This window comes from Vidua macroura, chromosome 8, assembly GCF_024509145.1.
Source record: "Vidua macroura isolate BioBank_ID:100142 chromosome 8, ASM2450914v1, whole genome shotgun sequence".
In the NCBI taxonomy this organism is placed as follows: domain Eukaryota; kingdom Metazoa; phylum Chordata; class Aves; order Passeriformes; family Viduidae; genus Vidua; species Vidua macroura.
This window is the reverse complement of record NC_071578.1, coordinates 26,618,862-26,679,809: the sequence shown is the minus strand read 5'-3', so window position 1 is coordinate 26,679,809 and position 60,948 is coordinate 26,618,862. Positions and strand designations below refer to the sequence as shown.

The following is a 60,948-nucleotide window of genomic DNA, read 5'->3' as shown; positions in this document are numbered from 1 at the left end:
GAAAGTTACCAAACCTTGGAATGTATGTGATGGTGTCAATAGTTATCTGAAATACCAATTTTACCATATATATAGGCATTTATCCTTGTTGTAACTTGATTAACAGCAGGTAAATAAAAAAATACATAGTTTTTGATTTATGAGAGAAAACGGACAGACATGTAATTTGAAGGCAACCAGGAGAAAAGAAAACATGAAAGTTGTAAATGAGAATTCTACCAGCAAAGGAACACTTGAAATTGTATTATCTCGCATTTTATATTTGGTCATGTAAGTCAGATACTATCATTTTGTCAAGGTCTACTACGTTCAGTCTACTTTATGTACAAATTTTGGAGAGCAAACGTGTGTGTCCTTGGGACACTTCGTTTGCCCCTTGTCAAAATTCCCATCTTCTTCCTGTCAAGCTTCTCCTGCACAGGAGCGGTGCGAGCAGCTTGTCCATCGGATGGGTTTCCTGAGGCGTTCCCTGTCGCAGGTGCTCACCGGAGCGGTGCTCTCACCTGTATTTACCTGTTTGGTGAGAGCTGAGGGGCGGGAGCACCAGAACGCCGCCTGTGCCTACCGACCGCACGACGGCGCCGGGGCCGGGGGCTGTGCGGGGCCGGGGGCTGTGAGGGGCTGGGGGCTGTGAGGGGCTGGGGGCTGTGCGGGGCTGGGAGCTGTGAGGGGCCGAGGGCTGTGAGGGGCTGGGGGCTGTGAGGGGCCGGGGGCTGTGCGGGGCCGGGGGCTGTGAGGGGCCGGGGGCTGTGAGGGGTCGGGGGCTGTGAGGGGCTGGGGGCTGTGAGGGGCCGGGGGCTGTGAGGGGCCGGGGGCTGTGAGGGGCCGGGACTGGGCAGGGCCGGGGCGTTCCCCGAGGGGCGGGGGCGTGTCCCGGGTGTGTCCCGTGTCTGCCCGGTGTCCCGAGTGTGTCCCGTGTCTCTCCGGTGTCCCGAGGGTGTCCCGGGGTGTGTCCCGTGTCTGCCCGGTGTCCCGAGTGTGTCCCGTGTCCCGGCTGTGTCCCGTATCCCGGGGTGTGTCCCGTGTCTGCCCCGTGTCCCGGCTGTGTCCCGTATCCCGGGGTGTGTCCCGTGTCTGCCCCGTGTCCCGGCTGTGTCCCGTGTCCCGGCTGTGTCCCGTATCCCGGGGTGTGTCCCGTGTCTGCCCCGTGTCCCGGCTGTGTCCCGTATCCCGGGGTGTGTCCCGTGTCTGCCCCGTGTCCCGGCTGTGTCCCGTGTCCCGGCTGTGTCCCGTGTCTGCCCGGTGTCCCGGCTGTGTCCCGTATCCCGGGGTGTGTCCCGTGTCTGCCCCGTGTCCCGGCTGTGTCCCGTGTCTGTCCCGTGTCCCGGCTGTGTCCCGTATCCCGGGGTGTGTCCCGAGCGTGTCCCGGGGCGGTGGTGCCGGTGCAGCGCCCGCGGCCCCGCCCCGCCGTGACCTCAGCGCGCGCCTCACGTGATGCAGGTGCGGCCCCCGCCCCGCCGCTCCCGCCGCTCCCTCCCTTCCCTCCGCGCCCTCCCTGCCGCGCTCCGCGGATGCGCTGGAGCCTCCGCGCCCCCGCAGGTCTGTCCGCGCCGGTGAGGGGCGGGGGGCGGCGGAGCCAGGCCGGGCCCGGCCGCGGTGCAGGGCCCGTCCCCCGCGCAGGCCCCCGGCGCGGCGGGGCCTCTCGCCGTGCGGCTGAGGGGGGTCGCGCCGCAGGCCGGGCCGGGCCCCGGAGCGTGGGGTGAGCGGGGCGGCCCGTCCTGGCCCGGGCTCTGGTGATGCCTCAGCCCCGTCGCAGCCGGGAGCGCCTCGAGAGCCCGGCAGGCTGCGGCCCCCGGTGGCCAGGGTGACCAGGACGCCGCGTCCTGGCGTTACGGGGAGGGGCCGCAGAACAAACCCGACCCTCCCAGATCCTCCCTCTGCTCTGCTGGTAGCCTGGAGTCTGTGGCGGTGTCATCCCTTTGGTACTGTGGGTTTATCCCCCTGGTACCCGCTGAAGGCGTTGTTCAGGGCAGGGTAATAAATCCGTTAAGTTTCATGGCACCGAGACGCTTCCATTGCCCAGGACTCGCGGGGTGCGCCTTGGGGCCAGTGCGCCGCTGGAAAACCTCCTGCAGGGCAACTTTCTGTGTGCAGAGTTAGGATTCTCTATACAGGACGGCATTTCTGTGCTGAGAGAAAAGAAACATTTAGTGCACGGAGGTATCCCTGAAGTAGCCTTATTTAATAAGGGTATTCCCTGTATCTGTAATTTAAGTTATTTATAATAATCTTTTGGAGAAACTTCATAATGTTCATCCAGTTCATCCATTTTTTTTTTGCTGTCAGCCTTGTTTTATTTGAATTAATCTGTCTTTAAAAGAACTTTAAGAGTAAGCTGTGTGGGGAATATTGTGGGAAATTACCAAGATAGTGGATGAAGAACTATTTTTATGAAATATGGACCAGGTTTTTTAACCACCACATCTGCAGAGCATAAAGAACATTAGCATCAGGGCTTCACGTGGGTTAAGAAACTCAGTAAGGGCACTGACAATACCAGGAGGATATTAATTCATATGTGCAGTGTATTTATTCTGAAAGTGATCTTGAAAAGAGTTGGATAAAAACATTGTTATCAGAAGTGTCTGCTGTCTGTTTTCCACGAGTTTCTATGACCCTCTAGAAACCTAGGTAGAATAATTCCCAAGACTGTGGCATTAGGGCACTTCTAGAGGTGGAAGTGCCAAGGTGAAAGCTAGGTCGTCATTTGAGGCAGAACAGCTGCAGGAATTTTCAGCTACTTAGGGCTTTCATTTACTTCCACCATTTTGAGGGTGCTGTGGTGCATTAAATATCAGGTTGTTCTTGTGGTTCACTGCTTCTTTCTTCTTTTTGACCTCTGGTAGAGATTTAATTAATACCATTCTTTAGGCTGATCTTAGCTCAGCTTGATCCCTTTCCAATCACTGTTTTCATTTCAGGGTTGGTTTGGGAAGCATAGTGGAGTGGAACAGTTCTAACTCTTCCCGACCCCTGTGCGCTGTCCTGGGTGCTGATTTTTGACTGACAGTCTCAAGGCTGAGTGGGCTGGGATGGTCTGGGATCACGCTGGTGGTCTCTGGGTTGTTTAGCTGCTGACAGCTGACATCTGTGCTGAAGAGCGATGTATGCAGAAAGAAAAATTAGGAAGAAGTGCGGGGTTTTGAGTCATATTAATCTGTAACTGAAGTCTGGCTGGAATGACATAGCTCCTGTATGCTTTTATAGATTGCATAAGCAGTAGTTACTGCTTGAAGTATGGATCTGACCCTATTTTGAAATTGAAATGGAATCAGAGGGAAGTGACTGGTACCACTTAAAAGCTCTTTTTTTCTTCTATATATTATGTTATTTGCACCCATTTTCCAATTTCCCTGACAATTTTTTCTTATTCTGTGTTCTTTACTAAGTTCTAGAAGAAAGCTACAGAACATTCTTCAGGCAGACATATGATGAAGAAAAAAATGTAAAATTACCTGTGCTTAAGAAGCTTGCTGCTGCAGTATGATAAACTGGGAAAAACGTTCCTCTCTTTCCCTTCTCTCTCAAGTCTTTACAAAGTACTTTAAGTGAGAGTAGGCAATCCCTTAGGAGTGAGTGTACATGTGCATAGGTTTTGTGGCAGAGGGTGAGATGTGCATCCAGTAAGGTAGGTGCAATAATAATAATTTCTATGACAATGGGCACAGACATAAAGTTGTAAGTGCCATAGTGACCACTCTGTTCTTACTGTTATAGCATGTTGAAGTCTCACCCAGTTTTGAAAAATGACATAATGAATGCTTGCTGTTAAATCTTACAGAGAATTATGTGTGCAGGCAGTATATGAGTTCTGTCAGTGCTTTTGCAGGACTTAATCTGCTTCCAAAATGGTGCTGGTGGTGTTCGTGTTCCTCCACTTGCCTGGGAGCCCTGGTCAGAGACAGGTGTTGACACAGGTGTTGTAATAAGCTTTGAACGTGTGAAGTGGGAAATGACAAGGGAATATAAGCAGGTAGGAAATAACACTGCTGAGTAGGGATTCAGCATACCAGCAGCCCAACTGCTGCCAATTTGCTGCAAAAGCCAGGTGCAGAGATAAGGGTGTGTGCTTTTGAGGAGCTCATAGGTTTAAATGAGGACTGGGTGCTAGTTTCAGCACTGCTGCCTTGGAAGAACACTTCCACATGTCTGGGGACATGGAGAATGTGGACAAGGGCTTGTTTAGAGTAAGTGGGTGATGGTCTGCTGGTGGGTGAGAGTGAAAAGGATGCAGAAGTCTTGAAAGTGTAGGCAAGGGAACCTGGTATGATCAAGGACAGTTCACTGCTGGAATGATAGTTAAAGGTAGTGACTAAGAAAAGGATCTCGTCATCAGTTTTTAAAATAGATGTTGAGCTAAAAATGTGATGCCAGAGAAGAGCAAGCAGTAATACTGTTTTATTTAGTAGGAGCCCTTTTTCTTTTTTTTTTTTTTTAAGGATCAATATTAACTTTTAAATTGGATAATGAAAAATATAGATATTCCTATCCCTTAAAAAATTAGGCATTTTATAACCATGTATTTTGTTTTTTGAAAACAGGCTATAAGAGGAGAAACAGTGAGAAATAATTTAATGGGATTTATATACAGAAAATGTTTTTGAAGTTTTTGATAGAATCTATTTTTGAATTAGAGATGAAGAAATCTTAACATGTAATAGGTAGCATAAAAAAAATTCTATTACTCAAAATAATGTTGTTTTTAAAAAACCTTAGAAGTTCATTTGGCAGCTCAGTACTTTTGTTTTTAGCAATTGTTCAGTCACACCAAGCAACAAAAGACCTTGGGTTTTACCTTGGACCAAATAAATTATTTCTCCAGGTGGACAGCTAAACAAACGAGAGACACTTTGGGGTTAAATCTGAATTTTACTTGTTCTAAATTAATACCTTATCCTTCATGATATTGTAGCTTTCTAAATACTTTTAAAATGAAAACAAAATGAATAATTTCTTTTCACATTATTGCTCTTTCTTTGCAGTTTTAGCAACTTCAACATTAATAGTATATTATTTTGGGACTAATTTTAAGATGCATTTGTTCTTTTTTATTTTGAAGGTGAGCCCTGATTCCCTTTACTAGCACTGGAGCTAATGGTGTTCAGCATTCAGAAGATTCAACCCTTATTGTGGGAAATTGACTTGGAAAATTGAATTTCTCAATTCAAAATTGCATGGAATCTGCTGTCCTTGTTACAAAGCTCATAAGAGATCATTGGAAGCACAAGACAAATGTTGCCAGTTAGGAAAACACATTAAAGTGAGCCTTTTCTCAGTGTTTCACTGTTTGGTTGAAGGCTAATGTCAATATGAACACTTAACTAACACTTCTAATTATTTAGTCAGCTCCATTACTCGTGGCAGAAATTTGAGGTAGCGGCTTTTTGTTTTCCACAGCACCTGTGGCTGGCACTGTTTGCTGATCCCAGCCCAGCCTGACTGGGTAAAAGGCCACAGCTTTCCAAACAGAGGGAAAGCAGTTGGGGTTGCCAGGAGCTCCGGAGAGGTCAGTGATTAGCAGCTCCATTTGTTCCAGGGAGCTGGGCCTGGCGGTACAAATGGTGATTGCTCCAGGGAGCAGGGTGGTGTTACCAGTTACAGGAGCTGAGAGAGGAGCTGGCTGATGTGGGGATGGCCAGCAGTAGCCACTCCACTGCTGTGGCTGTAACTCTGAAGGGAGCTTCATGCCTAGGCCTCAGCCTTGTACTAGGGCGCCGTAGCCAGAAACCTCAGTTTTTGCTGTGAGGCTGAAATGTGTCTGCAATTCATTGTCTCTTTTTCTGATTAAGTTTGGTTTTATTTTATTAATAGACTTGGATCGTCTGGCTAATAAACAAACATGAGTCATCTGAAGTTGTTTGCAGCTACGCTGAAGAGGCATGGCTTTAAACTTCTAGAAAATCAGGATATAGCCAGAAGGGCATTTTTACATGGCCAACGGTATGTTTCATCAGGAACCTCAGAGCCATTCCTGAGTGGGAGTAATTCCAATTACGTGGAGGAAATGTACTATGCATGGCTTGAAAACCCTAAAAGTGTACACAAGGTAAGTCTAAAACTTGACTGTAATGCTGGGCTAAGAGTGGGATAGGTTTCTTTTACTTTTTCACTTGCTTTTTAATAAAAAGTTCAGGAAAAGGTCCTGTGAAATGAAAAACATGAAATTAATTTCCCACCTATTGATTGGTGTAAGATGTAATATTGCAAGTATGAAAGTACAGAGGAGGCACAGGCATGGTGAGCAGAGCGGAAAGAAGGATAAGTACAGTCCAGAAATAAACAGCTGCTCTGAAACTTTATTCCTCCATGGAAATGCTGGTCAAGCAGTCAGTCAAGGAATTCATTGCATCCAGAAGAAGACCCAAGAATAAAATAGATTTAATTTTTTGGTTTATAGTAAGGCTGTATCAGAGAATATAGTTAAATAATGTATTGATGTTGGTACTTCTAAACTGTCTGAAGAAGACGAACCTTCAGTTGTCTTTGGATTAAACTATGGAAGTTGTAACTTTAAAACTGAATCTGAAATTGTCAGAATATTCTTCTGAAGTATCTTGAAAAGTATTTTGATTTGCGTCTCTCCTTCTCTCCTCAGGCAATAGACATTTGTTTGCTTTTCTAAAAACTCTATTACCCAAATCCTTTCTTGTGGACATAATACATAGGCTTATTTTTTAACAAGCTTTCTGCTGACAAAGAGGGCTCTGTTATGGTGATACATGTATAGTAACTTAAGAAGTTGATGAGAAGTCTGATCAATTCTAAGACAGACAAGTCATTTTCCAGGAAGTAATGTGAATTGTGCTCAAAATGTTTACCAAATTGGTTGTCTGTTCCCTTATTCTCGAGGCGCATATGTCAAAATGTCACTTAGAAGTTGTTGTTCTAAGTCTGATAATCTGTCTAGAGCGTGGGGAAGTGACGCATGCTGAGGGCAGAAACTAAAAAGGAAACCAAAAAGGGTGGTTTTGTAACTGTTTTTTAACTGTGGATGTTGTGCATGGACTTAGTCTTGTTGAAAGACGACATATGCAGTGCCAATTCTGAAGACTGACTATTATTCATATAGCAGATTGATCCTAGGATTTTTATCTTACACCTGAACTTGGGATGGAGAAACCTTCTCCAGGAATGGCTCTTTCTCATCTGACTGAGCCCTTGTCCTGTAGCTGCCAGCTGAGCTTCACCAGCATGGGGTGGGATAACACATTGTGTGGATTGCACTGAATTTCTGCAAAGCCCTCATGATGTGTCAAGGCTGTAGGTCGGTATCAACCCTTTTATACTGGGGATACTGAAGGGATGAACCCATGCATAAGGAGTGACATCAAGGTGACATCCTGGTTTTTATTGTATTTACATTATATTGGCTTCTGGCTAACTTCTTTCCTTTTAGATGAATGAGATTCCTGGTTCAGCCCCTTTGCCGTGGAGTGCGTTTTGCTGCTGGGAAGCGCTGCAGGCGTCTCTGTGGGTGGGAAGCTGCCCTCGGTGCGGGCAGAGGAGTGCAGAACCGGCCGCGGCCGGGAGCGGGGCGGCAGCGCTGGAGCGCTCCGCCCGGAGCTGGCCCGGGTGCTGAACCAGGCGGCCGGGAGATGCGCTCCTGCGCGTTACGGATTGGTGCTCGGGGTAGGCGGAAATGCTAAAAATCCTGCCGAAAGGCCATCCAACTCATCCGGCAGTTCAAGAGCAGTCTGATCATGGGTCCTGTTGAGGTGGTGCAGGTTGTGGGTTGAACAGCAAGCAATAAATGAGTTGACTGTGGAATGCAGGGTGTGGCCTAGGGAGTGGATCCCAGGTGATTCAAGATGCATTTTTGTCGTGGTTTAACCCCATCTGACAACCACGCAGCCACTTGTGCTTTCTCTCTCACACACATGCATGAATGAGGGAAAGAATTAGCAGGGTGGAAGTGAGAAAACTTGTGGATGGAGATAAAGACAGTTTAATAGGGAAAGCAAAAGAACAAAGCACAAGCAAAGCAGAACAAAACAAGGAATTCATTCACCAGTTCCTGTGGGCAGGCAGGTGTTCAGCCATCCCCATGACAGCAGGACTCCAGCAGTTGTAATGGTGACTTGGGAAGACAAACACCATCACTCCGAATGTCCCCCCTTCCTTCTTCTTTCCCCGTGCTGAGCATGATGTGGTTTGGAATATCCCTTTGGTCAGCTGAGGTCAGCTGTCCTGGCATTGTCCCTCCCAGCTCCTTGTGCACCCCCAGCCTCCTCCCTGGTGGGGTGAGGAGTAGAAAGGCCCTGACACTGTGTAAGCTGTGCTCAGCAATAACAAAAATGTCTCTATATTGCCAACCCCCTTTTGAAACCCAAACCAGTTACTGTGCAATTAACTATCCCAGCCCAAACCAACACGATTATAAAACTATGTGAATTCTTTTCTAGGTTAACTGTGTTTAATAAACTTGCAACAGTAACAAACTGAAGTAAATTCACTGTGTCCCTGATTTATGAGGCTTGAAAGAATATGATGGATGGAAATAATGGATTACAGCTATTCTTGCCTAAATTATTAGTTTTTTCACAGCCTATGAGAAAAGGGGAGGGGGAGAAGAATGCCAATTAATTTTACTTTGTTTCATCAACAAAATTAATTTTTAGTTTCTTGAAAACCATCTCATTTAATTGGCTGAAAGCTGCAAATACCTTCCCCAGATTTTTGTTGACAGAAATTGTTCAACTTGAGCTTTCATAAAACAAGTTTAAAATGTTAAGGGTTGAAATCACCCTGTTTTCTTAAAAATGCAGAAAAATTCGTGCTGTGGTTTTGACTGTAAAGTTGTGCATTTGTCATTTGGGTATGGAAAGGACAGGAAGTGTTGGAAAATAATGTCAAGAGACACCATGTGGTGTTGATTATTGTTTTGTTAATGATTTGGCTCTCTGCAGGCCATTTGTTTTTGTTGTTTTATTTGATATGTCCAGCATGATTTAGAGAACCAGCTTGTGCATTTAGACATTGCATTCTCTTTCCTAATTTCTCTTTTTATACCTTATTCCTCCTCATGTTTCTTCTCAGATAACCCTTTTTCAGAGGGGATGTGCCACCTCATTGATTAGATGGAAAGGCTTGATTTTTCCTGGGCTTTAAAAGTCATTCTCTATTCACTTGTACTTAGAAACTCCAATTAATTAGGGCTCCTGAACTGATTTCCCTCTCAGAAGATTTGATTGGACTTGTCTTCCCAAGTATGCTTATTTAGAGCTGTTTGTAATATGGCAGTCACATTCCAAAGTATTTCTCCTTTCTGTTTTTATCATGGTTGTGTATCAAGGAATATGCATATATATAATATATATAATATATATATTTTATATATATATATATATATATATATATATATGGAGTTTCTATTCTTTTTACAAATCCACTTCAGATTATTTTCTGCTTTTTCTTGCCTTTTGATTTTCGTATCGTAAGAGTGGCCAAAACAACAATCAGAATAAAATGACGTGTGCTCTGAAAAAGGCATCATTATTTCTCCTTGAAGCTTGGTGTCAGGGCCATAGATCATAAAGAGAGAAGCTTGACAAGGCTCAGTTATTACTATCACAAGATTAATTACAAAACTGCATGGTTTGCTATGGAGTACATAATGCCTGCCATGTTATCCTGTGTGCAGCTGCTCTGCCATGAGTGTGCAATCACCTCCTTGGTTTATGGACTAGGAAAAGATGTGGGGGATTGTTTTGCTTTGACTTAATTTTATTAATTTTCTTTTTTAAATGATATAGCGGTGCTCAGTGTGTGTCTTCTAAGGCTTTACTGTCCTCACTGTAGTTGATGAGTATTGTGATGGCACTAGGGAAAAAACCCAAACCATCAAGATAAAGCATATGTTACTTGTTATTCTAATTGCAACATTGTTTATTCTAAGTCAGTAAAATGTTGCCACTGAATCACTTGAATTGTGTTATATTACTTGAGAAAATAATGGTTAACTACAATATAAATTTGCTGGCAGAAGGAAAGAAAATGTATAATCTATCACTATAGTATTTTTTTTTTTGTGAATATATTTCTGGATTATAAATCTCCTCTACCATTTTCTTGACGAACTTTACTAATTTAGTTGAGAAGCTGCAGGTTTTCAATGAGAGCAAGCTGGTCTTCTATCTGTTCAGTCACATGGCAAATGCTGTTGCCAAAGACTGACATTGATACACAGAACTTGAAGACTATAATCTGGTATCAATCTTGAAAGACACTATAGAAATTTGTAGAGGCTTTGATGGATGTGTATCCAGTAAAAACTAATTTTCTGTAGCCAAATGATGTATTTTCCCTCCCCTCTGATTAAATGTCAAGCCCGTCCAACAAATCAATAAGTTCAAAATTGTGATAGGAAAAAATAGTCTGGGTCCATTCTGTCTCAGCTGGTTGCATCTTCAGATGGAAACATTTTCTTTATATTTGTGAGTTTGCATGAAGAAAGAGCCCTATACTGATTCTCCTTAAACAGATCACTTGTTTGGCATGTCTATTTGGAGTTTGTTAACAGCTCTCTCAGCAGAGCACTTGTCTAAAAACACATTCAGTTGTTTGTGGGACTGTGCTGTGGTAACTTCTACATTTAAATGAAAGGTTTTACTCAAAAAAGGAATAATTATGTTATTATCATCATGTATCATGGTGTTAGAAAAAGTAAGGAAGAAACCTTAACGTAAGCAAAGCAAATTCTTTATTAAAACTTCAAATGTGAGAGCTGTCATGGATCCAAATGTATGTTAGGAATTTCCTAATTTAATGTTTAATGATAATTTGTTACTGTGTATTGCCCAAGTAATTTCTTCAGTCTAAGTAACTTTAGTAGTTCAAGAAGGGATTATGATTGTTTTTCATTGTCAGGGATCTCCAGACTCTTGGACTGGGTGCTATGTAGGCATGGAGTAACAATACTATTCTTAACACAGACCAAGAAGGTGTATAGAGAGAATCCCAGGTGAAATGCAGTCACACTTATAGGCTCTTGTAGACCACTTATAGGATGTAAATTCGGACTTCTAATCTCAGTATGGCTACCAAGATGTCAAGGTAAGAAGAATATAGGAAACAGGCATAAATAAGAGAAGAAAGGAGGAATGAATTCTTCATCAGTGTGTCTGGAACTGGGCACCACACATGATCTGTCTGCCTTAATTTGTCAGGGCATATAAAAGTCAGGCTATGTTTAGATAAGCCTGTATAGAGCAGGGTGATAACTTTACTGTATTTGCATTGATGCAGCTTTGTATGAATAAAGAAGGAAGAGGGGTGCATTAAAACAATGTTTCTTGGGCAGTGGCCTCATGCTAATGGTGAGATTCCCACCCACAGGTTCAGTGAATCCCTTCACTTCCACAACTTGAGGTTGGGAGGCTGGGTGATGTTTAGCTCTTTCAGAAACACCTCATGGTGTTTCTGAACACCTGAGAGCTTTTAGAAATTTCAGTATGAAGACTTTTTGTTAATGAAAGCAAAAAGGATTTTGTAAATATTTTTCTGTCATGCCATGCTTATATTATATTATTTTGATTCTTCTGTGGGTTCTGTAATGCATATATTAAGTAATCTTTTAAAAAGAATTGCTTTGGACTACTTTTTCTTTTTTTCTGGCACTTGGTTCTTTGAAATGTAATGGAAATCTGCAAGGCTTGCAGCCTTGCAGAAATTTATCTCTTGCAGTTCTTCTGTTCCAGTCACAAAGATATGTAAGTTTTTAAATAGCTTCCTTTTTGTTTTCTGAAGTTAGCCAGCTGAGGGAAATGTTTTACACAGACTCCCTTCTTTGCTGAGTATAAGTGTCTCACATGTTTTGTCCCATTCTGCTGCTCTCTGTTAGCATTCATATATCTGATACCATTCTAACCTGGCACAGTGACCACCTCATCAGAATGAAAACAGTTCAGGAAAACGAGATTTGGGCATATGTGAATGAAGCAGCTTGTGTAAAAGCACAGAAGGAAATAAAAGGAACTCTTGTTTGTTGTGATTCAGTTTCTGAGATAAGTATTTTTCTAAAATTATGACTTGCACCTGAAACCAGGCCCATAATTTCTTTCATGGTAAGGTAACCTAAGCTGATGAGGAAAGGATTTTAGAACAAGTCTCACTCAAAAAAACTTTAATTGCTTTTAAAGTTTCTTCAAGTAAAGCTCTTAAGGACTGATTCTGATTTAGCATAATCAGTGAGTGTCTTGAAGTACCATAAATTCTATAAGTATCATTAAAGGAATGGATTTCGTTTATTGAGGTTCATTGTTTTATAGGCTTGATAGCTCTTTACCAGCAGCATTATTTTATACCCATTCTTGACTGCCTGAATAAACAGAACAACTAAAAAGAGCTGTGGGATTGGATAGTATATGGAGATGCTTTACAGTCCTGTGTGCTGCAGAGTTTTCTGTCGAGCAAGCTCGGTGTAAGAAATGAGAGGAAAAGTGTTCTGTGTGAATAAAACACACAGTTGTAGTGAGACTGGGACATATCAGTGCTCTTTTTTTTGCTGTCTCTGAGTGGTGTTTGACACTGTAATGCAATGAGGTTCCATTTGCAGTTTGAAAGAGCTGCTTTGGATGAGACTTTTGTTTGAGGTTGTAAACATTTCTCTTCTCTGTACACGTGTCCAGTCCTGGGATGTGTTTTTCCGAAGTGCTAACGCTGGCCAAGCAGCCCATCTGCCAGCTCAGCAGGAAGGAAAGGGATCATTTCTGCAGAGCCACGGCCTGGCCCCGAGACCAGGGACAGCTGAAAAGGCTGTTGAAGACCACCTCGCTGTGCAGTCGTTGATAAGGGCATACCAAGTAAGTGCATTCTGGGGGAGGCGTGGGAAGGCCTCTTCTGTGCCAACAACCTTCTTCCTTTTTATGTTCTCATTTCTATTCTGGTCTTAACTACTGTCTTGCTTCTGATACAAAAGGCCTTGAACTAGACAGCTTTTCTTTCCAGCACAGTGTCTAAACGTGGAAGTGCTGGATTCAGACTGGGGTGATCCTCTGGGCTGCAAACTCATAATTCAGATTACCCCCAGGCCTGATTTTGGTCATCTGACTTAGCCTGGAAGGACTTTATGGAGATCGTGGTTTGTGAAAGTCTGTCTTCACCTCTGGGAACGTTTGTACTGCAGTTCTAAATGTTACTGCCAATCTTTAGGAAAGGATGGAATGTACTTGCCTTCTCATACATCTAAGGTGAATCTTGAGATTCCTTATTTGAGCAGGATTTTAGGTAAAAAGAGAGACAAGCAATGATGAATTAACCAGAAACTGAATTTTGGGAGGCTAACAGTACTGAGTTTGGGTTAACTTTGATGGATTCTTTTAGAGAGCTGTTCATCAAAATTGATTTTATTTCACACTCTGATTTTTAACCCTTTTATTAAATTAAGAAATTAAGTATAATTTAATTATTTTTCTCTAAAAGAAGAAGGAATTTGGAAATAGGACAGTGTGTTTTGTTAGATGTTTTCCAAATGAAAAATAAGTTTAAATATTTTTGTTTAGACTTGTATTTAGTATCTTAGTTTCAATAAAAGGTTTACAAATGATGTAAAAAACCCCCAAAAATAACTAACCCATAAAACTAGATCTGTGTTTGACAAAATATTCCACAAGTACTTTTTAAATTAGTAACTTCCCATGAAGTTTCCTACAGTTTGATTTGAGCAGATCTGTTCCTCCCTGCCCTAAGTATTTTAAATCCTGTTTGGTGTCATGAGAGGGAATAGAAGAGGAGCTTCTTAAAAGACCTTTTTTTGTACACATCACATTGTCAGCATTGAGTTGGCGGGTTGTTGTAAAAGAGTAGAAATGGTTGTGAATATAAAGAATATGTGAAATTTACTTAGATATGCAGAAAATCACCAATTTTACAGTAAAAGTTTGGTGAAGTATTAGAGAAAATTGGAGAACATTAGGCTGCTTTGACACAATTTACTTGAAAATAATTCAGGGACTGCCATTGTGCTCCCTGTATTTGTCAGGTGATGGAACAGAAATGTCTGTAGAAATGGCAGGCACCCATGTGTCTGCAACAAACGGTCACAGAGGATTGCCTAAGGCAACTGTCTGCTTTTTAAAAGGTATTTAGTACCCTCTAAATTCAGTGTTGAAGGGGTAGGATAATTTGTGACCTTCCATTGCCTGATAATGAAATGAAATGGAGAAGGATATAGAGTTTTCATTTCTCAATTTCTGTCAGTGTTTTATGGTTTTGTGGTCTGCTTTGTAGTCTGTTGAGCTGGACTTTGAGAAGGCAGTTAATCTATTGCTTGTTCTAAGAGAGAGCACTGGGGACACTGAAAGAAGGAATTTCAGTGGGACGTGTGTGCTTAACAAAAGTGAGGCCAGAGAAAAATCAAGGTCTAGTTTCTGCCAGTCTGTTCTTGCATTTTGTCATATGGCTATCGATGAAAATTTTCTTTGTATGTATTTTCACAGGGCTGATCTCTGATTTTTGCAGATGTTACTATTTTCTGTATTCAGTGAAAGTAGTAGGACTTACTAAAAATGCCTTGATATTGAGGGAAATACTGTCTTTTAGTTAAAAACCAAACTGCTCCTGGAATAATATGGCACAGCATTTACTGCTCTGCCTTTCTGGGTTTTGGCATTCCTGCTGATCTTCCTCTTCCTATTAATGCTGAAGAGCAGATGTAACTTAGGGAGGTGAATTCTTTCCTGTTGATGATGTTTGAGACAAAATTGTTTGCTTTGTTCCAGTCAGATAAACTTAGTGCTGCTGTAAACAGTCAAATGGCACAGATGTTGCTATGGGCATCATTTGGCCTGTCAGAGTTTCATTACTGGTGATTCATGAGGTGCAAAAAATCACAGAAGTCAGGCTGAGTTTACAGTGCTGATAGTTCCAAAAAGGATGAAGTATTTCTGGTTTCTTATGACTGGAAACCAGTTTGTTATAAACTCTCCTGCAAATATACAATAATTGAACAGTGTTTTTACAGGTCCCTTCTTGTTGAACCACACTGTAATCATCTTCTGTTACTGTGTGATGCACTTCACTGCTAATGTTGCAGTCTATAATTTTGGGTTTTTTTCAGAGACAATTAGGATACTAGTAGTGTGAATGAAATTCTACCCAAGGGATGCAAATATGTTGTTAAAAAGAAAAATTATAAGGAGAAATTATTAATATATTCATCTATACAAAGCTTTTAATGAGGTAATTTGGTATATGAGAGTCACACATAAGAGACATATTAAAAATGGTTTTATATTTGTGACTCTCTGGGATCAAGTAGTTATTTCTTCTGTAGCAATGTTATATGATCATTCACTAGTTTATAACAACTTGTGGCATGCATTAACACCAGTCACACCGATCATTGAAAGCTGGCTAAATTCCTCACTCAATTTATGTTCTTTAGTGCCTTGAATATCAATTCTATCAGATCAAATTTCTGAAATTTCATGAATTAAAATAGGTGCTGTCAGATGCTATCTGACTTGGAGCAGAGCTCTGGAAGAGTGATCCCTTCACTTCCAATATAAACTACTTCAGCACCAATCTGTTTTAAGTCAGCAATTCTCTATTTTAATATACTGCAGGTGTAGAAAGGAGGATTCAGGCAAAAATACAAAATGACTGAATTGGCAAATGGAAAGATCTATTAGGCTCATCATAGTTACTTAAATTTACTTAAGGACTGAGAGTGTACTCTCTAGAAGCCTTCTTCACTTAAACTCTAGTGTAATCCCAGTTAAATTGTGTGTCAGACATAATGAAGATTGTGTTGTAATGTGTAATTTTTGATAGAGGTGTATATGCAATCAGTGATATAATGCTTATTTTTTGTTCTTATGGGAAAACTTGGGAATACGTAACCCTGTCATCACGTTAGTGGTGTTTGTTCAGCTTAATGGCTGATATTATGGAGAGATATCACTGACTTTTTCCCTTTGTCTGACTTTTAGTGTGATTTCATTTTGCTCTGCTTTCCTCCATTTTCAGATCCGTGGCCATCATGTGGCTCAGCTAGATCCCCTTGGAATTCTGGATGCAGATTTGGATTCGTTTATTCCATCTGACCTTATTACCACAATTGATAAACTTGGTGTGTAAGCTGTGTGCCTTCTTATTTGAAATGCTCATTTGTGTATCCCTGGACTGAAGTGATTTAATAAGACATTGCACAGATTCATAGAAAGGCTTGGGTTGGAAGAGACCTTAAAGATCACCTAGTTACAACTCCCCTCTAGGGGCAGGGATGCCACATTTCAGGGATGCTTCTGCCTTTTCTGCATGCTGTTATCATGGCATAGAGCCTTTGAGCATCTGTAAGGAGGCTAAAATTCAGGATGAAGGAGTTTCTACTCTGAGATCACAGCTGAGGTTCCTGTGAATCCATCTTCTGGTGAATGATTATTGTAAACCCCCTAAATATTTTATTTTTGAACCACACCAGAAATGAGTACTAATCAATACATTCTGATAATCTTAATTACTCTTATAGCATTACAGTTCAAACTTGTTTGAACTAGAGACATCTGAAGGGTAGTCAATAGGGAAACCAAGCAATAAGCAAAGTACTGGACAGAGAACCTAGAGTAAATTTCATACCAAATTTGGAATCTAATGTCTGATACTTATTCCTTATGTATGTCTTGAAGAAGTCTCTTTGAAGTTAACAGAAGAAAACATGGAAAACACAGAATTTTTTACCGGTGGATATAATCCAAGGGTGATTATATCTTCTATTAAAAACATCAGTTTACTGCTAAAAGAGTGTAGTGTACTGGGGTCTGCTTTTGCAAAGGTTGTTCTCATTGTTAGGAGGACTTGTGTCTGAGAAATTGGCACTGATCAATTTCTTTGCCTCTCTCTACTTAAATAAAAAAAAAACCTGATTGATTTTTCTCTGCTCTTCAATCTACCTGGTTAGTTTAAAATGTGGTTTTCTACTTGATGAAGACACTGAATCAATTTTTCTTTGATATGTAGGGAAGCTTTTTCGATCAGACAGAAAATATAGCGCAGGAAGTAAATAAAACACCCTCTGCCTAATTTTACTATAAGCATATCTACTCTTTGCTGCTCTGTTTTCTATTTCTAGTGTAGGGAAAGAAGCAGTTCTGATCATATAAAGGAAGTGGATGCCCAAGACTAGAGGGGTGCTTACATAAATTGGGCCTTCTCTCTGAAGTTTGTCAGCTTTAATCAAAGAAAAGTACCAGCTAGAAAACACATGAGACATTTACTGAGCAAATATAATTAATTTAGAGCTTGGGTGACTACTAGCATGTCAGTACACATTTCTTTACACTCTACAGATAATTTAGTACACGGTGTTGTGACTGATCAGAAGGCATCCACTGAAACCCTCATGCCCAAAGGAAAAATATGCCAGACCTCTGAATGAGATGGGAAGATGTGTTTGAGAGTGTAACTGAGGAGATTCAGTTGATTCAGATTCAATTTCTAACCCAGTCTTGGCAGAGCTAAAATAGAGGAAGATCTCAAATCCTATCCTTGAATGTTCCAGGCAGGAAACTTATGAAAGGTCTTTGGCAGGACAGAAATTATTTTAATATTTGATTTTTCTGTGCGTTTTCTTTGTCCCATCTTCTGGTTTCTTTTTGAGAAACCTTGTGGTAGGAAATGTCTTCTGAGAGTTGCTTCTAAAACTGCAGATGTACCTACTGCATGAGTCACAGTATAGCATTGCTTTCAGCATTTCAGTATGAGTGTATCTCTTTAAACACGAGGTGATGCTTCAGTAAATATGTGGTGCTGTGGTACAAAGCACAGATGTTCTGTGTGTGCCCAAATCACTCCTGTATGTGTTCTGGTTTATGCATGAGAGGACATCAAGAGCCTTTGAAGTCTGAGGGAAAGTCAGCAAAAGTGAAGAAATAAATGCATTGCTTTGTTTCAAACGACACTAAAGGCCCTGTGATCCCCTGTGTCACTCTCCCCTCCTGCTGGGAAAAAACCTGTTACAATACCAAAAAGTAGAAGTAATGATACCTATGTTTTTTGGCCATGCCAGGTCTGAAATTTTTAATATATTATTGAAATTTTTATTAGAACCAAAATTTAAATTTTAAAGTGTATTATTTTTAAAGCAAAAAAGGTGTTATTTACTGACAGTGCTGTATAGTAAAAGTGGTAGCAATGCAGTCCTATGGCCTGTTTTCAAATCTTTCATGCTGTTATTATTTCATCCTTAATTTGCTGCTTTGCTTTTATCTTCAGAAACATCACTTAACATTTAAGCAGTTTATTGATTTAAGAGTTATGTGCATGCTCTTACACTTACCAGTGTTTAAGTGATTGTCTACAGCTTATCTGGAACCAAGCTAAAGAGTTCAAAATTAAAAATGGAGAAGCTATTTTTAATTTTTCTAATATTTCTACATGTGTAGGAACATATGTAGTTTTAATGTTTATATAAGGTTCTATAACTGTGGTGTATTATAAGTGTTGCACCTTTGCTTCTTACAATTATAAGAAACTGTTTTTCCTTCCTTCATTTAACAGGTCTAAGTTAAACTTGGATCATACCAGGCCTTTAACTGGCATTGATACCAGTCTTTCAGTCTTTGTCTATTGTGTATTTTGGCTTTTGAAACTGCATAATAGTTAGGTTAAATATTTTCTTAAATAATATTCTCAGCCAGAACAAGTTTAGATGTGTCCAAATCGAGATGGGTCAATGTGGTTAAACAAGTTTTAGATGGTGGGGGTGTGGAAGTCTCTGTATTTTATAAGAGGTCACTGCCTGAGAACTAGAACTGTACAGGTCATTAGAGGGCTATTTCAAACTGATTTCCCTAAAAAGAGAAGGAGGGTAAATAGAAATACTTTGCCAGTTCTCCAGAGTGCTTGTACAGCATTTTATTGAATGGTTGCTCATTCTCTTGTTCTGTCTATTAATGTAAAATGCTTTCATTTACAGAACCAACTGGTTCTGTCAGTGAGGAGGGATTCTTTTTGTTTGCTGCTTATGTTAGAGTCAGTTATTTTATTAAACAGTGAGCTGTAGGAAGGGGTGTGGAAAACTGATGACATGTGTCTTAATATGGTAAAATATAACAAAGGCTAGAATGATTCTAATTTCAGTTGTTTCATTTGAGCATTTAAGAAAGAATCAAGTAATGACTATTTAATTCAAACACTTTTTAAAATCTAGATTAAAGTCCATTTTACTAATGGATACCTTCAGAATACTCACACTTTAAATTTTTAATCTTCTTTCTTAATACTGCTTTATTAAATATGATTGCCATGGCTTGAAAAGCAATGCTGGTTTCCTTTTTGTCTCCTGTTCTGCTTTGCAAATCAATAATGTTCCTGTTGCAGGGTTTTATGGTTTGCATGAATCAGATTTGGACAAAGTCTTTCAGCTGCCAACAACCACCTTCATAGGAGGAAATGAGAACAGTCTGTCTTTGCGAGAGATCATCAAACGCCTGGAGGTCAGTGGGACATGATTCATTTGGGATTGTTTTCATTCAAACCAAAGTGAACTTTTTCCAGGTGTCAGTCACAAAACCCCCTTATTATTTGCCAGTTATTAATAGAGTTCTTATTAATATTATAATTGATGTAAAGGACTCCAACAACATTAGAAATAACCTTTGTACTATTTCTAGAGGTTGCAGCACCATTGGTGCAATTAGCTGGATATTGGAAATACATAGATTAAGGATGAATATAAAAGAGGTGAATATGGTAGAATATTAATGCCAGCCCTTGTTCTGGAAAGAACTGATATTGTTTAAAAGGAGAAGAGCCTTTAGAAATTGTCTTTTAAGTGTAACACAGATAAAACACCTGTGCATTCAGGGGTTGCTTTCAGATCCCCAGCTCTAGTAAGACCTTTACTTCAGGAAAAATATGGAGGCTGGGTACCAAATTCATGAAAGCCCAGCTGTAGCTTGTAGACTGTGATGGTCCTTGTTTTCCATCCCCACTTTTTTTTTCTAGAGTTTCATTATCTGACAGGTGACATGGTTTATGCCATAGGAAGTCATCAAAGCTAAAATAATTCAAAGAAAAACTACTTTGAAGGAATAAATATAATTAGAGGCAAACTCCAAATAGCAAAGCAGCAAATAGGAATGGTAATGTATTTGTAGACTGCCGAGTGAGTCATTGTTGGATATTCCCAGTTGCTTGACTTTTATGTTGGCTTAGCTGAGGCATGGTAAATTGTTAAACCACATTATCTTTGTTGTGCATTTGAGCTCTATATTTGGTTGGGGTTTTTTTTTTTGTTTGTTTTTGCACTTCTAGCTTATCTGTGTAGCAATAATCTTTAAAATTGTAATGTGCAAATAAAAGGACAAAATCAACTGCAAAATATAAAAGCCTTAAGTAACTGATTTGTGTTAAAGAGAAATAACCTTCTCTTTCCTCTTGTCTCTAGAGCTTTAGATTTTTTTAAATAGAGGTTAAAATTCAACTCCTTAAAGGCAGTAGAGAACACAGACTATGCTGAGAGTAGATTTGTCTCAAACTCACAGTAGGTCTTCTGTTGACTTGTAAATATTTGGAAATATTTTGGATATATTTTTTCTAATGAAATACTCTTTTTAAAGTAAGAAAAATAAAATCTAAAAAATGAACAAGGAGATAATATTTCTGCGGTGTCTTTGCATTTCTCCCTGTCCTTTCTCTGCTCTCAGCTGCTTGGATTTTTTTTCACCTTTCCAGGTTTCTGAAACTTGACAGTTATCAGATGATTTGCATTAGACTTCATAGCTGTCTTCTCACTGTCTTTATTTCTTGGTTTAAAGTTATATTAACAAAAGATGTGATAAAATACACAAATTTTGATAAATTACTTGGAATCTTTGCTGGTGCATCTAAAGAAGAGTGTACTATGCCTGTAAGAAAAGCACTGAGTTAGGTGAAATGTGCCAGTCAGTGTAATGCTGGTTTGTTGGCCTACTTTGAGTGTAGCACGAGATGAGAATCTTCCAGTTTAAAAATTTTGAAATGTTACTTTGTAGAGAAAGCTTTGTGACACAAAACTAGATTCAGTAAAACGATTTATTCATTTATAGTATTACTTTAGGGGAGATATTGTGGAAGAGGAAGACACGGTAGCTTTCGGGAGAGTAACAGAGGATATAATTAAGAGGGTATTTCTTTGTGAAACTACTATATTAGGCCCACTAGCTCCTAAAGCTTCTCTGTTGGTGTTTTCACTTGCTAGCATACCTACTGCCAACACATTGGCCTGGAGTTTATGTTCATCAACGACGTGGAGCAGTGCCAGTGGATCCGTCAGAAGTTTGAGACGCCGGGCGTGATGAAGTTCACGAACGAGGATAAAAGGACTTTGCTGGCAAGGCTGGTGCGCTCAATGAGGTACGCTGGGCTGGGCTGGGCTGGGACACTGCTCTGGGCCTGCTGCCTGGGAGCTGTGGGAGCTGGAAGCTGCTGAGTGGGGGGGGAGCAGCCTCACTGAAATCTGGAGTACAGGTGGGTGTAGTTAACCTGCCTGCCTTATCGAAGGAAAGTGTGTGCTGTGAGCAATCTCTCAGGATCTGTGTTGTGACTTAGTATTCTGTTCTCTCAAATGGCATTTAGTGGCATGCCTGGCAACGTTTTCATTGGCTTGAGGAGGTAAGCTAGGAAAGTTGTTTCAACACACCAGTAATATACAGTTGTGTTAGAGATTTGCAGCCTGTTGCAGAAAACAAGTGTCAGAACAATGTTGGTGTGTGATTTTAAGTACTTTCTGCCCTTTTCATTTTGAGATGTGCCAAAATGTGTTGTGCTGTTGCATGACCTGGCAACAGCAGTTTTAGTACCTATGATAAAAGAAAACACATTTGGAAATAGCTTATTGACTGCTCCCATTGTAGCTGTGTGGAAATATTGTGATCCCAGAGATGGAATTATCCTCTTACCCCTGGAACAAGGCTTCTCAGACACAAGATTTATTTCAGTCCCTACAATCTGAAACAGTGTATATGTCCTTTGTTAAACATAAGAGAGATTTGAGCATTTAAGAAAGAATCAAGTAATGACTATTTAATTCAAATGCTTTTTGGTTAAGATTCTATGTTCAAAGATCCAAAAAATGAAGTGCTCATTGGAGGTGTTAAAAGATACTTTTGCCAGGTGTTTTGTTTGCCAGTGTTATAATGTCTCATTAAAAGTTTCATTTAAACAGAAATAAAAATGACACTTACTGGTCAAGTGAATATGACACTTGAGTAAGTTTGTTTAACAGGTGCTCAGTATGAACCATCTCCATTTATCCTAAGACAAGAATTTGTGCTTTTATTTCTGCCTAAGCTGTGGAAAGATCTGGTGTTTCTAGTGTCATGAAGGAGCCTAATGTTCTTTGTCTGCCAAATTGTCTGCTGAATGTGGAAGAAAAAAGTTTTACAAAAATTTCGATCCAGCTATCTTTAGAATACTTTTTTATTTTATTGTTTGAAAATGATTCAGGAAAAAATGTCTGTTTTTGTGGAAAACTGGTTTTCCTTTTGAGATTTGTGGCTTTGTAAAGCAGGTTTTCATTGTTTTGCTCAAGACTGTTTTTAAAAATATTCATTCCAAGAACTACAGAGTTCAGGTACTTGAAACTGAATTTTAAAGTTGGATTTCTCATCCCTTATGATTTTCACTGATAGGTTGTTGAACAAAGGGTCATTTTAAACTCCTTCTTATCTAAAATACTCATTGTATATTTCTGAGCTACTTTGTAATGAATTAGTAAACATGTTAGATCCTGATGTAGAATCTGATCTGGGCAGGGTCAAGCATTTCCAGATTAATCCCTTCTGAGAGCAACCAGCTTTCAGCAGATGTTTCCCTCGCTGGGCACTGAATGCATGCAGTGACAGAGGCTGGGGCTCTGTGACCCCCAGTGGCATGTGGGGGACTGGCAAGGTGTGACTGTGAAATGCTGTAGCTCTGCACACTTAGTGGCACTTTGCCTCAAGTAATGCACTTGCTGCTTGTCCAGGACTGGCTGAACTTGCTGCTGCAAAGAGGAAGAAATCAGCGTGTGCCCTGCTTTCCTTCACCCTGTGGGACCTGCTGTTCACATGGCACACTGCTTTCCATTTATATAGAAACTGGCATAGCCCCACAGACTTCCCTGAGGAATTCTGGCAGAATGGCTCAGCTGAGAGTCTGGCTTGTTGCTTAGATGGCTGGATGGATTGTAAGGTATTGATGGCTAAGCTAGGCGAGATTTTGGCAACAATTCCTATCAGTGCCTTTAGGACTTCAGTCTAAAGAGGTAAATGTCAGGATTCTAAGTGAGGAATAAGCTGAGTGTTAATGGATTATGGCAGTGTTATGGGGTGAGGTACTGCACAGATGATGTAACCAATACATTTACTTTCATGAAGATGTATTTTCTTTGCCTTTCCTATCTCCAGGCTTTACAATGTGTAATCCTTTCAGTGTTTGTTAAAAGGTACTTTTTAACCACTCACATTGCCTCTGGCCCAAATGCATTAAAGAATGAAAGAGCTTAAAGCTGTCAGGGATTGACATCATTCTGCTGCTGAAGCTGAGGCAGGGATACCAGTGTCCTGCTTTTTGGCCCATTCCTAAGTGTTACATCACACAGTCTGAGGATCCTTGCTATTGAATGAGACCTATGGAATAGATATGTTTTCTACTCTGTTTTTTTTACAGATACTAGAAAATATAGGTTCTCTGTTATATTTTCTTCAGTTCATAGAAGAGACTTCTTTGCTATCACTCTGCCTTCCCAGTGGTCAGATTTGTGTACATGAGGACAGAGTTTAACTTGGGAAGTTAATTTTGTCTGAGGTGGGGACCCTTAATTGCTTAAAAGTCCTAGTCAATAGTTTTGAGATGGGGAGAAAGAAGACTGAATTCTCTCCTGTTTCCCTCCCCTTGTGTGACTGAATTCCAGAGGTGTATAACATGTATTCACAGATGTTTTAAAACCATTTAATGTAACTTTATTTGCTCTAAGATGGTAAACTATTAGTATTTGCTACATTACCTTAGTACAAATAATTTCTCTTGTTTTTTTTGTTTCTTTTTGGCAAAGATTTGAAGACTTCCTTGCTCGCAAGTGGTCTTCCGAAAAGAGATTTGGTTTGGAAGGATGTGAAGTAATGATTCCTGCACTTAAGACCATCATTGATAAATCCAGTGAAATGGGAATTGAATATGTTATAATGGGAATGCCTCATAGGTAATGCCAATGGAAACACCCCAACAAATGGGCTTACTGTGTCGGGACAAGTTTTGGGTTCTAGAAATTTATTTTAAAACTTGATATTAAAGCAGCTGAGGTAGGAAGAGTCAGTCATAACAAGTAATGGGGACACAGAACTGTAGCAAATGCCTGTCAGTAAGAGGCTACAGGCTTCAAAAGTAAATGACAAACTCTCCTCAGTGTACTTTGAAACTGCAAGCAAATGTGGCAGCAGCCATGGTATCTCTGCCATTGCATATCGTCTCTAGAACTGGGAAAACTTGGTGAGGTAGTTTTGAACTTACTTTTGCTGTCTTCTTTAACTAATTTATAATATGATTATTTGAAGACTGCTAGATAGCTACAAAATCCACTTGGATAGCACGGTGATCTAAAATGTCTGAGGGAATGCATTGGAGGAACTTTGTAATGGGAAGAAGGGTTAAATCAAGGGTTTCAGGTTCAAAAGTTCAAAGAGAATGTTTGCAAATTTCTTACAGGGTGGTTTACAGATTTTGTAAGTTTTATACTGTTGACTCTCTTAGTACTATTTTTGAGACATAACTGTGTTTGGAAATTTCTTAGAGGTCGGCTGAATGTATTGGCTAATGTAATCCGAAAAGAGCTGGAGCAGATCTTCTGTCAGTTTGATCCCAAACTTGAAGCAGCTGATGAGGTAAGATGCTTTTTCATTAGATCTGTATGGAGAGGTCAATATTCAAGATAGCTTCCAATTCTTTTGGTCATGATTACTATGAAATCAGCATTATCAGCTGCAATGCCGCCTTTTCTAGTTTAATGAACATGGTTTGGTGAAATTTCATAACAAATTTAAGAATTATATTATACTTCTAACATGCAGAAGGTCTCTCAGGAGTGACTGTAGATAAATAAGTTACATTTGGCAGAGCTCATAACCTCTAAGCATCTCTTTTTGTTTCATATGAATGAACAGAGTATTAATATGCTGCAAGTATTTATCTAACATTTGATGACAGCAGTAAGATAATAGAATAGGAACAGTATTTCAGTTTGAAATTATGGTGTCAAACCCATAGTGCACACTGATGTTCAGGTAACCAGATGCAGTTTTCAGACTGAAGCAAAATTTTAGGCCTAGTGAAATCAGATGGAGCAGGTCTGAATGACATTCCTGAATTGTGATTACGTCTTTCTTGTTAGGGATCTGGGGATGTAAAATACCACTTGGGAATGTACCATGAGAGGATCAACCGCAAAACAAACAAGAAAATCACTCTGTCCCTGATGGCTAACCCTTCTCACTTGGAAGCAGTTGATCCTGTTGTGCAAGGCAAAACAAAAGCTGAGCAGTTTTATCGAGGGGATACAGCAGGGAAAAAGGTAAAGATTGTTTAATATAGTAACTTTTAATGGTAGTTTCTCATGGTGTTTCCAATAAAAATAGTTTGCCAGTAGTTTCATATCACAGAATCGTCCACTTTTCCCCCTTCAAAAGGGGTATATCATCTGTTGAACTAGGTAAGGTTTCTGACATGAGACCTCAAGGGTAACTTTGGAAAGTAGGCCTAAAGCTTTATTTCCTTTGCAAACTGAGAAAAGGCAGCAGAATGCCAAGAAATGTATGGTTTATTATAAAATTACTGTTTTATTTTAAAAGCACTATAGAAATATGGAGCCAAGAAATCCTGCTGAGAAGCTCAAATTGCAGTTTTCCTTTCTAATGTATGTGTGGCTATGTGTGTATAATTCTCCCTCCTAGGTTATGTCCATATTATTACATGGGGATGCTGCCTTTGCAGGACAAGGAGTGGTTTATGAGACTTTTCATCTTAGTGACCTCCCATCCTACACCACAAATGGCACTATTCACGTTGTGGTCAACAACCAGGTAACAAGTACAGCCTTTTGCAATCAGCTTTTCTCTGCTGAATATTTGCCCATCTATCTCTTTTTATTGTCTGTTATTAACTGTATTCCTTGCCCCTTTCTGGTTATTAGAATGGTTGAGATGTTTCTGAAAATGATTCTAGTATCGAGCAGATAATATTTATCACCTGTGTGTATTCCATTCAATTTGTAATACTTAATTGGATTAGGCTTGCTTTGGTTTTTAAGGGAGCAAAAAGAAGCTAGCTAGCCAAAATGAAAAGCTGATGCTGTTGCTGTGTGAATGTGTGAATTGCTATTAAATGCAAACTTCACAACAGAGTAGCAGGAGGTGCCCAAATTATTTTAATGGAAGTTTCTGGAATTTTTAGATTGGCTTCACCACAGACCCCCGTATGGCCCGTTCATCTCCGTATCCCACTGATGTTGCTCGTGTGGTCAATGCTCCCATTTTCCACGTGAATGCTGATGACCCTGAAGCAGTGATGTACGTGTGCAGCGTAGCTGCAGAGTGGCGAAACACTTTCAATAAGGATGTGGTGGTTGACTTGGTAAGTCTTGGTTTTCTTTACTTCTCATTCTGTGCATTATGTACTACTCTTTATTTTTTTGTGGCTTAGAAGGTCCAGTCAAGAAACATACTTCATTTTGAAGGCCTTTAGTTTCCTCATTTAAAAAAACCAAGAAACAAACAGGCCCATAAGAAGCCATTAATGTTTTTTATACAATAAATCTCTTAAAATCTCTGTAAAATTATGAAATGGAAATATTCCATGTTACATTTTTCCTTATCAACAGAAGCAATCTTTCCCTTTGTAGGTTTGTTACCGTAGGAGAGGGCACAATGAAATGGATGAGCCCATGTTCACCCAGCCTCTGATGTACAAGCAGATCCATAAGCAGGTGCCAGTGCTGAAGAAATATGCTGACAAACTGATTGCAGATGGGACTGTGACACTGCAGGAGTTTGAGGTACAATCCAGCAGAGTTAGAGGGAATCTAAGGAGTTGTAAGGAGAAAGACCCAACTGTCACTGTATGCTGCCTGCTTGAAAACTTCCTTACTGTGATAAGTCTTTACCCTTTGACAATTTGTGATTCAATTTGGCTTGGATTTTCATGTAAAATACTATTGTTGTAGCAAAAGGACTGGAAGTGCTCTGAAGTAATTAAAATATATTGCTCATTAAAAATTGCTTCAGTTCTGAGGGAGAAGGTGATTAAATGAGAACATTGGAAGATAGAAGCATTTGACAGCTGTTCTTCACCTCTAGAACCTTGATTCAGCAGCAAGACAGTATTTGAACACTCCTGTTGATAACTTCATATTGATAACCTTGGCAGGCTTGTGTCCAGCAATGATGAAATAGAATCAATTTAGCCTTTTGGTTTTCTTGCAAGAATTCAACCAAGTTCAGAGATCATTTGAAGTATTCCAGAATGGTGAAGTGTAGAGTCTGGTGTGTATATTAAACTGGTTAGGTCTTTACCCTAATTTTTTTGAGAATGGGTGTTTAGAGTGCAGATGAAACCTTCTGGGGAGCCTTGAAACCTTCAAGGACCTTCTGAGAAGGTGTAGTGACATGATATTGCAGATCAAGAAATAAGCAGTTTGGTAGGTGAATTCTGTGATCTGTAAGAAGCATCACAGCTCATGCAGAAGTAGCTTTCCTGAATCATTTATTGAAAGAGTGTGCCAGTAGAGGCACCGTGGGATTTGGTGACTGGATCTAGGATCCTGGATGGATGTTTGGCTGCACAGACTGAGCTCAACATCGCTGTTAATTCCTTTAAAGATTAGCTAGCTCAATAACTTCAGTGTGATTCTGGGTTGAAACACAGGCATTGCAGAGGTGTTCTGCCTCTATGGAATATGGCATTCAATCTGTTGCCATTGAGAGGTGTGGCCAGCAGGTTCTTTGCTAGATTCTCCCAGACAGAGTAATTTTTTGCAACCTTCTTTCCAAACTTTAGTGGCTTTTGTAGCCAGGAGTATAGGAGCTGGATGATTTTGATCTTAGAAGTATGACTGTAAATTATATTTGTTATTTCACTTTTGTCTCATTCAAGAGCAATGCATGCAGCTTCAGCTCTTGGTACACTCCTCTGTAACACCTGTCCAATGAAATGATTTATTTAGAGTAATGTGTGTAAGCATGTTTCTAGAAGGCAGTTTGATCCTAGATAAAATTAATTTTGTTTATTTGTATTATTGCCACTAAATTTTGTCATGGAGTTAAATAGCTGGTATTGTCATGCTGAATGAGAGGTATCATCTGAACGACAGGAGGGTGTTATGTTTATCCATTTTAAAACCTTTTTGTTCTACAGGAAGAAATTGCAAAGTATGACAGAATATGTGAAGAAGCATATACTAGATCTAAGGATAAGAAGATCCTTCATATCAAGCACTGGCTGGATTCGCCTTGGCCTGGTAAGGAGTGTACTTTCACTTATCCTAGTGTCACCCGAATGTGCTTTTATTTTGAGTCCAAAATCTAGGATTTAAATAGATTTTATCAGACAATATTCCTTTAAAATGGAATATATGACCTTTGATTTGCCCCTGTTTATAGTAAATATAGCATTCTGCCAGATCAACTTGAAATAAATGCTTTTGTTAAAAAATGTGCGAAGTAAGCTGTGATTTTGAAAAAGCCATTTTCCAGTTTAGCAGGGAAGTGGTTTTCCTGTACTGTTAACTGTCTGGGCTGTCAGGAAGAAGGAGTGTGTCTCATGTTATTTATTCATTTATTTATTTTTATTTGAGGGATTGAGGTGCCATATGCCTTTTATTGGCAGCCTCTGCCCACATAGTAGGACTTCACAGGGAGTGAAAGCAGGAACAAAATAGATCATTGTGTGCCTGTAAGATCAGCTTCTCTTGTCATGCAGACAATCAAAATTATTGTTTCCCAGCAAAAGGGGAAGAGCTAGGCTTAGACTGCTACTGAGCATGTCACTTGAGTTGTTGAATAAATTATAGGTGATATACATATCTCCTGAACAGCCCTTGAAAAGGTCACCAACTCTTGTCCTTGCAGGCTTCTTTAACGCAGATGGAGAACCCAAGAGCATGTCTTGTCCCCCGACGGGCATTTCGGAAGAGCTGCTGACTCACATTGGCAACATCGCTAGTTCAGTGCCAGTCGAAGACTTCAAAATACACTCAGGTCAGCTGAAGGCTTTGTGTCTCCTCCTGGCTTTGTGTCTTGCCCCATTTCTGTATTTCTGCACAGAAGTTATTCTTGGACCATTTCTCAAAGAGGAAAATGCCTGTGACTGTTTTTACTTTGACTCTTCCACTCTATGGGTGAGGAGAATGTGACATTTAAGTTCCTGCTGCTTGTTCTCAGCATAATATTCTTTAAGAATCACACCACTTCTGTTTCGTACCTCATTAAAATAGATTTTCCTTTGAGGGAGGTAGAAGTCTCTTTGCAGCCTTAAGTTAATAACTCCTTTAATTCTTCAAGTCTTTGCTTTTTTCCCAAAAAGTCTTATCTTTTGTTCTGAAAACATTCAGTCCTCACTTTGGCAGCTATTACAGTAAGCGTCTGTCTCGCTGGGGAGCCCCAAAACTGTGTCAGAGTTGTGAGATAGTTTATTTCCTGGGCAGGTTGAAATCTAGCAACTATCGGGAGCAATAACCTGCTCATTCCATGGAGAAACATTTTTTTTTTTTTTTCTTTGCTTAGGAATCTTTTTTCTTTTGTTGACTTATAGAGTACATACTAAGGGTAAGGAATAAAGAGAATTTTTTCCTCTTTAAAATCTCTAAACATAGAAAGCTAATCCTTTCTGGAGTCATCCATCAAAGAATAAAGTTTGTCTTCTATAAATATTCTATGTGTTTCTGTTCCTTTGGGAAGTGAATAGAAATGATGGTGGGGCATTCCCAGTTATTAATTAAAGGCTTGTTGAGCAGATACAATTAATGGATAAATTTAACTCTTCTACACATTTGTGCACTTCGTTGTGACACTAATAAATTAAAAATCGTAGTTGCCTGATAAAATGTAATACTAGACATTCTAATTAAAAAGGTGAATTGGTCTCTTGTTAGTAAGTTGATTAACCATTGACACTAGGGAACACTTGTCAGTATATAAGGTAGATTTATGGTTCAAAACAATTATGGTATGCTAAATTCTTTTATGCCATTTAAAAGGCTGTGAGAGAGAATTTGTGGAGAAACAGAAGGGGAGAGAAATAGAAATTTGAAGTACTTTGTCCTTTCACTAGAATAAAAAAGCTTAATATCATATAGTCTTGCAATAAACAATGGGAAGATTATTTTTTTAATCAAATGTTTGCTATGTTCTAAAGGGAAAATTTTCAAGGGTTTTTTTTTTTAACTTAAAATGAGGCAATTTCAATGAGAGTTTTATGTAGAAAGAAAGTGAGGTGTTTTTCTGTAAAATTGTGTAAAGTAAGGAAAGGGAAATATGGGAAAACAACATATGGGAAAGCTTACCAAAATCATCAGTGCAGCAAAATAAGATGCTGCACAATAATATTCAATTGACAGTGAATACAGGAGACTTGTGGCCTCAAAGCTGGAAGCACCTGTGTGCAGCTGTGAAGTCTTGTTCCCTTTGAAAGTGGCAGTGCTGTAACTTGTGCTTTGGCTCACAAGGTTATAAAATCTTCACTGAAAAGTCAGCTATTGGTTACCAACTGAAAATCCATTGGCAGCTGCTACAGTTTTTCTGTTTATATGATATTCATAGTATTGATCCATCCATCCTGTTTCACTGTATAACATCTCCAGAAGTGCAATGAGACAAATGCCAAGAAAAAATGAAGAAAGGAAGGAAGACAAAAATTCAGAAACCAAATTGCTGTTTTCAGTCTCTTATAAAACAGTACTTGGTGTTAGAGATGTGAAAATAAATCTTGAGGAAGAAGAAATTCACCATGGGTCTTTTTAATTGTCCTCAGTAGTTTCCAGCACAGTCAACCTTACTTTTTTCTTCAGAAACAAGGTATGAACATTACACAACTGCTTGCTGGGAAGCAAGTTGTTTTATTTTGCCGGCAGTTCAGTTCTGGAAAAACAGTTTGTAGACCTGATTTGGTATGTGTGGTTAGTTTAGGCAACGAGGAAGGAGAATGGTGAATGCTATGCGAACAGAGAATTTCTCTGAAATAGATCCATTCCTTTCTGATCTTTGCTCCGATGTAGGTCTCTCTCGGATTTTGAAAGCCCGCTCGGAAATGACCAAGAACAGGCTTGTTGACTGGGCCTTAGCAGAGTACATGGCTTTTGGCTCTGTGCTCAAAGAAGGGATCCATGTCCGACTGAGTGGGCAGGATGTGGAGAGAGGTACTTTCAGGTCAGTACTGAGGTAACTGTTAGATGTTGTTAAAACTGTTGAAGTCCCACACTTAAAGAAATAACTTGGCATTTGCTTAAAAAATATGGTCTTCTGCAGGGAGGAGGAAGTTGGGGCTCTTTCTTCAGCATTAATCAGAATGTTATAGATTCTTGCAGTCAATAATAATCAAATTTCCTGTGTATCTGTAAGCAGCCTTTTAAAGTATAATATTTAAGCCAGAACAAACATTTTTAGACACTTTCTACCTTCTCTTGCTGAAAAGCAGAAATGGCATTTTTCCCCTGCTTTCTAACAAAAAATACAGTTGCATTCCATCTAATTGCTGGGAAGTAAGAGAGGATACTTGTTGCAGCAGATCCTGAATCTCTTAAATTCCAGTGGTGCCTGCTTGGAACTTGTGTACCCTGTGAACAAACATGTTGGCAGTTGGTGAGGCTTTTAAAGTCAAATAAGGTCCGTTGTACTAAGACTTTTAATGCCTGTGGGGCATGTATGAAGGCAGGATCTCATCACTTGGTAAAATATGTACAGTTTGCTGCCTTACCTGATTCTCTGTAGAGTAAAATGTTAATGATGTATTTAATTGAAACCTTTGATGTGATGCCAATTCCTGGGGTGAATGCTGCACTGTGCTTCATTGTGAATGCTTGCAGAAGAGAGCAATAAATTTTGGTGCCTGTCTTCTTTGGTATGACATTGGCTAGAATTTGGGAAGAACTGAATATACTGTGTTGCCATAGTAAAACAACATGGTGCTTTCACTATTTTGGAGTTTCTAAAGTGATGTCTAGAAAATCTTTCTTTCAATATTCCATGTGATGGCTTCTTTTCTTCCTGTTTCAGTCCCCAACACTATCAATAGATAGAAGCTAGATAAAGCTGCTGACAGAAGCACCAGACCCCTTCTCCTCTTGGAGACAAACTCTTGAGGACAGAGGGAAGGGGAGACAGCCTTGATTCTGTACTGGTTTGATGTCAGTAAATCTGACAATTGCAGATGTGCAAATTGTATGTCTGTGTATTTCTGACTGGCCATCTATGCTCATCTTAATCACCTTTTGCTAGGGAAACACAAAACTTTGTACTCAAGAAGCTTAACAGCTAGGTCTTCTGTCGTTGGCTTAATGACAAAATCAAAATTGCAGTGGCAAAAATTATTTCTGCCAAACAGCTGCCTGGTGTGTGAATTTTCCCCTTTCTCTCTACTTCCATCCCTGTGCTGCTCTTCAAAGGTTTAGTCTTTTTCTGGCTTTACATTGTTGAGTTATAGATAAATTTCAGAGCTCTTTTGCTACCATTCATTATAGCAAAGGGAAGTGCAAAAAGATTCAGACTTCAGTGTTGGCAGCTCTACAACACACAGTATTGTTAGCAGTACAATAACTGGCCTTATGTTAGTGATTGTAAAGCTGCACATATTGCTGTGATTCACTCAGTCTGCTCAGAGAGTTAATGGATTGCAGTAATTACTTCAGTCATCTCTGTTTTGGTAGTATTCCTTGGTGCCCTATTCTAATGCTGATTAATGGTGTTCTAGAGAACTGTAAATGGTGCATGTGAGTGGAAATAGCAGGAAAGAGGATACAACTCCTTCAAGTTTCAGTGCTGAAGATTACATTTTTCCATTAAAGACAAACAACAATTATTTCAAGGAAAATATTAGAATTTGTGAGGAAGGCAGAAGGAAATGTTTTTAATAACAGTTTTGTTCCTCTGAATTTCTTTAATAATTCTATTTTATAGCAACAGCTTCCCCATCCTTTTCTCTTTCTCCCCAGTTCTACTTGCGATGAGGTATTTTCAAATTCTCTGAGTGCTTGAGAAGCCTGGATAGTCAGTAAAAGTCCTTACAGTGCAGCAATTGTATTTAGACATGTGACTGTATTTCCCATGGTTTCAACCAGATCCCAGGGTGTTGTGTGTAGCAGAGATAACCATAGTGCTTGCTTGCTTTCCAGAACACAGTTTTGATGCTTTAGCTTTGAAAATAGCTCTGTTAAAGCCCAAAATGATTCTTGGCTAATAAATCTCTTGCAACAACTCTTTGCAGCCATCGTCACCATGTACTTCATGATCAAGAAGTTGACAAGAGAATTTGTGTTCCCATGAATCACCTGTGGGAGCAACAGGCCCCCTACACCGTGTGCAACAGCTCCCTCTCTGAGTACGGGGTCTTAGGTATGTCTCCATCTGCCTGGGGTTTGCTAGGGCTGCTAGACAGGAAGCAGAGCTCAGCAAGGAAAAGAATGTGGGGAAAAAAAGGCTGTGAAATGGTCATATATGCAACAGGGATCAAAGTTCTTCCTCTCAGGTTCTGGCTTCCCTTAAACAAGCATCTCCACATTTTACAGTTCTGGGATTCGGTTAAAAGCATCCATCTGCTATTGTTGATCTTGGCAATGCTGGAATGTGCACCTGATGCTTTCTTAAGAGAAACTGACAAGAAAACCAGAGACACTTTGTCACAGAGATATAAAAAATCTGCCCTGGCCTTATCTGAACTGCTATTCTGAATGTGCTATTTCAAGAAAACAATTTATTTTTACTGATAGCATTAATCATGGTGAATTATTTTACCTTCAGCCACAGAGAATGGATAACCTTACTCTGACATGATGAGGGTGGCAAGAGGAATGTGGAGCATGCGACAAATGCATCTAATAATATATCAAAAGTGTTACTGGTTATATGGATAATAAAATATTGTGTGAAGGAAAAACTTGAAACATTGTAGTAGATAAAGGTGGTAGTTGATAGCTGCTTGTTTTAAAGTTCTAGAAATATTTGGTTACTTAGTCATTGTTGCAATGCTACATATTACATATTGCTAATAATATTAAAGTGGTATAAAATTTTACAGTTGGAGCATGGGCTGAAGACCAGATTTTTTTAGGTATTTTTGTTAGCTCTGTGGCAGAATTGGTGTGAACAGAATCACAGTTTTTGTATCGCCAACATGTAAAGGTAAACTTTAAATAGGGAAGTGCAAGCAAGGATGTGTATAAATGGGAAAAAAATAATTGGCTTAAATAAAAATCAAGAATTTAATTTCAGAGAATGATTGTTTCCAATTTCCTATTGTTTCTCACAGTGTGTTCTGGGTTTTCTTAATTTGAGCCTTTTTACAGTATTGCTGCAAAACTTGTGGGTAAGTGGGTCATAGGTTTCTGGATTTGGTTTTTTTACATCCTAAAAGAAGTGACAAATGTCTGTTTCAAAAATAACACCTCAATAGGAAGCCTAGTGTTGTTGATATGGTGTGAAGGCAATTCTAACTGTCACAATTCCATTCTTTAAAAACTAACCAAGTGGGCTCTCTCTCTTTCTTGATCTCATCCTACTCACTATTGTCCTTCCACCTTTCCAAACAAAAGATAGGTGAAAATTGATTTAACAAAATTCTGTGAATACAAGCAATAGGGTAAAATAGGGTTTTGTTTGTCTGCTGAAAACAAGAATACCATTCCTGTGCACTTCTGCTTCAGCAGATGGGATGACAGGTTCTTTAAAAATAATAATATTGATACTTTCAGTTTTTAAGAACTTTAAATCCCTTATGTCCGAGATGGTTTCTAGCAATAAAGGAGATTAAATTGGTACAAATAGTTGATAAGTGATGTGGTTTTTGTGTGTTTGTTGGGTTGATTTTTTTTAAACTAAAAATGCTATGTTCTGTGTTGAAGTGATTTTATAATGAACTTTTCTCTCTCTTGCTGGTATTTATTTAGTGACCTTTTCCAACATGTTTACTTTTGTGTATTGCCTCCATAGAGAGAGCAGCAGTGTGTGAACATGTCTCTTCTAGTTAAGGCTGTGAGCCAAAGAAGAGCTATCAGAATTTATATTTATTTGGCTGGTAACATCACTGGGTCTCCTTTTTAATACATGGAAGAATAAGTTAACCAGTTATAGAATTGGTTTTTCAGGAGACCCTAAACCCCTAAACACTTTATTTTCTCTAACTGCTGTTTCTACTATCTAATTCTGTTAAAAGAAGCAGTTTAGAATTAGCACACTGAAGTGTTTGGTGGCTGTAGGGAGAGTTGTGAGATACTATAAAGGGGAAAAAATGGTGAAAAAGTGTTAGGAATTTATTTATGACTGTGTTAACATGCAGCATCTCAGAAGCATTTTAGGAATTTCCTTAGTTTCTGTGAGGGAGAGCTAAGTAAAAATTGATTAAACAGCCCAGCATGATATAACTACAGATTATTTCCTTGGCAGGTATATAAGCCAAGAGCTGGTATCTGTTCAGAGCTGGGAGCTTTGCAACCAAGTTATAGTCAAGATATTTAGGAACACCTGGGGAGCCACTGCCCCATTAAAACGATACTCTGGCAAGACTGATTTCACTTAGAAAGAAAATAAAGGCAATCTTGATCAATTGTTGTTCTGACAACTGCTTATGTTTTGTCCACAGGAAACTCTGGAGTGGGTGTAACCTGGGCATTAAATCAGAGTACTTAACAATCTCTGATAATTTAGAGTATTTAATTACCTCTGATAATTTTGTTTGACATCCTATGTCTACTATTTTTAGTTATACCCAGATTATAATAAATTTAGTTGTGTATCCATTTGCCTTGCTATAATTTTTCCCTTGTACTGAAACTGAATATCTGGAAGTGTAAGTGATGGGAGTGAGAAGTCATTTAAGCAGAAGATGTTTGTCTGAACTTATTTGCTGATTAGGGTAGAGGAGGAAAAAAAAATTAACTTACAGATGCTCCATTCCAGCTCTTCAGCATTTTTTAAATACTTGAAAGGGTTTCCTGTCTTTCTTTATGGCCCTCAGAATGACTTTGTAGTGTTGAATCTCTCACCAAGAGGTGAGGTTCTTTGTCAGATTCAATACTGCCTTTGAGAGATCTCAGGCTGGGGCATTCCATACTGGGAGCTTTCAAGGAATATCAGGCAAGATAGATTTGGAACTAGTGTGTGGTTCAAGAAATTCATGAACCATGGGACTTGGAGTATATTTTTTTCAAAGGAAAAAGTCAAGTTTTAAGCAAAAGATGAAAGGAAGAAGACCAGTATTGATGTAAATCTTTTTTTTTGCAATACATACTTAGGATGAAATATGTAGTACTACTGCTCAGTCAGAACAATGTATTTTTAATGTTGGGGGTAGCAAATACAAATACCTGTCAGAAATTGTGTTAGGAACCAGGATATACTGTAGTAATCAATGAAATCTGCATGGAGTTCTGGGAAGGCATCAGTCTCCCTGTTTAATAGAGTCAGCCACCAGATGGGTACTAGCTTCACTTTGTCCTGAGCTGTGTTTGGGTTTGTGAAAGGATGCATGCACTACCCCCTCTGTAGTCCCTGTGCTTAGAATTTCTGTTAAAGATAGCAAAAATCTGTCTTTGAACCTTTTTTTATTCTGACATAAAATCCTTGTACTGACAAGCCTTTTAACCATTTGTTAACGTTCATGCCCTAAGTCACTTTAAAATCATATTGAATTAAGTTATGGCTGTAGCCTTACATTAATTGAAAAACAGCTATTCTTATGACAATCATGAAAATGCTGTGGGGAAAAACACAGCACAGTATGCTGTGTAAGCTGCCACTTTGCTTGACAACACTTCTTTCTGTGCCAGAGTGACAGAAGAACACTGAGGGAGCACAGCAGGCACTGGACTAAAAGAAAGAAGCATTTCTGCTAGGTCTGTCATCTAGGGACCATAATGAACTCCAGCAACTGAAACATTAGCTTTGCAGCCTTAATCAAGTGCTGTGTATTTTTCTTGCCTCTGTCTCCTCAGTGTAGAAGTTTACCAAACTGCTGTGCTGTGCCCTGGTGTGCTCTGAGCCCTGAGCAGCTGCCTGCTGTTTGGAGTTGGCTGGTTGCTCTCCAACACCCTTTGGGTGTGCAGATTCCTTACCTGACATTCTTTGAAAGTTGTTTTGCTGCCTGGTTGCCTTGGATTTCCTCACAGCTTCGACCTGTTCTCTCTCTGTTTTTAGCTGTGTAAGAGTTAATCCTTTAAACCCGCAATATTTGCACAGAATTTTAAAGAAATGTTCAGTTCTTGTTTCTGCAGATGCAAACAATAAAGTTTGCAAGGTCTCTGCTGTAGTTTTTCTTTGTTGGGTGGTTTTTTTTGGGTTTGTTTTTTTTTTTTTTTTTTTACCTGCTTCCCTGCAGTTCATGTCCCATCTCTAGAACAGTGGAGACTTTCTACTTCAGGTCACGTTCCCTGATCTTGACTCTGGTGCCCCAACAATTCCTTTTCAAGAGAACACCTCACCCTCTCCTGGGCTGTTTACCTTGCATCTGTCTAGATCTCTCTTCACCAGCACTTTTTAAAAATTTATTTAGCAGTTTAGATCTTGTTCTTTAAGCAATTTAAGCAATGAAGGTAGTAGTAGTAATTCTTCATAGACTCCTTAGTCTGTCAAGAGTTAAAGCTATTCCACTGCTACAATCACAATTGGAATAGTTTTAATTTAGTAACTCTCACTGCCATTTCCCTGGTGGAAAATGGAGTTGTGGTATACCAAAGATGTGTATACCACAGACATGTGCCATGCAATAGTAGTCTCAGCAACATTATTCTCAAAATACTTATCAGAATGTATAGATTACATGTGGATCTATTTTCCTAGATGTTTTTATAGCTGTCAGAAAGCTTGCAAATGGTATCTGTGTTAAGATCACATTTTTTGATGCAGCTTCACCTAGAACATTTTTACCCTGTAGAGATTAGCATGAAGTTGTCAACAAGATAGGAAATGAGCAATTATACTCATTTTTCCATGTGAATTTTAGGGGTGATCTTTCATGAAGTAGAATTATGTGTGTGCTGTGACCAAATTTTAAGTATGCACTGAGCTCCATACTCTTTGAAAAGCACTGTTTGATTATTGATAACTCTGATAACTTCAGTTTGTGCTTCTCTAAAAGCTAGATTACCCCACCCTTACAGAGAGCAGCATATGCACAAATAAGTCTTGAACATATTGCATATTTTCTCAACCATGTCACCCAATCAGTAGAAATGGTCTCTTAAAGCTTGTGTAAAATTAGAATGGGATTCAAGCCTATCTAGGGAAATCTATTTTTCAGATACCTTTGGGAATATGATTGAAGGAGTTGTGTAAATTTTTCCCCTGTTTTCATTGTGTTAAGAACCATGCAATTACACAAACGAGGAGGCCAGAGACAGAGGAAAGGCTGTTCAGGCAGTCAGGCCAAAGGCAAGGCCAGAAGAAGTCATTCTCTTTGGTGATGAACTGTCATGGGCACTCACAGACAAAGGGCTGGCTGCCTGACTTTGCAGTCTTTTTTTGGCCTCTAATGTATCAGTTGCCTTTTGGTGGGACCATGAGCATCTGCTGGAGTCATGGATGGACTGTTCAGAGATGAATAGTCCAAAAGCCAAGTGACTCAAAGATTTCTTGCCATGGGGATGGTAAATGAAAAACTGGGTTGGAATTACCAAGGAGTAGACTATGAAGACCCAAAAGTTAGTTGATCTGCTGGGGTAATCTTCAGTGGGAGTACTCCCTTGTTGGAGTTCTGTGTTTGAAACCAGATCATTATATTCTGTGTAGAGCTTCAACATGAAATGTATCTGTCAATTAAATATTTATTCTCTGTGTGTATTGAATCAGTTTTGCCTCAGTCAGAACCTCTACACCCAGAACAATGCTATATAGCTTTTTACTGAGAGCTTTAACCTTTTTGGTTATAATCACTCCAAACTACAGGTGAAGAATCTGAGTACAGATATTCATTCAGCACTTCAGGCTCTGCTAGATCAAAGGAAAATATGAACAGAGATTGGATAATTTAACACTGAAGCAGAAAGCTAAAGGTCCTTAACTCTGTTTCAGAAGTGATTTTTTTATCCAAGTCCCAGATGTGTTTGCCATGCAGCTGTTATGTTCAAATTTTTTGGAAGATCTGAAGACTAGGATCATGTCTGTAGACTGAAAATTGATGTCACCAGTAATTTTCTTTATCATCTGCATATGAGAGGAGGAAAGAAAGACAATGTTGTGTAGGGCTCTGGAAATATTAAAATTAATAAATAACTCTTTTAATTGGGCTGCAAATGCATTTTTACAGGAGAAGATAGCAGTGAGCTCTTAGGGAAATATACTAAAGTTGGAGCAGAGGGAGGGAGTGTAATTTGTTTAACAACTCCTATGATATTGAAGTGTTTGAAGAAAAGTTTGAAGGATTGAAGTCAGGCTTGGAAATGGTACTATTGAGAACTGCGTGATTTATAATGGGGCTCCAAAAATCCAGTTCATGCTGTAATTTTGGGTTTATTTTTAATTTTTAGTGAGGAATGCACAGAATTTTCAGGAAATCTGTTTATTTTCTATTTCTCCTACTTGTTTGATTGTCAGGTTTTGAGCTTGGCTTCGCTATGGCGAGTCCCAATGCCCTGGTGTGCTGGGAAGCCCAGTTTGGGGACTTTCACAACACGGCTCAGTGTATAATCGACCAGTTCATCAGCTCCGGCCAGGCCAAGTGGGTTCGGCACAACGGGATCGTCCTGCTCCTGCCACACGGGATGGAAGGAATGGTGAGCACTGGCTGGCACATGCCAGAGGGGAGTGCTGGCTGCAGTGCCTTCTCTGCAGCTGGAAAAGCCAAAGGTGGCTTGGGGATCCAGTGGTGATAGGAGCCCAGGGGAGGAAGGCACTGTTAAGCATGTGGGGCTGCCTCAGTGTTATGAGAAGAATGCAGATAGATTGACTGGTGAAACCCAGAAAACCCTGAGAAATATTTCTGAGCTCTTAGCTTTGTGTCCTTCTTAGTGGCATGTACCACTTCCCCCCATTTTTTTCCTTTTTTTTTTTTTTTCCTCTCTTTTTTGGTATCTTTCCCTAAGACACTGCCTTCTTTCCCCAGAAAGCTGCATTCTCAGTGTACAATAAGAAAAAAATCATGTCTGAGAGTGCTTGCTTGGTTTTATTTTGCATAAAGTATATCTCTGTTAACTCTGCACTAAATTTTCTTACTATGAAACTATATAAAACAACTTTAAAACATCTTTAAAAATCATTGACCTTGGTTAATTTTGATACAATAAGAAATCTCCCTCTTTCTGGAAAGGAAAATGTTTCTACTAGCTGTTGACTGTCCTTTCTTTGGTGGCTAGTAGGAGGAACTAGGCAATGTCTTAGAGGGAAAGGGCATGGGCACACCCTATGTGTAAAGTTACATGAAGTTCATATCAGCAGTGGAATTGTTCTTCAAATATTTTAAATTATTTTTAAGATTATATGAACATCATGTCAGGCAAGGTTAATTTTCTCCTTTTCAAATACATTAACCTTCATGAATTGTTGCATGTATGTTTCTAGTTTTCTGTTTAAAAAAGCATAGTTTGTGCCACAGTGGCAATCTCCATCTATATAAATGCTTTAGACCTTTTCACCGCAAACTGTGTCATTTCTATTCTCACAAACAATTTAGTTTATTTCCATTCAATTATGATCCTGTCCTGATACACTGGGGTGCATTCATATCTTATGAATGGCTTTCCATATCCATTGTGCTTAAAGAATAACGGGTCTGATGCTGTTCACAAGGGTTTTGATAAATTAATTTTTTTAACTGTATCCTGAGGGGACAACCTGAATGAGCCCCTCAGTAGGAGGTGTGGTCCTCTGCAGGGAAGCACTCGGCTTAAGGGGCTGGTTCTCTGCTACTTAGAATACATTTAATCTTTCTTTTCCCATAGCCACTTGGCAGAGAAGATTTGTACAGGTCTTCTGAAACATGCTTATTTTGCTACTAGTGTCAGCTGCTTTTGGAATATTTAAGAATCCCACCAGGCTGCTGAAATCTTTTTATCTTCCCAGAGGACCTTTTCATTACAGGAGGACTAGTCTTCCTATAACTACAGTGTTGGGGACAAGATGATTTGGGGAAGGATTCTTAATGGGATATGGATCCCTTCACCTCTAGGTCATGCATTCACAGGCAGGTTGGCTGTGATTGAAGGACTCTGCAGCCTAATGGCTCCTTGGGGACTCATCTGAGAGTAGCTAATGGATTCAGTATAGGTCTCACTGGATAGGTGGTCACAGTAGAGATAAACCCTACCCCATCCCACGCAGTGGTTGCTGGCAGTCTGATTGGTGGTGTCAGCACAGAAACCAAAGATGGATGTGAACACTGGGGCTCTGGACTGAGGTTGTTGCTGGGGCAGTGTGTGAGTAATGGGAAAGCCTCACCTGCCTCTCCTGTAATTGTTTGCTGGTAACATCTCTGTTCCCAGTGTACTGACTGAAGTGTGCTTGTGAAGCACTGGGTTTTGTGCTGTGTGTGCCATGCTTAGCGCAGGATTTGATTTACAGCAAACAGATATGAACAGCAGAGGTGCTACAATAAACTGGGCCACTACTGTGCACCACAGTTTTGTGCAGCTTTGCTCCTTGCTCTCAAGTCCTTTCCTGTCTGTGACTAGATTATTTGGCACCTCAAAAGTGGAGGCAGAACTCAAAGGAGCAGTGATACAAGGTGCAGTTCTAGGCTGTTTCTGTTATACCTTTGTTGCCAACAGAATGTTTTTTTCCTTTGAATTCCCTTAGTCCATGAAGCAGACTGAATCACGGAGTCATAGAATGTTTTTTGTTGGAAAAGACTGTAAAGATCATCTACTGATCACCATGGCAGGGAGCCTTTCATTAGACCAGGGGCTGCTCAAAGCCTTATCCAAGCTGGCCTTGAACACTTCCAGGGACAGGGCATCTACAACTGCTCAGAGCAACCTGCTCACCACCCTTACAGCAAAGATTTTCTTCCTTGTATCAAAGCTATATTTGCTCTCTTGCAGCATAAAGCCATCCCCCCTTGTCCTATTGCTACCTGACCTTGTGAAAAGTAGCTCTCCAGCTTTCTTGCAGGTCCCCTTTAAGTACTCTAAAGTGCTGTAAAATATTTCCCTGGAACAATCTCTTCCCCAGGCTGAACCATCCTGACTCTTTCAGCCTGTCTTCATAGGGGAGGTGCTCCAGTCCTCAGAGCACCTTTGTGGCCCTCTTATGGATCTGGAATCCTGCACTTGGAATTAGGAAGGATGATGTGTTCAATCAAGGGGGACTACCAGTTGTCAGAATAATGACTGATTTTGGAGTTCATGTATTAAGATTTCAATAGAGGAAGTTATTATGAGAACCATATAAAGAAGAAATCTCTTTATGAGCATTATTAGCTTAGGAGACATGGAGAGAGTTGAGAGGTGTAATAGTTTGTCTGTGGGTTAAAATACTTAACAGCTATGTGTGAAATTAAAGCCCTTCCTAGGGGCACCTGTCATTTGAATGAGCCAAGGCTGTCAGCAATAGCAATACATAAAAAAGCACGTTGCATTCTCACACTCCTCACAGCTTTCTCTTATCCTTTATAAACAGGCACGTGAAAAGGAAAAACAGCAGATTCTGTGACATTCCTTATTCCTGATAATTTCTGTGGCCAGCATGCATATTTTGCTAATGTAAAATGGAGCTAACAGCATTTGTGCAATTCAAGTAATTGCCATGGGTACTGCTAGTGAGACAGTGGATGGGAGTGTTCAGTAATGGCAGAACATAAAATATCTCCTGAGGAGGCAGAAATTAATCATAGGTTAGTCTGGCAGATAATGCGTGTGTGTATTTTGATCCATTTTAGCTAAAGCATTCATCTCAGTATTTGGTCCTGTACTGAACAGTGAACAATAGGAGGACAGATCCTGTGCCTGCTTTTGTTGCTAATACAGCAAAAGTAGTCAGCAGTTAACTTTCTGTTTGTCCTGTTCAGCATGCATGAAGAGTGACTCGCTGCAGTACTCTGAGGCACCCAGTGCTTCTCTTCCTGGCATTCCTCGTGCTCCTGTTTGCTGTGCATTAGCAAGGTGATTGTTGTGCCCACATGGACCACTGCCCTTCCACTGGTCTTCACTGTGCAGCTAGTCTGAGGGTAGAAATCACTTGCAGCTGGTAGAAATGTTGGAAATACATGTGAAACCCAAACTCCTATGAAAACAGAAAATGAGGAATCCTGTCCTGTGGTGTGTCCTCTCTCCCACTGCTGCTGTTGATGCCTTTGGCTGGGGGTCAGCTGTGCAGCTGGTGCAGAGGGGACAGGAGGTACTCATGCAGTGAGTTGTCTAGACTGATGTCTTACTGCTTATTTGGCTCTTTAACATTGTTTTACTTGATACCTTTGCCAGGGTCCAGAGCATTCATCAGCCAGGCCTGAGAGGTTTCTGCAGATGAGTAATGATGATTCTGATGCCTATCCAGTAAGTAGTTTTGTCCTTTTCTTGCTTTTCACATCCCTGAGATTTTTTGTTAGTAGCATCCTTTTAGCTTGGTATAGCAGGTTCGGATTTAGCTTCAAGTCTTGGTGTAACTTTAACTTGATCCCATTAAAAGTAATGGAAGTAAGCAGCATTGCTGCTCATTACAAAGCTGAGGTCATATACAGTTAATCTCTGGCAGCATGATCTTTTTATGGCTGTTCCTCAGGGCCAATGATCCCACTTGTTTATACTGCTGTGTGCACTGCAAATAGGTTCTCTAGCCAATTTCTAAAGGAGGTCAAGTGAGACTACCCTGGCTCTTTGCAGTGGAGCTAAATTGTACTGCTAGGAGCATGAAAATAAGCAACTTCTAATTTTGATTTGGTTAAGGCTTTCATAGATTGGTCATTCACTTCTACAGATAAAGTACACAGCTCTACAGGATGGGAAAGAGAGTGAGAGCCAAGTGTACACTGAAAAATTGAATTATAGTTTAACATTCTTTCAAAGTGGTTCTATTCTGTTTCTTCCATTTGCTAATGTCCTAGTCCTCCTCAGTCTTCTTCCTGGACTTCCCATATTTTCTGAATTAATGGAAACTTTTCATGCTTATTTGCATAAATTTTTAGGAAGAAGTAGAAACAGAAAGGTATGATTGGTAGGGATGCTTCCCTAGCCAATAAAACAATCTCAGCTGAGAGCTGCTAAATAATTTTTTTGAGGAAAGGAGTTGCTGAGAGTCAGAAATAGAAGGATGGTTTTCAAGCCTTTTATCTGATCTTTGAGACATTTTTCTATTGCCTTTAATGTTTCTCTCAGGAGTTCACTGAGCAGTTTGAAGTTTCCCAGCTGTATGAATGCAACTGGATTGTGGTGAATTGTTCAACTCCAGCCAATTACTTTCATGTCCTCCGAAGGCAGATCTTGCTGCCATTCAGAAAGCCGGTAAGGTTACCTTAATGGACTTGATTATTCCAGGTAAATTAGCCCTCAAACAAGGAGTGGCCTTTGCATATGACACACTGCTGAAAAAAATGAGGATTGCTGGTGAAAAACCCTAACTGAACATGGGTTGAAGTTGCTAGTATGATGGAAAGAATCTCTGATTCTTCAGCTCTGATTTACTATGGCTCTAAAGCTTGATTTTCAGCTTTGCTTCCATCTGGCTATGCAGACCTTCAGATGAGCCTGTCAAGATATTAGTGATGTAGCTTAGAGGTTGCAGAACTGTCATCTGCATGTCTAATTGCTGGAACTTCAAAGACCCAAGATACAACTGTTGAATGTTTTATTGGTTCATAGCCTGTGATTTGATTTTGTTGTCAAAAAAAAAAGTATAAGCAGTGAGGTTTGAGAACCTGTAAAAGGAGTAGGCTACCTAAATCTTCTGAACAATTTTGAAACTTTCATGGCTTTCAAAAGAAGAAAAAAATAATTTACTGTGTTTGCTATCATACTAATTTATTCTATATCATATTCAGTTTGTGGTTTTTGTGTTACAAATATTGCATGTGTAATGAACATAAAGCAGCTCCTGACTCTTGGAAAAATTCCTGTCTTACAGCTGATTGTTTTGACACCGAAGTCACTGCTGAGGCATCCAGAAGCTAAATCCAGTTTTGATGAAATGGTGTCTGGTAGGTCACCTCAAAGTATTGTGGGGAAATAATTAGCTATACCAAGTTGCATGTCAGACTGTGAAGAACAGAATCTGCTCTGCAAAGTTTGTCTTTTCTGCTGGCATAATTCCTGTGGAGCTGCCATAGTGAGAGGTAGCAGGGACTTTTGCTGAAAAAATTGCTTTCACATATAGATTCTTAATTTTAACAGGTTTATCTTGAAACCTTAACCCTTAATGGTAAGTGCATTCCCATTTCTGCAGGGAGTTTCCCCTCAAGAGGCTACTATATCCCTCTGCTCTTTTTCTCTTCATATAAAAATGTTGTTGTTCTTTGTACTGCCCATGCCTCCTGACCCCATGACTGAGGGATGGGTTGTAATTACACTGGACCCATTTGGAAGAATAATGTGCCCAGTTCTTGTTACAGTGCTTGGTTTGGGGCTGCTGTGTCACACCAGTGATCTAAAGTGAGATCAGTGAGTTCAGAGCTGTTGTTGGCATGCCATCAGCACCAAGAGATACGCAGTGACTGCAGGGGGAATACCAAACACTGCAGTGGTTTTCTCCTACCTTGCACTGGTTAGACTGTGTTGGAGTGGTATCAGGAAATGCAGTGGCATGTAATGAGTGAGGGATTAAAGTGACTGTTCAGAGTGAGAATGTGGTGTGCTGGTCTATCTCCAGTTCCAGTGAGGGTCTTGACTGCTGTCAGAAGAGAGCAACTGCTTAGTTTTTTAAAAGAAACTCACACTGTATAAGTGTACTTAAATATTGTATTATCTTATTTTTCTAAGTGTGTAAAATTTGCTTCTCAAGCAAAGGCATTTGCTGTTTTTAGTACTGTTTAAAAGCTCTGTAGAATGGGTCAGATTAGAAATTCTGTAGGCTTTGGGATTTGTCACTTTGTCTTGGGAGTCCCCTCTACTTCAGGCTAACCTCAGTAGTGGCCAAACTCCAAATTAACATTGAGTTTTGGCATACTTTCATGTTTTTGCTGAAGAGGACAGCAGGTAATAAAGTGTTTCTGACTCTCAGCTAACCCTTTTTGCTCTGCTTTTAATAGAAAGCTCAGAGAGAGGAAGATTGACTCCAGCTGACCCAATGAAGCACAGATTCAGTCTTTTTTAATGATGAATTCTGCTGTTCAGTGAGACAAGATAATTCTGACATAAATCAGTTCTTCTTTGATATGTTTGTGCTGTTGCTTTCCTTCCCCAAGATAAATGATTCGAACAGGAGCTTATTCTGATAAGTGAGTGTGCTGATTCAGAATAGGGATCGAGCTGCTGTCTGCTACCCTGCAGTTGTTTAATGTGGAAATAATTCTACTCAATCATATACGAGAGCAAAGAAAAGGATCTTTTAGACCATCAAGTCCTTCTTCCAGTATCCCAAGCAAACTGTACTCCTGGGAGCAGTGAAGATATGCATCTGAAACTGTACTTGTACATTAGCATTTATACATATGGCTCAGTTCTGTGCTAATTCTTGCTTTGGCTATTGCTGTTTTATCTCTCAAACAGAGGTTTAAATCAAATATACAGCAGTAATGTGTGTGCTTGGGTAAATACTTCTGCAGCTGCCCGATTTAATGTGTTTTGTTTTTATAGAATATTCTGAAATTTGTAAAGCTGTATGAAAGTTACATGGTTGAAATAATCTTGGAAAGAAGAAAGAGAGTGGTTCAGGTGATTCTCTGAAAAAAGCCCCAAACTGGAAGCAAAGTTGAGCTGTCTAATAAATTTAAAAGTAAAGATGTAATACAGAGCACAAAGCTGAAAAACAGTCTACTGTTGATATGATTCTGCCTATGAAGTATGGACTGGATTATTAACAGTCTTTTAACGTCTTGAAACAGAACTGCTGAAAGTCACTTTAGCCAAGCTACCAGTCTGAAAAGTAGGACCAGACAGGCAGGAGAACCCTTTGATCACTGCAGCCTGCTGCTTGGACTAAAGGACAGTTTCTTGGGCTGCTTTATTGAAATGTCAGGTCCACTGAGGACACTTTTTCTAATTTGTGCTCCAACTAGGTACCACTTTCCAACGTGTGATTCCTGAGAATGGGCCAGCAGCTCAGGCACCACATGAGGTCAAGCGAGTGATTTTCTGCACAGGAAAAGTCTACTATGACCTTGTGAAAGAGAGAAAGAACCAAGACCTGGAGAAACAAGTAGCTATAACTAGACTTGAACAGGTGAGTTCCTTGATCTCAGAAGACAGGGTGATGGGGGTTCCTGTGCTTTTAAATAGACACCTCTCCTAGAATGGATAATGATAACATTTTTCTAGCATTTAGCATCTTACAAGGCATATTCTAATCCTTCGTGGCCTTGTGGAGAAGGAACACATCAATAGCATACTGGACAATGAGATCCAGAAAACTTGATGACTTTTCCAGAACAACATAACAAAATGAGGATTACAATATGATAGCACCTTAAATTTGTATATGCAGTCTGCTAGGTTTAAGTGTTGTGAATAGTGCACTTGAAGCTATATTGTGTGTCATTCATTGATTAAAGACATGCTACAGCTACTTCACTAAAAAAGCTGTAGGAGTGCAGGTGGTCTGGACTACGACCTACTTCTGTTCATACTAATACAACTATAAAATACTTGTGTATTCATTTCTGAGCATTAAATCAATTAGAGAAACATGAGTCACTCTCCATGGAAAAGTAATGACTCACCATGGGCTAATACCACATCAGAGAAAGCCTTGACAATTATTATCCTCCTTTTCCAGATCTCACCATTCCCCTTTGACTTGCTGAAAGAAGAACTTGATAAGTATCCAACTGCTGATCTAGTCTGGTGTCAGGAGGAGCACAAAAACAGTGGATATTATGATTATGTCAGACCTCGTTTCCGCACTATTGTGAACCGCACTCGACCCATCTGGTATGAGACTTTAAACAACTGCTTTGTCTCCTGGGCTGATTTGTTTGCTTTTAAATTTGGTTGGGGTTGTTTTCAGGTATTTATGGGTAAGTCAGGTTCTTCACAAATCAAAACCTCTGAGTCTGGGTTCTTAGGTGAAGGAGGGAAAAATCTAGACTACTGTTTCTCAAATACAACATACACATATTGCACCTTCTTGTAGATCTAAAAGTAGATTAGTAGCAACTAGGTCTGTGTTTATTGCTACTTAGCACAGCACTTGGTTCTCTTATGTCTAAGATTCTGTCATTTTAAGAATTTCATTCCAGATGTTAGGTTTCTGCAGAAACAGCTGTTGTAAGAGCTCAGTCTAGGCACCTTTGCATTTATTTTAGATGATTGACTCTCAGATCTGCCCATGCAGCTGTCAAAGGAATGAGAGTCTTCATTGCCAAAAGCAAGTTACCTAATTATGAGGCAGTGTACCTGGCTGCCCTGGGAGGGATGGGGAGAAGACACAGCTTAACAATGATGAGAGGAAAGCTGACCAGAAGGTATAACTTGGTACAACTTAGATTGATTTTTATTTTAAAAAGATTGATGACTAAATATCCAAACCTGCCAAGCTGACTTGAATGCATTAAACAGCATGTTCTCATGCTTGTTATTGTCCAATTCTTTTTGTCATGAAGGTATGTTGGCCGAGAGCCTGCTGCTGCAGCTGCCACAGGCAACAAGAACATGCACCTGGTGTCACTCAGAAGGTTCTTGGATACAGCTTTCAACCTGGAGGCCTTTGAGGGAAAGACATTCTAACTGCAGGGCCCCGACCTGTCTGACTAGTAGTCTCTCAAAACACTGCATCCAAAAGGAAAGTGGGGAGAATACTGGAAAATATGTATTTTTGCTTTACCAAATAAAAGGATCCAGCAGCTGACTTCATTACTCTGTACCTTGCTTCCCATGTTATAAGGAAAAAAAAAATTCAGCTTACCTTCCACCATTTTTTTTGTCACTTGTCTATTTAAATTGGGACCTCTTTGACACAAGAAGCTTCTCCTATCCCAGGATGCAATGTGTGCTTGGTGAGGCTCATATCTCAGTCTGTGGGCACTGTCTAATTACTGTAAATAAGTAGAGCAGGCATGGACAGCACCATAGTTATGCACACAAGGAAAAGAACTTACTTATTTCTGTCTATATATTGGAGAAGAGCAATGAAACTGAAAAGCAGAGCTGGTAAATGACTGGTAGAGAAATGTACCAGCTGTATTTGTTGGAAGGAGATGGTGAGGTAACCTGGAGGTGTGAGGAGGAGGCTGGAAACAGGGAGTCACATTACAAAGTTGTTCAACTGGGGGTAACAGTAAGTAGTGTGAACCACTTAGATATGAGGTCAAGAAGGGCAGAAGTAAAAAGGACCAAAAAAAGGTTGTTTGGGGATACTTGAAGAGGCAAGGAGTGTACATGAGACCACAGCTGGCAGAGCAGTGGGTGATCACCAGGAGAATTCAGCATCAAATGACTTCAAAAATAAGAGGTGCTCCCGCTCCCTGGGCTTCTTGTCTCATCAAAATAAAAAGCTGTAATTAAAAACTTTAGCTATGATCAGGTACTACATACCCAGGCAGGTTTCCAAAAAGGCCTGTGTGTCTTGTATTGTCCTTTTATTTGGCTTGGATACACTGTGATGGTGAAGAAATGAAGAAACAATCCTTCTGTCAGAGCAAAGAATTGACGTGGTAAGGTACTTACCATGGAATCCAGAATTGAACTTAGTCTAATGTTTGTGAAACTCTGTAGCATCCTTTTAAATCAGGCTGGTTGCCCTGGGCTTTTTTGTCTCAATGGAGCATTTAAGCTAATTCAGTCTTTGAAAACCTAATAAACTTGGAAAGTGCTGCAGCTGACAGCCACAAATGTTGTTTCCTATCCCCTTCTATAGCTCAAAACATTAAGCTGATAGACAGTAACCATCACCCAAAGTATTTTAATGCTTTTATGAATGCTTGTTTCTGTAGCAAGAATTGAGTGCAGCTAAATATTGCTGGCTCTATTTATTGTATTCTCAGTTTGCATAAGGGAGTTGGTGCTGCATGAAATATGATAAATGCACTTTTGCCACAGTATACACAGAGGTAGAAAACAAAATTAACATAGAAATATAAACAGTCAATGACAGATTTTCACTCTCATTGTGTATCATAGATTGTGGCATAATAGTTGCATAAAAATTCCATCAAAGATGCAAAAAACCCAATAAAATAAAAGTACATAAGAAGAAAATTCTCTGTTATGGTTGTTCTTTTTGAAAATTTCTCCTTTGAGTGGGGACATTAACATCCTATTTGTAAAAGTGTTAGGATAGCTTATTTTTCTGTTTTCTATTTGTTTCCTCAGTGTTGGCTTATTTAAACATAGAAGCAGTGAGGTAGACAATTGGACTAGCCAAAGATAATTATTCAAAACCATTGAATCAAAATTGACAATAACATTGATGTTATATTAGCACATTTTGGTTTATTATTTGCTAATTTTTTGAAATAACATATTAATGCATTTTTATTTCAATGAGAGTTTTTAAAATACTGGAACTAGACTGGAATTAACATCTCTAATTTCTAAATATTGTAAATAATTTCTCTAAACATGCTGTGTCTTCAGCTTTGAAGTGGTATATGATTAAAAGATTCATCTTTGTATAATGTTTGACAAGGACTGAAGTATTGTATAGACCTCTTGTGAAAAAAGTTGGCACTGAAATTCAAATGACAGCTTTGCAATTTGGAAGAAACAGCAAATGTGAGAATGAGTTGACTTCATCTACTTGGGGACACACCATGCTGTGCAGCAGCAAGACTTGCCAAGATAATCAGTTTCTGTCACTGTTCTTCATTCCTGACAGCAGGAGTGTGCTTGATAGAAACCTTTGCTCTGCCCATGGTACAGTCAGAGTCTGTGCTAGAGCAGAGGAGGAACCTGTTCTCCAGAAGAGAAACCGTTCTGTTTGTTCCAGGAGGTAAAGATTGATGTAGGAGACTAGACAAAAACCAGGAATGTGTGTGCATTGTTTGAACTGAGCAGATGAAAGTGTGTGCCTTGGGGGGTGTTGTCTGTTTTTTTAATTTGTTTTCTTTTAAGTATCCCTTGCTAGACTCTCTGGCTGCTGTTCCAAGAGCTCTGGGTAGCTCTTACCTGGGTGCACAACCAGCAGATGTGCTGCCTCTGATACAGAGCTGGGAATACTCACTGCTGCTAAGAATAACAATGAAAAAATGAAAGCTTGGGAACCTCTACTCTGTGTTTTCACACATGCATATATATGTGTATGTATATATATATATATATATATATATATATATATAATTTTAATTGCTGTTGGCATAGATGACGTTGAACATTGTTTAAAACATGAAGGAGGCACACTCAATACTCACATAAAGCCAGAATGGCTGCAGAAGCAGATAGAATAGATTTGTAAAGTTAACAAGTCTGGTCAAAGATGGAAGAAGAGAGTCCACTGTTGTCTCATAGTGGTTCAGTGAATTCAGAATGTTTTGATTTTCCAGGCAGCTCCTCAGGTTGGTGCTGGGCCCTGGGATGTGATGAGGGGCGTCAGGGCCCCTGCCAGGCTAACGAGCAGCCCAGGGCAGCTGGGGATAATTACTGCCAATGGGACTGGCCTGTGTGCTGTGCGGCTTAAAGCCCAGGCTGTGGTCACAGCTGGCCCATCTCTCTCTAATTTGCTGTCCTGCCCTAAAAACCTCAAGCATTTTACCTTGTTTTCCCAGAATGGGGGGCTGTGGCTGTGCCCTGTGCGGTGTTGCCACCGTTTCCGCAGTAAGAAGGAGTTATGGAGTCAAGGTGGGGAGAACAAGGCCAAGGATGGCTGCTGGGAAAGGCTCGGGAGGGAGAAGTGGCCTCAGGCTCCCAGGTATTGGTCCATGGGCAGGTAAGAGACTGGGAACTGGGTGGGGATGTGTTGTCCTTCCCCTGGGGTGAAGGGAACGCTGAATTATTGTCAGAGCTGCTGAGGACTGTCAGGCCTGGAGTAAAGAACACGGCACTCTGGGGGTCTCTGGGGCGAGCCACTGGCGAAAGCTGCTCGGGCTGTAAAATGCTGCTGCTTGCAGTGTGAGTGCAGTGAGGCTGGCTTGGGAAAAGTAAGGGGACCTGTCAGTGGTAAAGAAATGCATTTTGTTCTTTTTGCAAAAAAAAAACCCACCCCAAACACTTAAAAATTAATTCTTCTTTCGTGGGGAGAGATATAGAATAACCTGGATTTTTCCAGGCTGCAGCCATCATCCCCAGGTGAGACCTGCTGAGGTGACAGACAATGAACCTCTACTTCTCCCTCTTTCCATGTCCTGTGGACAAAATTGCAGGTCTTGGAGATTTTGTCAGTACCTGTCACACAACCTTTTGTGCTGATGATCATTTTAGAAACCAAAAAAACCCTTGTAGATGTGGGTAATTTTGCATATATCTTTCTGCCCTTCTTCCTGAATAGTAAAGTTACCGAGTAACTACAATATGGCATTCAAGATTCCTATTAGGTTTGATTAAAAAAAAATCTATATAGTGTGGTTTTTTTGTTTTTTTTTTTTGTCTTTGCTCCTTTTGACTGTTGAGTAGTTCTGCAAAGTCCAAACATGTAGCAATAGAAGTCTTGATTTCATGGACTCTACTGATTAAAAAGATAATTGAAAGTTTTTCTTCATGTTTATACAGAATAAGGACAGAGATTAAATGAGTACATTTTCTTAATCATTGGTGTAAGATATCAGGGAACAGCATGCAGTCTAAAATAGAAATTCAGCACACTTGCTGGAAGGAAACAGATTAATATTTTTTCTTTTCTAATTTGTGTTTTTTAACATTGAAACCATGTCTGGTTTTAGATACCTCTTAACAGTTACTTCAGGTTTTTTTAATGCCTTATTTAAAATATCGCCTATTATCCAAAAGGCATAAAAGAACAAAAGGAGTAATTATTCAGGAAAAATAATATTTTAGAGAATTATTAGCTTTGAAAATATTTCATGGATTTCCTCAAAGTTTTCAATTATTAATAAGTGCACCAGGCAGTTCCTTTGTGATACTTAAGTGATTCAGTCATTAGCGGCAAATGGAAATCTAATTTGTTTAGAGGGGAAAACAGTTGTAGTCATTGCTAAATATGCTGTGTGAAACCCTGAATTATAATTTCAGAAATCTTTACTTCCTGCTCAATAGCCCATAAATTCACTGATACTCTTACAAAAAGAGCACATAGACACTTTATGCTCGTGTCATGCACAGCCAATGTGAGATTCTCCTCCGCTTCAGGTCAGGGTGCATTCAGCCTGCCACAAGAGGAGGGGGTCTGTGTTAGAGCTCAGCTTGGCTCTCAGTTATTTTCCTTGGGTGGGTAGTAGATTATCCCTATAATGAGTTTTGTACTGGTTTAAGTGACTGCATTTCATTGGAATGTCACCTGCAGTGGAGTAACAGCGATATGCACGTAGACTTGGTTGAAGGGCAGTGATGTTTGGTGCTCTCACAGGATTCCCTGTGCACCTGTGATGCTACCTGGGCTGAAGGAAAAAGTGCAGATCAGTGCTAGAAGCTGCCTGAAAATCCACCCGTGCCAAAGAGGAGACCTGGTTCTTCTCTCTGCTGGCCCAAAATGACCTTGCCTGGGCTGTGAGGTCAGTTCTGCAGTGATGCCCTGGGTAGTTTTGCTGGGGTTCCCACTAAAGCTCCCCTATTTGGAGTGAGTCAGTTCCACAGGAGAGGCTGGGAAGTAAATGTGAGCAGGCACTGTGTGCTGGCCAAGTCTTTGCAAGGGTAAAGTTAATTAGTAAAAGCCAAAAGACATATGAAGGAACAGTATGTTTCAGATACATTAGAGGAACGATTTTATTTCCCCAAATTAGCTTACCCACTGCTGGGGGTAAAAGAAAGAGGATAAAATAAAGTTGTCTAATAGAGAACATGACAAAATGACCATACATAATTTCCCGTGACTAGAAATAAATGTTTAACAAACTGCTCCCAGTAGGCTTGTTAAAGATGAAATATTTATTACTATATGTTAATTACAGGGTTTAAGCAGTACTTAAGTAATTTAAGGGGTTTGGCTTCATCTTGCTTTCAATAATTGTATGTGATTGAATCCTCCTTCATCAGTTGTTCTTTGTGCTACAGCAGTTTGCCCAATGACATCCTTACTTAGTCCATGTGTGCAGTGTTGGTTATTTTGTATAGGATGAACAGTGGACAGCTTTCTTTGTGAGTTTCACAGTTCAAGCAAAATCAAATTTCATCAACACTGATGTTTTTGCATGTAAACTGAAACACAGTAACTTGTGAAGTCTAGAAAAATCTTATTACTATGGTAAAGTTGTATGTTACTCTCGGGATACTATTCTCTGACACTACAAATCTGTTTTGGAGATGTCCTTATATGCTTTTTTTAGGCAGCAGTGTGTGAGACAAATAAATACTTAGCATTAAAGTTTTCCTCTTTCCCCTGAACATACCATAAGGTATCTGTAAATCTTCTGCATTTTACATCTTAAAGTACTGGTTTGTGCCAACCCATTTTGCACAAAATTACATTGAATAAATTTTTTGGCTTATCCTGACTTCAAACTGGTGTTGACAAAACTGTCATCTTACAGCTGATGAAGAGCTGAAGCTCTGTGTTGCTTAGGGACTCTTCATTGCAATGTCCTACTGCCTATTCAGAAGGAAAGATAAACAGAAATAAAGCAACTTAATCTCCAGTGATTCTAAACGGTTCCTGGTTACACTCTCAGATAATTAACTTCTCCTGTGATGTGCTCATTTAATAGATACCTGGTCATATGTGACCATGTTTATTTAATGTGCTCTGCAATATTTATACCACAATACACCCTTCTCATTATAAACCAGACAGTCTTGAATTTATTTACAGACACATATTCTGAAGCTTTTGCTTAGACAAAACTCTACAGGCTTCAGGAAAATATATCTGAGTGTACATGTCAGTTTATGACTGCTCATAAATAGCTTCTGAAGGGACTGCCAGGAAAAAAAAATGGAATATTTTTTCCTTCTTTTCAGCATTATTCTTCTGATATTTATGTACATTAAAAAATTAGGGACATGCTACATGAAGTGTGATTATTTTTGTTACTTCCATTTTTATTTCATTTTCACTTACCACAAGCTTGAGGTCCCTCATTAGACTCATCAGTAAAATAATATTTGTCATAGTGAGCATAATATTGCACAGCTCGGGAGCTCAATAGATTTATGCAGATTTCAGCTCTGTGGTACCTGTCTCTGTAACAAAGCCCAAAGGGAAGGAGATCTCTGTAGCCACGTTCTGTTCCCCAGAATTAATTCCAAAGCCTACAACAAAGACCACTTGTTTGTGATGTTTCTGGCTGTACTTCATACAGCCTCAGTGGGTCATTCCTGGGCACATTTGCATAGGCACCTATGTGTGTGCAAATATTTATGTGCCTGAAAAGTGCCTGTGCATTGGTGCAGAGCAACCCTGTCTTTTCTTAAAACTGCCTTGCAAAACTGATCAAAACTGAAAGCTGCAGCAAGCAATGGCTGCATTTCAAATAAATTTTAAATTAGTCATGCATCTTGTCTCTCACTTGAAGGAGCCTATACTGAGGATTACCTTTGTAATTTCCTTCCCGTGCACCACTTCCATATCCACAGAAGAGCTCCCAGACCTTTGCAGGTCTCTTTTTCTGCTTGATCAAACTGGTAACCATGAAAGTCTGTATGTCTTGCAGCAATAACTGTACCACTTTTGCATTAGGCGTCTGAAAATTAGTGGCTTGGAAATTAAGTGCCTGCTGTTGTTAATATGATAATGCATGGGATAAACACCTAAAGGCCTCCCTGGTAAGGGAACTGTCCTGTTGCAGTGTATGGCCTGTGCAGCCACTGGGAGTGATGGCCAAGAGCAAAGTCCTATTTGCTGAGAATGAAGAGAGCACATCTGTGGTGTCTTGGATGATGCCAGTTTGCTCCTTTTTAAGTGTGCTCCTTATATGAGGAAGCAGCTTAATCTTTCCTAATATTGTTTCAAACCAAACACCAATTTAATACCTAGATTAGGAACCCAGAAATGCCACAGTCTGTACACAGAGATCTGAGCTGCTTTGTGGAGGTGTCTCCATCAGTTACAGAGCTAGCCCAGGGCAAGCCAGCTCCTAAACTAAGGTTCACTGAAGTGCCTGCAAATAACTGAGCCAAAGCCAGTCTTTGGAGGTATGTTCTGCAAGGGGAAGTGGACTAGGTGCCACACAACCATGCTGCCAGGCAGCCCATGCTTGCTGCAGTTGTTTTCATAGTATTCTAAAATTTATCGAGGTTTTATTTTTTTTTTCTTGATAGCTAATTAATTTTATATATATTTTCCCTCTCCTTTTGAAGAAGTTACTGGAAAAATTGTCAGATTTTTTGAGCCATTTGCAAAACACAAGGAAATGCACGTGATGGAGCTTAATCATGTTATCAGAGATTGTTACTGTGAAAGGCATAACTCTTTCAGTTATATTGGGTTATTGTGCCATTAGTACCGTTTGACTGCCAACTGTGCAGCAGTGGGGCTCCAATCAACAGGAGTCTGTGAGCCTTTTCCATTGCAAAGAGTGCCAAGGATAGGAGGGAGAGAGGCTCTTAGTGGTACCGTTTTTTCAGTGATTAATAATACTTGAGATCCATTTCAGTGATCAGAAATGTGCCTTAATGAGACAATTAGTCAAACCATAAAAGCTGCACAGCAATTTAGTTGGTGTTACTACTGGAATAATTTGCTGCGGCTGCTTTCTTCTTCCTGATTTGACTTTATCCCAATAGTCTGGCTGAAAGTTGCTGTAGAGAAGACTTGGAGGCTAAATTCAGTTTTGAATGGCCATGATTATCCATAGGGCAGATAATCCCCTTATAAATGAGGAAAAAAAGTGGATATTTCATTATAAAAAAAATACATGCCTTTGTCCATTTGGCTACTGTAGTGCCTTTCAATATCCAGCTGCCTGCTAGTGCTGTGGCAACTAACTGCAGGTAGTGTTTGGGGGCATGTACCAGACTGTAAAGGGCTACTGCAAAATTGTATTTATTTCTTCCTTCTGTAATAAAAACACAATAACAGGGCCTGAGTTCTCTATGTAGAGCTATGAGATCTTTTTTAGGTGCAGCTGATTTTTTTGCCTCACTCTCACATTTCGGTCATAATATTACTCCAAAGCAAAGTCAGAGCAGTTGTCCTCAACCCATGCTTGTCTTGAAAGCTTGCTGTCTCAAACCTGCAGCTTTGTGTTCCTCAAAGCTTGTTTGTATTTACTCCAGTTAAACATGTTGATTTATTAAGGCCTAATATCTCCCTACAAAACTGCTGTTATTCTGACTTGTGACTTGGAGGTATCTCAGAAATGTGCTCAGAGTGATGGTAAAGAGGGCACCAAATACAGCAAAATTAACCCACCCAACAAACAAAATAACAAACCAAAAAATCTACCCCAAGACTAGTCACAGTAGTGAGCTCATCTGCTTGTTGTGTTTCCAGTGATGTTCACAGCTTCCCATGCTCAAGAGATCTTGGGGAGTTTATTCTGCTATTTTTGGGAGTAAATCCTGCCCAGAACTAGCAGTATTTAAACTAATTTAGTCTAATTAATTTGCATTTACCTAAAAAGCCAATAAACAATTTTCTGCCAGGGCAGAAAGTCATTTATTGGCATCCCAGTGATGAATGCAGGTGTGTTTGAGAAAGCCCAGCCTCTGCTGAGAGCTGCACTGGAGCTGCTTTATGGGCAGGACAATCTGCTCAGTAGTGGTAGGGAAGGCCAGGGTGACAGCAAGGTGTGAACAAACTCCCTCTGTCCAGGGCAGGTGCTGCAAACCCAGTTTGCTATCTGTGTGAATGCTTCCTGCAAGAAGTGCCCCATGCCAGCTGTGCCCAGCTTAATTGTATTGATCTTCTCAATCCAGCTCAGTCTGGATGTTCCCACTTTCTTGTTATATCACAGTGGTAGAAAGCAAAAATGTTTCAGTCTTCTAAAGGGACAGTACAATTCCTGCTTTGCTCAGCTTTAACTATGAGTATTGTTTTTCTTATTAAAGAATATTGGTCTAATGCCTCTGTCACCTCGAGGGAAGGGGACTGAATCTGGACATAGTGATCGTGTTATTTTGACACACTTTTGTGTTGGATCAGTGTTACTGTAAATGTGGTTTGCTATCTCCCTGCAGATTTCAGTTGGTAGAAGATACTGAGTGACAGGTTTTCTTTGGGTTTTACCTTTGTGCTGGGCAGCCTGCTCTTCTGCAGCCCTACTGGCATCTGCAGCTTTGCTGCCTGCTATTCCTGGGCTTCAGCAAATCCTTGTGCTTCTTGGCTCAACCCCCTTTGTTAGTATGCAAAGATTAACCACTTCCTTCTTTCATAACTAATTATGGGCCAAATTGAATATTGCTCAGGGCACCAGCATTCTGGCATATGATAATTCTCACACTGCTGAATTTAGCTAAGTTTAAATTGTTTTTAAAATAATCTTGATGTTGAAAGTATGTTGACAAATAAGGAGCAAAAAAGAAGCTTCATACTCTAGTTACTTTTGAGGTACATGAAATATCAGTGATGATAACACCCAGTCAGTTTTAATCCTGTCCTTATGGCTATGCCAACTTCTTTCTCTCTACTTCTGGGCTCCCTAGTGATGCACAAATGTTCTCTGAGATATTTGTGGCCAAGAGAAGAGCTGAACTGTAAAGCTGTATAACTGTAAAAAGAAGTATTATCAGCTATGAATGACTTCAAAAGTAACTTTGACATAAGAAACTTTATAAAAAGTGGAAAGAATGAAAGATATCCTGAGTTTCAGTCTTCTTTTAATTTAATTCAAATTATTAAAATGCCATACAAGTCAGTTCTACCCGAATTTGCAATATTCAGGCTAGTAACATACAACTGTTTCTGTAAAAGGTGTTCTATTCTTATTTGCTTGACATGGGGGTGTAACAAGATTATTCTCTTCATTAAGAGACCTAAAACTGTAAAGAACCAATTGGTAGTATCTTTGTGATGCAAGTAAACCCTGACAGAAACCCAAGATTAAAGGGGAAGTGTCCCTGTAAATTGTTAAGAATTTTACACTGCTTTTCTGGCTTCTCCACGAAGTGGATCTAACTTGCCATCACCTCCTAAAGGAGAAAACTACAACTTATAAAAAATATATGCAAGTAAATGTATTTACCTTTTACATTTCTGCTTCTTACCCCAACACATGTAGCTCTTTGTGCTCTCCCTCACAGTGCTTGGATCCAGTTTGGCTCTGCTGCGGTTAATTCTGTAATCTGAGATGGATTCAGCTCAAGCAAAAAATAAAAATTGCTATTTTGAAAGCAGAGGGAAGCCCTAATACCTCTGTGGACCAAAACCTAGCAGGTTTTCTTGTGGTTGTGTGCTGGTGCATGTGGGATGGCCCCAGACAGTGCTCTCCCAAGCGTGGCCTTAACTCCCAAGCCATTCTCTGTTCCTGACTGTGCCTTTCAAACTGCCTTGAATATAAAGAAGTACAGAGCTTAAAAGTGTAAATGTTGATAGAACCTGGACTGTTTATGCCTTAGGAAGTGCTCGTTTCAAAATGCAAGTGCTTTTGGAGAAACTTCAAATAATAAAATTCAAGGGTTGTCAAAATCCAGGTCATAGACATTGCAATGAAATACCATCTCCCTGTTGACCACCAGGTCTACAGCATTTCAGTTTGTTACCACTTCCAGAATAAGGTGATGTCCATCTCCATTCAGGCCAGCTGGAAAAGGGCAAAGAAGCAGTGGTCAGTACTGTATTTGCTTGGTTCCCAGTGAATTTTGAGTATATCTAAGTTCTCGTACTTATGAGGATGAGAAAACCCCAGTGTTAATGTAATTAAGTGCTGTACAGAACTCCCCACAAAGCCTATCAGCTTTCATCTCCATCTTCACTATTATTACATTAATGGATCTCCTTTGAATGAAGCCTTCACCCTCTGTCATTTCTAGGTCTAGGGGTGTAGAAGGCAAGAAATTAATTTTGTACTTTTATTTGCTACAGTTGCTCTGCTAACTGCAGAGCAGCTGTAAGAAACAAAATGCATTTATTTATAAGTACCACAGAATAAGACTAAATTCAAAAGAATTCTCCAGTAAGCATTAAGATGGTGTTACAGAACAGCTGGAACATTAAGTGAACAACCTTGATAACCCAATTGTTCATTGACGCATAATTCATCTTTCTTCTACTGAAAGAGTAATTTCTCAGGACATTAAACACTTGAGATTTTTGTGAAGCTGAGAATCAAATCAAAATGGACAAAATAATCTCTTGATCCACATATTTTTTAGATGAATTAGGTGCTTTTCAGGTTTATTATGGTACATTGTATAACGTTAAATTAATCAGAACTGGGAAAATAAGAAAACTGACTGATAATGCAGTTCCAGCAACACAGAAATGCCAAGTACTTGCCTGGGCACACCCCAGATTTAAATTTGTTTTAATTCATCACTTTCTATTGAGTTGTTTTAAAAAGCAGAAGCAAATTCCTCTATAGCCAAACATCCAGGGTCTCACCTTTCCAGGTTTCTTTCAGCTGTGTTAAGGCTGTACTGACACCTCAGTTATTCTGGCAGGTGGAAGCACTTTCTCTGTCCCACTTCCACTGTAGCTGTATGACTTGCAAGGGTCAGCATTTCTCAAAGATTTAACCTGTGTCCACCTGTGAGGGCTATTTGCAGTATTTTAATTCAGCTTACTGAAAAAGTAGAAGTGGCTG

The 60,948-nt window shown here is 39.8% G+C and overlaps 1 protein-coding gene across 4 annotated transcripts; it reads left to right on the top strand.

Annotated features, from left to right (window-relative positions):
• Nucleotides 1-1,431: 1,431 nt before the first annotated feature.
• OGDHL (oxoglutarate dehydrogenase L) lies at nt 1,432-49,075 on the top strand. 4 transcript variants are annotated; one of them, XM_053984035.1, is made up of 25 exons: nt 1,432-1,539; nt 5,060-5,260; nt 5,398-5,506; nt 5,812-6,046; nt 12,627-12,800; nt 15,967-16,069; nt 19,318-19,433; nt 21,179-21,333; nt 24,014-24,160; nt 24,749-24,839; nt 25,346-25,525; nt 25,905-26,033; nt 26,404-26,583; nt 26,852-27,004; nt 28,363-28,465; nt 29,076-29,204; nt 31,220-31,370; nt 33,424-33,551; nt 39,741-39,919; nt 43,559-43,630; nt 44,450-44,575; nt 45,195-45,267; nt 47,284-47,447; nt 48,000-48,154; nt 48,826-49,075. In XM_053984035.1, the coding sequence occupies exons 4-25, from the start codon at nt 5,840-5,842 to the stop codon at nt 48,947-48,949; spliced, it is 3,039 nt and encodes a 1,012-aa protein (XP_053840010.1). In that variant the 5' UTR covers nt 1,432-1,539; nt 5,060-5,260; nt 5,398-5,506; nt 5,812-5,839; the 3' UTR covers nt 48,950-49,075. The 4 variants fall into 4 exon arrangements, with proteins under 4 accessions (XP_053840010.1, XP_053840013.1, XP_053840011.1 ...); XM_053984038.1 differs by lacking the exon at nt 5,060-5,260; XM_053984036.1 differs by lacking the exon at nt 5,398-5,506.
• Nucleotides 49,076-60,948: the final 11,873 nt, after the last annotated feature.

Coding starts and splice junctions, on each gene's coding strand:
- OGDHL (XM_053984039.1), top strand. CDS start 5,840: ATGAGTCATCTGAAGTTGTTTGCAGCTACGCTGAAGAGGCATGGCTTT. Junction 31,371..33,423: donor GTGGAGAGAGGTACTTTCAG/GTCAGTACTGAG, acceptor AACTCTTTGCAG/CCATCGTCACCATGTACTTC. Junction 44,576..45,194: donor TGCTGCCATTCAGAAAGCCG/GTAAGGTTACCT, acceptor CCTGTCTTACAG/CTGATTGTTTTGACACCGAA.